The 66,228-nt window shown below is 57.7% G+C and overlaps 2 protein-coding genes across 4 annotated transcripts; both read right to left on the minus strand.

The window, feature by feature from the left end:
• Positions 1-30,715: 30,715 nt before the first annotated feature.
• On the minus strand, positions 30,716-49,153 carry Ube2g2 (ubiquitin conjugating enzyme E2 G2). Of its 3 annotated transcripts, none has more exons than XM_070030854.1 (6): positions 49,065-49,153; positions 40,364-40,399; positions 40,228-40,273; positions 33,877-33,995; positions 32,590-32,730; positions 30,716-31,348 (listed from the first exon to the last, which is right to left on the minus strand). In XM_070030854.1, the coding sequence occupies exons 1-6, from the start codon at positions 49,105-49,107 to the stop codon at positions 31,236-31,238; spliced, it is 498 nt and encodes a 165-aa protein (XP_069886955.1). In that variant the 5' UTR covers positions 49,108-49,153; the 3' UTR covers positions 30,716-31,235. The 3 variants fall into 3 exon arrangements, with proteins under 3 accessions (XP_069886955.1, XP_069886954.1, XP_069886956.1); XM_070030853.1 differs by lacking the exon at positions 49,065-49,153 and adding an exon at positions 46,744-46,825; XM_070030855.1 differs by lacking the exon at positions 49,065-49,153 and adding an exon at positions 40,527-40,587.
• A 2,427-nt stretch (positions 49,154-51,580) lies between these two features.
• Sumo3 (small ubiquitin like modifier 3) lies at positions 51,581-60,572 on the minus strand. Its single transcript, XM_070030856.1, has 4 exons — positions 60,418-60,572; positions 57,686-57,814; positions 54,277-54,348; positions 51,581-52,748 (listed from the first exon to the last, which is right to left on the minus strand). The coding sequence occupies exons 1-4, from the start codon at positions 60,436-60,438 to the stop codon at positions 52,614-52,616; spliced, it is 357 nt and encodes a 118-aa protein (XP_069886957.1). The 5' UTR covers positions 60,439-60,572; the 3' UTR covers positions 51,581-52,613.
• Between the last annotated feature and the right edge of the window lie 5,656 nt (positions 60,573-66,228).

Genomic DNA, 66,228 nt, shown 5'->3' on the forward strand with positions numbered 1-66,228 from the left:
GGACACACGTGTGACAACCGCTTCTGTCTGTGCCCTGGCCCGACCCCCTGCTGGGGCACCTGGATGCACCCCGGAGCCCCGGCCAGGACTCAGGAGCCTGGCCCCCACACGGCAGGCAAAACACGCCGCCGCACACACCTGGCCAGGTCCTAGGCGCTTTTCACACCTGAATGGAACCAAAGTGATGTTGGGAAAGGACCCGAGTCCTGGGCGGCCAGGACACCGTCTGCTGGAAGCGATCCAGACTTCACTGCTTATTATCCCTGCCTTTCCTCCCGCTGGTGCGTCTCTAAGTAGGTCATCTTTACCTATCCGCAGTGTACCTGGGGGGGGGAGCGCTGTGCTTTATAAATAACCTTTATTATTGTTGTATGCTGACAGGGACATGAAAGCACTTGTCAGTGACTCACCCCCGAGGGAGGGCAGCCCTGTGAGCCCGAGTTCCAGCCCAGCCCAGGCGTCCTGGGTGCTCAGGTGGCACTGGGTCCCCCCGCCACACGGAGACAGCCCCAGGCCGGCCCCTGGCCTCTTCCCTCACCTGCGAGTCCCAGCTTTGCATGCGCGCAGCCCGTGGGCTTCCACCCATCCCAAGCCACTGCAGGCAGGTGCGTCTGCTTGGAACCGGTGGTCACCGGTCGCCGGGCCTTTGGTCTGCCTCTGCCCGCCCCCGGGGGCATGGGCAGCCACGGCTGCTCACCCAGAGCCTGGTCACCCGGCACACAGCTAGCAGCTACGGCAAGTCGCGGCCCTGGCTGTCCTGATTTAGGGTTTGCCACCACCATGAATGCAGCCCGTGGTCAGGGCCAGATCCTGGCCATGGCACAAGGAGCCAAGTGGTCAGGGCAGAGCCAGACCAGGAGGACATGTAGGTGCTTTCTAGTAGCCAGGATCAGCTATCTGCAACAAAACGCTAGAGGCGTGCTGGGGGCATGGCAAGTCTGCGGCTGGGCTCCTGGGGGCTCTTGGTCTCAGCCCTCTGGTCACTGGCTGAGGAGCCCTCCGACTGGCAGAGACGCCCTTTCCAGGAGGGAGGAGCCCACATCGGTCCCGGGCCTGCTGGGTTCCTCCCGCTGCTGGGGGCCGGACCGGGTGTGCGGGGCCGAGGCCGGGTCACCATTCTCCGTGGGCCTGGCTGGGCCCCGACTGCCCCTTTACTGTGTGCCATGCAGGCCGGGGTGTCCCCCCCTCCCCCCCATCCCAGCCCGCGGGGCCGCAGCTGCTTCATTCCGCAGGCAGGTGCCGAGCAGGTACACACACGCGTCAGCCGCACGGCTGCCGGTTAACTCTTTGAAGCCTGGCACGCCCCGTGCAGTTCAAAGCTCGGCACTTGGCGGAGATGGTCCACCCGCTTGGCGCCAGCACCCGCGCCCTCCGACCCCAGGGGCCCGCCCTCCCGCGGCCTCCGGCTCCACGCAGGGTACCCACGCGCCCCCAGCCCCACCTTACCTGAGCATGGCTCCCAGGGCTGGGCAACGCTGCCCGGGGCGGACAGGGGCACCAGGGCCGCGCACAGCGCCAGCAGGGCAGACATGGGCGGCTCCACTCGGCCTGCAGGCCCGCCGCCACCGCTCCTCACGCCCGAGTCCGTGACCAGGCGCGGCGGCCGTCACAGCATGCTGGCCCGGGAGGAAGAGCTCCTGCCGCAGCGGTGAGCCCCGGAGGCCCGCGGGCGGCCTATCGCCCAGCTTCCCCCGCAGGCTGGGGGCCTGCTCGCCGGGGAGGGGGCGCCCAGGGGACCGCAGGCCCCACAGGCCGGGGGTCAGTCATTGGCAGCACACATTTCCCCTGAGGAAACCCAGGAATCCACGCGTAGCCGGGAGCAAACCAGAAAAACGTAGAGCACCAGAGCTCCCTCGTGCGGGACTCAGGCGGGGATCCCCGCGTGCGGCTCCCAGCGTGGTCTCAGGCCAGGTGCTCCTGGCGTGTGCTCCCAGTGCGGTCTCAGGCCGGGTGCGGCCGGGTGCTCCTGGCGCGTGCTCCCAGCGCGGTCTCAGGCCGGGTGCTCCTGGCGTGTGCTCCCAGCGCGGTCTCAGGCCGGGTGCTCCCCCCGTGCGGCTCCCAGCGTGGTCTCAGGCCGGGTGCTCCCCCCGTGCGGCTCCCAGCGCGGTCTCAGGCCGGGTGCTCCTGGCGTGTGCTCCCAGCGCGGTCTCAGGCCGGGTGCTTGCACCGGTGATCTTGGCAGGGCCAGGAGGAGGGAAGCAGCAACGTCTCTGCGTCTCTGCAGGGTCTCCGGCACAGCCAGGGGCCTGCGAGCCCCTCTGGGGACCCCCCGCCGGGTCCCTCGCTCTGTCAGAGACGGGCAACCCCACCCTTCCTCGCGCCCCGCTGGGTGCTGCTGTAGCCAGGAGGGGCTTTTTATCTGGCGCCCAGCCCTCAGAGGGGTGTGGGTTTGTCAACCGCCAGTGTCAGGAATTTCCCCAGCCAAATCAGTCCTTAAAGGGAGCAGCTGCCTGCAGGGGGGTGGGGAGGGGAGGAGAAAGAGGAGGAAGGGAGCGTGGCCAGGGGAGGAGGACATGGTCAGGAGGACATGGTCAGGAGGAGGTCATGGTCAGGAGGACATGGTCAGGAGGACATGGTCAGGAGGAGGACATGGTCAGGAGGACATGGTCAGGAGGACATGGTCAGGAGGAGGACATGGTCAGGAGGACATGGTCAGGAGGAGGACATGGTCAGGAGGAGGACATGGTCAGGAGGACATGGTCAGGAGGAGGACATGGTCAGGAGGACATGGTCAGCAGGAGGACATGGTCAGGAGGAGGACATGGTCAGGAGGACATGGTCAGGAGGACATGGTCAGCAGGAGGAGGACATGGTCAGCAGGAGGAGGACATGGTCAGGAGGAGGACATGGTCAGGAGGACATGGTCAGGAGGAGGACATGGTCAGGAGGACATGGTCAGCAGGAGGACATGGTCAGGAGGAGGACATGGTCAGGAGGACATGGTCAGGAGGACATGGTCAGCAGGAGGAGGACATGGTCAGCAGGAGGAGGACATGGTCAGGAGGAGGAGGACATGGTCAGGAGGACATGGTCAGCAGGAGGACATGGTCAGGAGGAGGACATGGTCAGGAGGACATGGTCAGGAGGACATGGTCAGCAGGAGGAGGACATGGTCAGCAGGAGGAGGACATGGTCAGGAGGAGGAGGTCATGGTCAGGAGGACATGGTCAGGAGGAGGACATGGTCAGGAGGACATGGTCAGCAGGAGGACATGGTCAGGAGGACATGGTCAGGAGGACATGGTCAGGAGGACATGGTCAGCAGGAAGACATGGTCAGGAGGACATGGTCAGGAGGACATGGTCAGGAGGAGGACATGGTCAGGAGGACATGGTCAGGAGGACATGGTCAGGAGGACATGGTCAGCAGGACATGGTCAGGAGGACATGGTCAGGAGGACATGGTCAGGAGGAGGACATGGTCAGGAGGACATGGTCAGGAGGACATGGTCAGGAGGAGGACATGGTCAGCAGGAGGAGGACATGGTCAGCAGGAGGACATGGTCAGCAGGAGGACATGGTCAGCAGGAGGACATGGTCAGGAGGACATGGCCAGGAGGACATGGTCAGGAGGACATGGTCAGGAGGAGGACATGGTCAGGAGGAGGACATGGTCAGCAGGAGGAGGACATGGTCAGGAGGACATGGTCAGGAGGACATGGTCAGGAGGAGGACATGGTCAGGAGGAGGACATGGCCAGGAGGAGGACATGGTCAGGAGGACATGGCCAGGAGGAGGACATGGTCAGGGGAGGGCGCCTCAGGCTCAGCACTGCCCACACACAGCAACCAGCATCTCCCCAAAACCTGCATCTGATGTCAGGAGTGAACTGTGTGACCCAGGAGTAGCCACAATTCCCCTATCACCCCAGAATCAAGCATGGAGGCATGGAGACAAAGCTATATGACATGGAATCCACAGCTCCGGAAGAGAGCCTTTCCAGAAAGCAGCCCTGCCCAGCCTGGCCCTGGACTTCCGGCCTCCAGAGCGGGTCCAGGCAGACTGCAGGGGCGCCATCCCAGCCGCGTGAGAGGGAGCGGGCGCTCACGGGGAGTAAGGAAAATGCTGCTCTGCACTTTGTGGGGGCCACGCCGGGCCCCCAGCCCAGGGAAGGTGGGCTCCATCCACGGACATGGCCATGGACTGTGGCTGCTGCGGGGCTCATCATGGCCCACAGTCTATGTCTGTGTCTATGGTTGTGGTTGAATCTGTGGCCTGGGGTCTGTGGCTGCATCCATGGACTGTGTCCTGTGGTCTGTGGCCTGTGGCTGCATCCAGGGACTATGGTCTGTGGTCTGTGGCTGTGTCCGTGCCCCGTGGTCTGTGGCTGCGTCTGTGGTCTGTGGCTGTGCCCCGTGGCCCCGTGGCCCGTGGCTGTGTCTGTGCCCCATGGCCCATGGCCCGTGGCTGCGTCCATGCCCCGTGGTCTGTGGCTGCGTCCGTGGCCCGTCCCCTGCAGCACTGCCGCCTGGGTAACCACTGCTTGCGGAGCTCTCGAAGGTCCCACCCAAGCCTCCCGCCGCACTGAGCTTCCCGGGGTACACGTGGCTCACGCCGTGTACAGTGCCCACACGGGGCAGGCCCAGTGGCAGAGCACGGGCAGAGCAAGTGTGCGGCTGGCAGGAGCGTGACTGGGGGGGGCCGCGCGGGGTGGTGACTGGGGGCGTGGCGAGCTGAGCTAAGTCACCATCCCAGATCTGCCCCGGCAGGAGGCTCCGCCAGGTGCAGACTGGGAGGGAGGCGTGCAGCCGGGTGACGGCTGTGCAGGGCTGGGGCTGGGGGGACGAAGGTGGGGTCACCGATGCCGCAGACGCACACACAGCTCTGGGGAGTGTGAGGGCGCGTTTGTGCAGTGTGCTTCTGCCCGTGTGTGTGTGCGCATGCGTGTGTGTCTCTCTGCAGGGCACACATGTGCACCTCTGTGCTTGGCTGCCTTGGGCACTGGTGTGTTTACACACGTGTGCAGGCTGCCCGCACACCAGGGCATGCTGTCGTGGAGATGTTAGGCTGCAGATCTGCGGCAGGTGCACGAGGGTTTGCACCCTGACTGGGCTTGTGAAAACACTTGTGCATACCTGAGATTACAGGAGCCAAAGCTGAGCCTGAGTGTGCATCTGCACACTCATGTGCGGGGGAAGGAAGGCCCTCGGGTGCAGAGTTCACGATGTCCCTCTGAGTGTGCGCGTCTGAGTGTGCGTGTCTGTGTGCATCTGTACACTCATGTGCGGGGGAAGGAAACCCCCACCGGCCCTCGGTGCTGAGTTCACGATGTCCCGGCCCCAAATACAGAATTGTGGGACATGTTGAAGAAGAGAGGAAGAAGCTGTATGAAGCAGGGAAGGGAGACAGACAGACACCAACCAGGCAGGCGGGCTCCACTCAGCGGCACCCCGGGCCCGTGCCCTCCGACCTGAGCCGCACGTGCGCATCCTCACCCTCGCGCTGTTGTAGCAGCTGGCCCCAGGGACAGGGACGTGGATCAGCTTAGTAAATTTGAATTTTAAAAAAAAAATAAAGGCAGCTGGGTGCCAGTGGTTCACAAATCCTAGCTACCCAGGAGGCTGAGATCCGAGGATCATGGTTCAAGGCCAGCCCTGGCAGGAAAGTCTGTGAGGTTCTTATGTCCAATTCATTACACAAAAAAGCTGGAAGTAGCGCTGTGGCTCAATGTGGTAGAGCACTCACCTAGAGCAAAATGAACTCAGGGACAGCGCCCAGGCCCAGAGTTCAGGCCCCACGACCGGCAAAATAAATAAATAAGTAAATAAATAAGTAAGTAAATAAATTGTAACCCCCTTGTACAATCATATGAAGATTAAGAAATAAGATTTTTAAACAAAAAACAAAGCGCGCCCTGCAAGGCCCACCTCCATTCTTCGCGGTTTTCCTTCGCAGCCACTTTCTGCGCCAGAGTGGCGTTTGGGGGGGTGGGGGGCAGCCCGGATCAGGGGCTCTGCCACATCAGCTCCCAGGCTGCCAAGTCTGTGGGAAGCAACTGTGGACGGGGCTAAGGGACCTCCAAGAGACCGGCCTCGGTGTCACCGGGAGGGGTGGGCGGCCTCCCGGCTCGGGTGACTTCTCCCTGGCTCTGAGCTCCGAGGGGCCGCCCTGGCGGAAGGGAAGCGGCCGCTGGCCACCCCCCATGGCAGGGCTGAGGCTGGAGGGCGGCGTGGACACCGCCTGAGCCCCCCCCAGCCCACAGGGCCCCCCACTGTCATCTGCTGTTGTTGGGGTGCCCCGTCCCCACCTCGCTCGGGGCCAAGCCCACCTTCCCACACAAACCATGTTCTTAACATTCCTTGCCGATTACCGCGTCCTCTGCCTGCTGCGCCAGCCGCACTGTAATTTCCCCAACGAGGGCTGGAAAGGCCGGGACGCTGGGACTCCGGGACGCCCTGCCCCAGGGCCGCTGCAATTGCAGGGTTCGGGCGCGCGGGCCCTGGGGCCCTGCACGCTTCAAAGGCCAGCTGGGCGGAGGGGCCGCCAGGCTGTAATTAGCGCACCGCCGGTGGACGGGGACTCCGAGCCCCTGGGGAGTTGGGTTGGAACCTCAGGAGCAAAAGCACCTGGACGCAGCAGTGGGGCTGGGCGGTGCCCTGGTCCTCGTCCGGCCCTGGGCCTGCAGGATGCGTGCTCCGGCCTCAGGCCCGCAGCCCACAGCCTGGCCCCTCCCATCGGCAGGCAGGGCAGGCCACGCTGGGCACTGCCAGGGAACCCCACTCTGGGTGCAAAGGGGAAGCCACTGAAGAGGGTGACCCCCCGGGGAAGTTTCCAGAAGGCCCCATGCGGGAGTCAGGCTGACCTCTGCAAAGGGCACGTGGACTCAGCGGGCCTTGCAGCCCAGTGCTCCTGCTGACCCTGTCCAGGTCTGTAGCTGGAAAACATTTTTAAAGCTACTCTCCTTTCAGTCTGCTAGAACATTAAACTGAATAATATAGCCAGGCACTGGTGACTCATGCCTGTAATCCTAGCTACTCAGGAGACTGAGATCTGAGGATTGTGGCTCACAGCTCAGCAGGAAAGTCCATGAGACTCTTATCTCCAACAAAGTCTCAAAAAAAAACAGAAGTAGTGCTGTGGCTCACGTGGTAGAGTTTTAGCCTTGAGCACAAAGAGGCTCAAGGACAGCGCCTAGGCCCTGAGTTCAAGCCCCAGGACTAGCAAAAAAAAAAATCTAATAAAATGAGGGAAGGGGTGACATTGTCCCAAAAGGAAGGTACTCATTACAAATCTAATAAAGTTACCTTTTTGTTGGTTTTGTCATTGTTTTTGTTTTGTTTTGTGGGTGTCATGTTTGGAAACCAGGGTTAAAACGCTGTCCCGCACCTCAGCCATGCCCCCAGCCCAGGTTTTTGTTAGTTGCTTTAGAGATGTAGTCTTGCAAACTTTTTCTCCCAGGATGGCTTGGATCTCAGCCTCCTGAAGGAACACGGACTCGGCCACCAAACTGGGCACTGAGCTGCAGGACGAGCAGGAAGCCCACTGGCCATTCTCAGAGGACAGCGCAGTGCTGTGGGGCTGGGAGGGGCACAGCCAGGCAGGGCGGCTGGTCAGCACGGGGCTGGGCCCATCCCAGGGCATGATGTCTGGGCCCCAGCGGGGGCTGCTCTGGGCTCTGGCTGGGGGTTGATCTGGGGGTTGGCCAGGCCAGTGTGCGGGAAGCCTCCATGGAATCTCCAGGCAGGAAGAGCAGGACCTGACGGGAAGGGGAGTCAGAGGGAGAACAAGGGGAGATGGTTACAGCCACAAGGGCCGTGGCTGGAGAAAGCAGCAGGCGGGGCGCAGGGGAGGAAGTGGCCAGTCCCCCGCGGCCACGAGCTGAGCACACAGGGGACCTCCACCCGCACATGACTCAGAGTTCAACCAAGACCACCGAACGGAACTCGGCTCTGTCCCGAGGCCCCAGGGCCGCCACTGCCCGCCGCTGCGGGGGGAGGGCCGCTGGGGGGCCAGCGCCGACCGCACCTGCGGCCGACATTTCCATTTCCCCTTCAGGTGTGTTGGTCTGCGCCAGGCACCGGCGGCTCACGCCTGTCCTAGGGGAGCTGATGGGTGGCACCTGTAATCCTAACCACGCAGGAGTCTGAGATCTGGAGGAGCTGATGGGTGACTCCTGTAATCCTAACCACGCAGGAGTCTGAGATCTGGAGGAGCTGATGGGTGGCACCTGTAATCCTAACCACGCAGGAGTCTGAGATCTGGAGGAGCTGATGGGTGACTCCTGTAATCCTAACCACGCAGGAGTCTGAGATCTGGAGGAGCTGATGGGTGGCACCTGTAATCCTAACCACGCAGGAGTCTGAGATCTGGAGGAGCTGATGGGTGACTCCTGTAATCCTAACCACGCAGGAGTCTGAGATCTGGAGGAGCTGATGGGTGACACCTGTAATCCTAACCACGCAGGAGTCTGAGATCTGGAGGACTGCAGTCCAAAGCCCACTGAGCAGAAGACCTCACTAGGCTCTGTCCCCAAAAACCCAGCAAAATCGGGGTGGCGTGGCTCACGTGGCAGAGCACCCGCTAGCAAGAATGAGGCCCTGAGCTCTGCCACGTGGCCCCATGCGAGAGACAAAATCCGGACTCCGGCCTTTGCCCAGAGGGAGACACTGCCCCTCGCACCCACCACCACAGGTGAGACGTGTGAACTCACAGGTGTGTGCGAGGTCTGTGTCTGTCCTGGACTCAGGGTCAGGAATCTAACCGGCAACATGAAGACTAACCATGCATCTTCTCCAAGCAACAGTGGAGAGGAGGCAGCCAGAAAGCCGGACTGGAGGACCCCAGAGCCCGCAGTAAACGCATCCCCTGCTGGCTCATGACGCGATTCAAGGCAGGGATAATACAGACGCAGGTGCGCCGTGTTCGTAGGTGGACTCGCCCGCAGCGCCCTGACCCACTCTGTTGTTGGACTAGAATACACTCCCACCTTTTTCGTGTGGTTTGTTGAAATAACCAGGGCACCAGGCCCCTGGGAGCCCGGCCTGGCTCCTGCGGAGCTGGCAGCCTGAAGCCCGGGCAGCGGTCGGTGACGGTTCCCATCCAGGGCGCTCAGCAAATAAATTACATCACTCGGACACGCACTAGCTCTTAAAAATAACTTTATCCTTCTTATTATACCAGTCACAAAAGGATCCTTGTTGAAACCCCATTTCAGACTAATGACAAGAAGAAGGAAATAAAAAGTAACTCTACCCCACTGTCAACCACTGAGTCAGAACTCTGCAGCAATAACATCTCTCCATATAGACACCTCCACACCATCCCACACCACTATACATATAGACACCTCCACACCATCCCACACCGCTATACACACACGCCATCTCACACATCCAATCTGAACAGACACGCCTATTCCTCTGTGGTTGTTTTGGTTTTTTGTGCCAGTCCTGGGCTTGAACTCGGGGCCTGGACTCTGTCCCTGACCTTCTTTGTGTCCAAGGCTAGTGCTTGGCCACTGCGTTCAGGCTGCTCTAACCACATGCCAACCAGGGAACAGCAGGCACGTGCGTCCCGGACACCGGGCTGGGCGGGCAGGGTCCGAGCAGCCTCCCCGGCCCCAGCCTGCTCGCTGGGGCTCTAGGGTCAGGAATCCCACGCCTGCCACCTCAGCACCCCGCGCCAGCGCCTCCCCGGACCGCGAGCACCGGCTCTCCGTGCACAGTGCTGACCTCCCCTGCAGATGGCAAACTGCAAACAGGGCCTTGACACTTCTCTGGCAAGAGTGCTCCTGTTTCTTGTCACCTGCACAGCTGTGTCAAATGTGGGTCCAGGTTGCAAGATGCTCTGGGCCTGGTGGCAAAGGGCACAGGCAAGGGAGGAGGGGGACATGGGAGGGAGGAGGGGACATGGGAGGGAGGAGGGGACATGGGAGGGAGGAGGGGACATGGGAGGGAGAGGGGACATGGGTGAGGGAGGAGGGGACATGGGTGAGGGAGGAGGGGACATGGGTGAGGGAGGAGGGGACATGGGAGGGAGAAGGGGACATGGAGGGAGGAGGGGACATGGAGGGAGGAGGGGACATGGAGGGAGGAGGGGACATGGAGGGAGGAGGGGACACAGGCCAGGGCCCCAGATCTCCGCTGACAGGGCAGAAGGGCCTCAAGCTCCCGGGGAGGGCGGCAGGACGTGGACGCGTGTTGGAGCCGAGGCCGACGCGTGGACAGAGGCCATGCACGTGTGCTCTCCGGGGCCGTGGGTCCGGCACCGGCAGCCGACGGGAGAATCCCACACCCCTCGCCACTCTGAACATGACTCGAAGCAGCCCGTTCGCTGGGGGCCCGGCCCCCCCCCTCAGCCAGGCTCAGGCTCGCTGGGCCAGGAAGGCGCCAGGACGCTGCGCCGTCCTCTGAACAACCTGGCCCCGGCCGGCAGGCGCGCCACACAAGCCAGAGGAACCGCTCACACCAAAGGCACGGGCGAAGGGTCCAGCGGGGCCGCCCACCCCCACGGGCGAAGGGTCCAGCGGGGCCGCCCACCCCCACGGGCGAAGGGTCCAGCGGGGCCGCCCACCCCCGTGGGTGAAGGGTCCAGCCGGGCTGCCCAGCCCCGTGGGTGAAGGGTCCAGCGGGGCCGCCCACCCCCGTGGGTGAAGGGCCCGCCCTGCTTCTGGGGCAGGCAGCCCTCCGGGGCCCCACATCCAAGGCCTTAAAAGATGTGTTCTTCCCTATGCCGCAGAGTGGAAAGCAGGGATTCTCACTGCTCCCCAGATCCCTCAGAGCGGGGATCCCGGGCCGTGGCTGTGCTGGGGGGAAGGGGGCCCCGGGCCATGGCTGAGGTTGAGGGGAGGGGACCCCAGGCCACGGCCGGTCTGAGCTGCTGGGTTTCACAATCTGTGGAGGCCTGGGGGCCGCGCACAGCCTCCTTCGTGGCCCCAAGAGGTCTCCGCGCTTCCCTGGGCCTCTGGGTGCTGACGGAGACCGAGCGCAGGGGGACAATGGTCACCTCCGGTTCAGCCGCACGGTGCGGTCTGGAGGGGAGGCCCGGCCGGAGGCGGCCAGCCCTCGCCATCCTTGGCCTTTGCGTCCCCCAGGCTGCTGTCCCGTCCCGTCCGTCATTCCGTCCGTGGACCTGTGATGCGTGGACAGCAGAGAACCAGGGACATGCGAGCAGGAAGCACCCTCCGCAGGGCCACCTCTGTCAGTCTTCAGCTAAATAACATGGCAGTTGAGGCGTTTGAACACTTTTACACACAAAAAACCCAGGGAAGAAAAAAGAGAAATAGTGGCCGGGACGGTGGCTCCGTGGCGGACGCCTGCCTGGCATGCAGGAGGCCTGGGATCCATCCCTCAGCATGAGCACAGAAAGCCGGAAGTGGCGCTGTGGCTGAAGTGGCAGAGTGCTGGCCTTGAGCTGAAGAGCTGAGGGGCAGCGCCCAGGCCCAGAGTTCAGGCCCCACGACCGACAAAAAAAAAAAAAAAAAGAAAGGAAAAAGAAAAAACATATTTAGCAGAAGAGCCTAGAGCCCCACTTCAGCTTCCAGACAATGAGCAGCAAACTTCCCAAAACTCGAGTGGCTGACGCTGCCCACACTCAGGGCGTGGGCCCCGGGCTCGCTGCCCGGTGGGTACAGAAGTCGGGGCGGGGGGGGGGCTCGTCACAACTGTGCCAGCCCAGACCTGAGTCAGACTCCGGGGGACTGGCAGCTGACCCCACACGGTGCCAAGGCTGGGACCCAGCGCCCCGGGGCACAGCCCACGCCCCGCGCCCAGCCCCAGGTGGTACCTGCGCACTCACCAGACACGCACAGGCTCAGGCCCCACCAGCCTGGGCCAGAGCGGCCAAGACTGCCTGTGAGCTCGCGGGGAAGGGAATCGGGGGAGCCATGGACCAGAGAGGCCGAGGCCCAAGGCTGCCGAGGAGAGCAGACTCACCGCGTTCCCCCAGGCCTGGGGCGCCGCACGACGTTGTGCGCAGGGGCTGCGGCGGCTCCACACCTGTTTCATAGCCATGGGAAGGCTGCGGCGTACCGCAGCGCAGAGACCCCCGCCCGAGCCCAGGTCCCGGCTCTCACCTGCGCCCTGCGGCGCTGTGGAAAGGGCGCCGCACCCCTGGACGGAGGCGGGAGACAGGAGTCCTGAGCCCCTCGCAGACCCCACCCAGGAGAGCGGGCCTTCCTTTCCTGTTTGGGGAAGGGTCTGCGGGACCGGGGCCTTGTTCTGGGGCGGGCTGAGGGAGCGTGGCCATCAGAGCCGGCCCCGGGGAGATGCACAACAGCGTCTCAGCCCTGACCTCAGGGAAGATGGCGCCAGCTCTTCCCCGTGGAGGGATGCGCTGCTGTAGGGTTTGTCCATGCACCTTACTAAGTTCGGGCAGGTTCCTTTTATTCTTAGTGTCTTCCGAGCGTTTATCAACACATGTATGTCAGTGAGTATAACGAATCACATCACAGAGCCAAGAACAGAGATCACATGATCATCTCAGCTGACATTTAATGCTTTTTTTACATTTAACATCTTTTCTGATAAGAACCTTCCCCCAGGGGTCCAGACAACAGTGGCTGCTGACCCCACAGCGTGCTGGCCTCACCCCAACACCTGCACCCAGCCCGCAAGCCCACACTCGCACCCCTGCCCTCTGACTGCGTACAGCCTCACCCCCCGCGCCACGTCATCCAGCCAGGAGCAAACCCACCTCAGCCGCTGAGTCCTCGGAGTCTAGACACCAGCGTGGAGGGACGGGACAGAGCGCCCGGCCCTGCCCAGAGGCAGAAACCTCTCCCTCCGGGATGTGTCCCATCCCACCGCCACCCCTCTGCCCTGCCCGGCTGAGGGGGAACTCCCACCCAGGGGGATGCAGGCCCTGTAGATTTGGGACCCACGAGGGCCCAAGAGCCCCCGAGAGGCCCTGGGTCCCACGGAGCTGCGGTGGGGACCCAGGGCAGAGCCCCCCTCACCTGCTGCTTACACCGCTAGCCTGTGTTTTCTTCTTTTTGGCACACTGGGGTTTTAGACTGTGAGCCTCACAGTGTCCTTAGCAGATTCTGTGCCACCTGAGCGGTGCCCCCGGTGCCTTGAACTCCATTCTACCTTTTGAATCACAGCACCACTTCTGGCTTTCTCGTAGTTCATTGGATGTAAGAGTCTTTCCTTCCCGGGCTGGCTTTGAAGCGAGATCCTCCAATCTCAGCCTCCTGAGTAGCTAAGGATTACAGGGGTGAGCCACTGTGCCTGGCCCCAGTGCCTTTGCTTTAGTTATTTTCCAGGTCGGGCAATGTCGTCTGGGCTGATCATGAACTGCCCCCAAGTACCCAGGCTTACAAGCATTAGTCACCACACCCGGCACTGGACCTGGCGTTTCTAGTTTGTCTCCAACTCAGGAATACAGCCATGACTGAGTAGTCCAGGCTGGGCTCTTCCCCAGTCTGTGTTTGCACAGATGCTATTGCTTACAAAGTAACACAGGCCACTCCTGCTGCCTTGTTGATCAAGCCTGTAAAAGGCAATGAAATTTCTCCATCTGCGTTTTGGGTGGGGTTTCTTAAATGGTGGATTTACATGGCCTCTGTGTGTGTGTGTGTGAGAGAGAGACAGACAGACAGACAGACAGAGACAAAGAGAGAGACAGAGAAAGCACATGCGCAGGTGAGCCAGAGCTACAAAGAAGGGTGAGTTTTCAGACCAACAAAGATGACTGAATCACTGGAGTCCAACCAACCTGTGCAGGGCTGTTCCCTGGCTCCTACAAGGCCCTGGCAGAGCACACGCCCCACGGGAGCCCAGCCTGGCAGGAAGCCACCCTTGGAATTCACCGGAAACGGCAGGTGCCAATTACAGTGAGCATCAAAGCCAGGGACATCCCCGCGTCGACCCGGCCCGCCCAGCAGCCCTGTCGGCCCCCTGCCTCAGCCCCCCGGAGCGGCTGCCAGCCAGCTCTGCCCGGAGCCACACTCCGGGGTGCACAGAGACCCGGCACACACAACCCAAACCTGCCCATGGCCGGGCCACAGTTCTAGCTGTCACCAGAGCCACAAGCCAGCCCCGCAGGGGCCCGGCGGGGTGCCTGGGCCTAGGCTCACATCCTGGAGGGGTGCCCTGGCCTGGGCACCGCATGCAGGGAGGCGAAGCTGGCAGTGGGCTGTGGGCCCCCAACTCCCCAGCCAGACCCAGGGAGCACCATGGAAAGAGCAAGTGAGGGGACATCATGACCAAGGTCAGGGCCGCTGCCCTTTCTTTCCTCCTCAGCCACCAGTGAATGCTGCCAACGCTACCACGAGGCTGAGCCAGTGTGCCGCTCGGCCACCAGTGAATGCTGCCAACTCTACCATGAGCCAGTGTGCCGCCCGCCCCATCTCACCATGACCTGGGGCCAGCTCCTACCCCCTTCACCCCCGCCACCAGCTTCACACGGCCCCAGAGAGCCTCGCTGGGGCCTGCTCAGGCCTCCCTGCCCCCCCCCACACCCGGACACCTTGCCTGCCGCTCAGTTTGGCCTTTGGCTCTGGCCTTGTCCCTAGAGAGACCCCCTGGCCGGGAGCCCCTTCTACTCACCACAGGAGACGGAGGGGAGACGAGTTGCTGCCCCCCCTCCCCTGTGCCAGCTCCACACACGAAGCCTGTCAAGGGTCAGTGCTGAGCGAACGAAAGGAAAGACGGGAAGGAGAGGGAGGAAAGGAGGGAGAAGGCTCAACCGTTCACACTCAACAGCTGGCTGGCAGCACACTTTGGATACAGCATGGCCACACAGAAGCTGACATGGTGTATGCATGTCTGCATGTGCCTGCATATCTGTATGGGATGTGTACAGATGTGTGTACGTACACATCTGTGTGTGCATATGCACATGTGTGAAGACCTGTGCTGTGTGTTATGCACACATCCATGTGCATGCATCTCTGTTCATGCATGGGTTGTGTGCATGTGTGTATGTATAAGGTGTGTATTTGTGCTATGTGCAATCCATGTATGTGCTTCTGTTCATACATGTGCTGTGTGCATGTGTGCATGTGTACAGGCCTATGCTGTGTGGTGTGCACATCCATGTACATGCATCTGTTCATGCATGTCGTGTGCATGCGTGCATTGTAAGGCATGCATTGTGTGGTGTGTACACATCCATGTGTGCCTCTGTTCATGCATGTCATGTGCAAGTGTGCATTGTAAGGCCTGCATTGTGTGGTATGTACACATCCATGTGTGTGCATCTGTTCATGCATGTCATGTGCATGCATGCATTGTAAGGCCTGCATTGTGTGGTGTGTGCACATCCATGTGTGCCTTTGTTCATGCATGTCATGTGCAAGTGTGCATTGTAAGGCCTGCATTGTGCGGTGTGTGCATCTGTTCATGCATGTGTCATGTGCAAATGTGCATTGTAAGGCCTGCATTGTGTGGTGTGCGCACATCCATGTGCATGCATCTGTTCATGCATGTGCACATGCTTGCATGTCTCTGTGTGGCTGGCTAAGCTGCAGGGACAGCAGCCTTGTTAGATCTGGGACCCAGTGAGTCACCTCCCACAGGTAATGAACGCAGGAGGCCCCTGCTTTGAGCAGGCAGATAGCATCTCCAGATTAGTGAGTGATTGCAGCTCCAGGTGGCTGAAGGGGAGGAAGCTGGACACATTCCGAGTGTGACTCCCAGGTCTGAGTGTGCAGCCCTGGGTGACGTCAGCGTGCCTGTGCTAATGAGGTACAGGGGGCTGTCTGGACCTGAATCTCTGCCCATACCCCATGAAAGCAGAACGCTGTGGGGAACTGCACCCAGGGCCCGGGTTCCCAGGTGGCCGGGCCCGCACACAGGGGTGAGGTCACCAGGGAGAGGGCCTCAGAGGGCAGACGCAGACCAGCTGCATGGTAAGGTGGCCTAGACATGACTCTAAAGCCATCTCCAAATCCCGGTTTCTGCAATTATTAAAAATCCTATCTTGAGCCAATGCTCACACCTGTCATCCTAGCTACTCAGGAGGCTGAAATCTGAGGATTGCAGTTCAAAGCCAGCCAGGGCAGGAAAGTCCATAAGACTCTTATCTCCAATAAACCACTCAGAAAACAGGAAGTGGTGCTGTGGCTCAAGCGGTAGAGCGCTTGCCTTGAGCTGAAGAGCTGAGGGACAGCGCCCAGGCCCAGAGTTCAAGCCCCACAACCGACAAAAAAAAAAAAAAAAAAAAAAATCCCATCTTGAAGAACGTACCATCATGGTTGTCCTCAAGTTCTTTTTTCATGAATAAATTTTCAAACAAAGATGCTTGGCACACAGGCACACAAAGATGTGCAACCACATGAGCAGACACCACACACAGGGAATAGAAACAGCCGGAAGCCGGCAGGCCCCAGAGCAACTGGCCCCAGGAACGCTGGACATTTCCAGCAAGAAATAGGAAAGAGACCTGGTGCTGGGGGCTCGAGCCATCCTCGCTACTCAGGAGGCTGAGATGTGAGGATCACGGTTCAAAGCTAGCCTGGGCAGGAAAGTCCATGAGGCTCTTATCTCCAATAAACCACTAAAAAACCAGAAGTGGTCATGTAGCTCAAGTGGTAGAGCACTCGCCTTGAGCTGAAGAGCTGAGGGACGGCGCCCAGGCCCAGAGTTCAAGACCCACGGCTGACAAGAAAAACAAAGGAAGAAATAGAAAAGAAACTATGAAGAGTGAAACCATGTTTCCAACACCACACAGAAACTGCATGGCCCAAACGACACCAGTGCGGTAAGAACTCACACACTTTGGGACTTAGAACAGCACCGTGTAACAAAGGCGGCCCTGCCTCCTTCGGGAGTCCAAGCTGGGCAGGGAAACCCAACAGCACAGCACAGGTGGACCCATGACGGTGAGACCACAAAAACAGCCCTGGGGCCAAGGAACACAGCCCGCCCCCACCCCGCCCCTGAAGGCACAGGGCCCAGACCCGCAGGAGAGCCAGGGGGAGGCAGGGCGCTTCCCAGTCACCAGCGGAAATCACGCCCCTCAGCGCGCAGCCGCTGGACACTGGGGCCCTGTTCACCCAGCCAGCAGAGACCCTGCGAACCCTGGCCCAGCCTCCTGCTGGCAGGCTGGGACTGCTCTAACTAGGCCTTAACCGGCCCTGGGCCTCCCTGTACCCCAGCTGCTCCCGGGCAGCTCAGACAAGGGACCAGGACTTGGGACAGGGTGGTTTTGCCTTGGGATCTGTGGCAGCCAAGGGCCGAGTCCCACGGAAGACCTGTCCAAGGCTAGGAGGCCCACGGGAGCAGGCGCCGGCTGGGCGAGGCTCAGTCTAATCTGGGGGTGCATGCCGGTGGGGGGATGGGCTCTGTGGTCACAGTGGGGCCACGCAAACCTGACCTCTGGGCCCAGGGTCAGCCTGAGGGCTCCTCAGTGCCCCGAGCAGAGCTCTGCCACTGCAGGGCCACCTGTCCACAGAGCCTGCTGCTCGCTCACCTTCCCTTCCCCCATCCCCCCTCCCCCCTCCCCCCTCCCCACCTACCCCATCCCCCTCCCTATCCCCCCTCCCCCATCCCCACCTCCGGCATCCCCACCTCCCCCATCCCCCCTCCCTATCCCCACCCCTATCCTCACCTCCCCATCCCCCCTCCCCATCCCCACCTCCCCATCCCCCCTCCCCATCCCCACCTCCCCATCCCCCCTCCCCATCCCCCCTCCCCCTCCCCCACCCCCTCCCCACCTCTGGCATCCCCATCCTCATCCCCCTCCCCCTCCCCATCCCCCCTCCCCATCCCCACCTCTCCCATCCCCCCTCCCCCATTCCCCCCTCCCGCATCCCCCCTCCCCCCTCCCCCCTCTCCACCTCTGGCATCCCCCTCCCCCCTCCCCCCATCCCCCATCCTCCCATCCCCATCCCCACCTCCCTATCCTCACCTCCCCATCCCCCTCCCCCCATCCCCACCTCCCCCATCCCCACCTCCCTATCCTCACCTTCCCATCCCCCCTACCCCCTACCCCATCCCAACCTTTCCATCCTCCCCTCCCCATCTCCCCCCCCATCCCCCCCTCCCCCATCCCACCTCCCCATCCCCACCTCCCACCTCCCCCCTCCCTACCTCTGGCATCCCCCCTCCCCATCCCCCCTCCCCCTCCCCATCCCCCCTCCCCCATCCCCCATCCTCCCATCCCATCCCCACCTCCCTATCCTCACCTCCCCATCCCCCCTCCCCCATCCCCCATCCCCACCTCCCCATCCCCACCTCCCCCATCCCCCCTACCCCCCTACCCCATCCCAACCTTCCCATCCTCCCCTCCCCATCTCCCCCTCCCCATCCCCCCTACCCCCCTACCCCATCCCAACCTTCCCATCCTCCCCTCCCCATCTCCCCCTCCCCATCCCCCCGTCCCCCATCCCACCTCCCCCTCCCCCCTCCCCCCTCCCCCCTCCCCACCTCTGGCATCCCCCATCCCCATCCCCCTCCCCATCCCCCTCCCCCCATCCCCCATCCCCCATCCCCACCTCCCGCATCCCCACCTCCCTATCCTCACCTCCCCATCCCCCCTCCCTCCATCCCCCTCCCCATCCCCCCTCCCCCATCCCCCCTCCCCCACCCCCTCTCTATCCCCCTCCCCATCCCCCTCCCCCATCCCCACCTCCCCCATCCCCCCTCCCCATCCCCACTTCCCTATCCTCACCTCCCCATCCCCACCTCCCCATCCCCACCTTCCCATCCTCCCCTCCCATCCCCCCTCCCCATCCCACCTCCCCCATCCCCCTCCCCATCCCCATCTTCCCATCCCCACCTCCCCATCCCCACCTCCCCATCCCCCCTCCCCATCCCCCCTCCCCCATCCCCACCTCCCCATCCCCACCTCCCCCCTCCCCCCTCCCTATCCTCACCTCCCCATCCCCCCTCCCCCATCCTCCCTCCCCCATCCCCACCTCTCCCATCCCCACCTCCCCATCCCCCCTCCCCCATCCCCACCTCCCCATCCCCCCTCCCCATCCCACCTCCCCCATCCCCACCTCCCCATCTCCTCTCCGTCCCTCATCTCCCGAAAGTGTGCATTGATTCTGCATTGAGGACAAAAACGCTTCCATCAGTTGGTCTTTTTTCTGAGGCCACAGCCACAGCACAGCTGAGAGAGCAGACAGGAGGCCATGGGCAGGCAGCGAGGACCGGGGCAGCGGGCAGCGGGACCCCAGGGCCAGGCAGGGCGCTGGGCCGCTCACTGCGTGGGGCTGGGCCGGGCTGACTCAGGTTGGGGGCAGTTGGCAGGCATAGAGGGCCAGGGCCTCAAACAACCACGACACCGAGGGAGACAGTGCCAAATGCAGGGCAGACTCCTGGACCCCCCGGGGAGCTGGCCTGGGGGCTTCGCAGAGGGATGGCAAAGCCACAGCCAAGAGCTGGCCAGGAGGGGGCCATGGAAGGACCACAGCGGCTCCTGCTCCTCCAAGCCACCCCAAGCACACAGCTGCCTGCAGGCCAGAGGTGGAGTGTGGCTCCGAGCACAGGGACCCTGGTCTGGGCAGGAGGTCAGCCCCCGGCGTGCTGTGTGGGGACCCCGGCGTGCTGTGTGGGGACCCTGGCGTGCTGTGTGGGGACCCCGGCCTGGGCAGGAGGGGGTCAGCCCCCAGCGTGCTGTGTGGGGACCCCGGCGTGCTGTGTGGGGACCCCGGCGTGCTGTGTGGGGACCCCGGCCTGGGCAGGAGGGGGTCAGCCCCCGGCGTGCTGTGTGGGGACCCCAGCGTGCTGTGTGGGGACCCCGGCCTGGGCAGGGGGGGTCAGCCCCCCAGAGCACCCTCAGGACATTCACCTGGCAGCCAAGCGTGTGGAGGCTGGCAGACCACAGGTGATTCATGTGGCTAATGTATTTATGACAATCAGGCTAAATTTAGGTTAATTACTTTTTAATCTTTGTCTTGAGGGTACAGGAAGCTGGTTGACACGGCCCACGAGCACGCAGCGCTGCCGGGTAAGCGAAACCCTATCTGATGGGGCGGCTGCCAGCCAGCGCTGGGCGCGGTGCGGGGAGGGCTTGGTGGGGAGGGGTGCTGGGGCCCAGGCTGGGGGAGCCCCGAGGTCTGCAGGACCCCACGTGGCAGGCAGCCAGTGCCCGGTCCTTCCCCACCCTCGCAGCTGCATCTTTTGGCAGGGGGAGGCCGAAACCGCGGAGCTAGCCGGAGAAGGAAAGTCTGTGAGACTTCTCTCCTCCTCGGCCCTCCCGCTGGTCTGCGCCTGGAAGCCCTGCCCGGCCTCCCCCCACGCTGCCCAGGCCACCTGCCCCTGCCCGCCTCGGCCGGCCACTGTCACAGCGGCCTGCTTCTCCAGCTCCTGCAGGCCACGGACGCGCGCAAGGCGCTGTCCACCGGGGGCGGGGCTTGGGCTGGGGGGCGCACACGCACGTGCACGCACGTACTCCCCCTCCCCCGCCCCCACCCCCCCACGACTCCCCCACCCCCGCCCACGGACAGGCCACCCTCGGAGCAGCAAGGCCCGACTGTGGGAAGACCCCGCACCAGGAACACTGGCTTCGTCTCCATGGCCTCCTGAGAGGCCTCCTCACAGGGCCCGGGCTGCGCCACAGGCCTGATCATTCAGCGAGCTGCAGGACAGGCAGACACAGACCAGCTCGGGGCCACCAGGACCCTCACCTCGGCCCCAAGTTTCAGGTGATAAAGGTAACAGGAGCCAAGAATGGTGATACATACCTGTATCTCAGCCACTCAGAAGATGGAGACAAGATCACAGCTCCAGGACAGCCAGCAAACAAATGAGATCCTCCCTGAAAAACAAACAAAAGGAGGGGCTGGTGTGACGTCACACACACCCTAAACACCAGGAAATGGGGCTTCCTGAGAGGGACAGCCGCAGGGCCATGGAGGGGACGGGGGACTCAGCCCATAGTTCACTTCCACGGAAACAGAAGAACAGATGGAGTTAGGCCGACCAGAGTGCACTGCTACATGTGTGCAAATGTCACAGAGAAGCCATGTTCATGTTTAAAGGACTAGAGGTGTGCCTCGGGGTAGAGTGCTTGTCTAGTAACTACAACGTTCTGAGTTCAAGGTTACCAAAGAAGGAAGGAAGGAAGGAAGGAAGGAAGGAAGGAAGGAAGGAAGGAAGGAAGGAGGGAGGGAGGGAGGGAGGGAGGGAGGGAGGGAGGGAGGGGAGGGGAGAGGAAGAGAAAAAGAGAAGAAAAAGCCAGCAGTCCTAGCTACTCAGGAGATGAGATCTGAGAACTGTGGCTGGAAGCCACACCAAGAAAGTCTCTTATCTCCAAATTAAGCAGCAAAAGCTGGAAATGGAGTGGTGGCTCCAGTGGTAGAGCACCAGCCTTGAGCAGATCTGTCAGCTCCTTGCTCAGCCAATGAGAAAAGTGCACAGCCTTTATCACGATGACTCGAGGTGCTGTGGAGCATTGCTCTAGAAAACACTTAACAAGGGTGGGGCTAAAGCCTCCCACAGGGCCCTTCCGCCCTGCCCAGCAAGGCACAGCTCCCCATACAGAGCCAGGGACCCCTGCTTCCCCCAGCCCTCCCCGTCCCCCTCCACCCCCCTGCATCCGCCCAGCCCCTCCCACAGCCAGGGCACCCCTCCTCCCACCCCTCCTCTCCCTGCACCCCCTCCTCCCCCACCCCTCCCACAGCCGGGGCACTGCTCCTCCTCCCCTCCCCCTCCTCAGAGTATCCTGCCTCACTAGACAACCAAACCTGTGATGCATGACCTTGAACGTCACCACCTCCAAACTGGCAGAAACACAGCCTTCTGTGATGGGACCGAGTGCTACAGACACCAAGCAGCCAGCTGTGGTGTTGACCACGGTGGCCTGAGCCACACAGCCTCAGCAACAGGATCCAGCCCAGAGCCGTAGAAGGCAGAGGCCCACCAACCCACAGCCCGCAGCCCCAGCCACAGCCACAGCCATAGACACAGCCACAGACACAGCCATAGACACAGCCACAGCCACAGCCACAGCCACAGCCATAGACACAGCCACAGCCACAGCCACAGACAGCCCTAGACACAACCATAGACAGCCACAGACACAACCATAGACAGCCACAGACACAACCATAGACACAGCCACAGACACAACCATAGACACAGCCACAGACACAACCATAGACAGCCACAGACACAACCATAGACAGCCACAGACACAACCATAGACACAGCCCCAGCCCCAGCCCCAGCCATAGACACAGCCACAGACACAACCATAGACACAGCCCCAGCCCCAGCCCCAGCCATAGACACAGCCACAGACACAACCATAGACAGCCCCAGACACAACCATAGACACAGCCCCAGACACAACCATAGACAGCCCCAGACACAACCATAGACAGCCACAGACACAACCATAGACACAGCCCCAGACACAACCACAGCCATACACACAGCCACAGCCACAACCATAGACAGCCCCAGACACAACCATAGACAGCCACAGACACAACCATAGACAGCCACAGACACAACCACAGCCATACACACAGCCACAGCCACAACCATAGACAGCCACAGACACAACCATAGACACAGCCCCAGTCCCAGCCACATACACAGACCCAGTCCCAGCCACATACACAGACCCAGCCCCTGCCCCAGCCACAGCCACAGCCATAGACACAGCCCCAGCCACAGCCATAGACGCAGCCCTAGCCCCAGCCACAACCACAGACACAGCCTACTGGCCACTGGGCTGGGCTTAGATGATCAGCATGGAGACCATCTTTGCATTACTGCAGAACTGAGCAGCCAATGTCAAAGCAAAGCCCCCTAGAAGGCCAGGTATTGGCCCGAGGGCCAGGAAGGGGAATGTGGGGGCGCTCCACTTCCCCGTGCCCTCTCCTTCCCTCCCTGCCATGAGCTGGCCCAAACCCGTTCTTGGGTGGCCATGGAAGGGGGCGCCTAGCCACTGCTGCCGGGTGCCGGATGGAGCTCCCACTTCTGAACCATGTGGCCGCATGGAAGGCAAAATCCTGACCGAATTGCAACATCTGGAGAGAAGGTGGGAAAAGCAGCCCCTGGCAGTGTCGTGTGCCCGCATGTGCCCGCGTGTGCCTGTGCAAGCAGCACTGTCTGCAGGGCACTCCCCTCAGAACCCCCCCAAGCTTCTCACACAGGACCAGAGAGCTGCACGTCCCAACAGCCAGTGCACCGGACTAGCAAACCTTAGTACCATCCACATAGCTCCATACCAGTATCTGCCTGTCTGTCTGTCTGACTCAAATATGCCTGGAAGCACACCACAGTGCAAACCTTACGCAGTGCTGCAGCTCCAGACAGACCCAACACCACAGCCCGGCCTGAAGCTGCCACCTCAAAGGCAGCACACAGCTTTGGTCTGAAGCTAACACTGACTCGCTGCCTTTAAAAGCACCTCCAGCCGGCACCGTTCCTCACGCCTGTCATCCTAGCTGCTCAGGAGGCTGAGATCTGAGGATCATGGTTCAAAGCCAGCCCAGGCAGCAAAGTCCATGAGACTCTTATCTCCAATAAACCACCAGAAAACCGGAAGTGGCGCTGTGGCTCAAGCAGTAAAGCACTCGCCTTGAGCTGAAGAGCTGAGGGACAGCGCCCAGGCCCAGAGTTCAAGCCCCATGACCGACCAAAAAAAAAAAAAAAAAGCACCTCCAGAGAGACTTGACAAATGGGATTACATCCAAATAAAAAGTTTCTGCACAGCAAAGGACATAGTTTCTAAGCTGGAAAGACAGCCAACAGACTGGGAGAAGATCTTTACTAGCAGTTTATCAGATAAAGGATGAATATCCAAAATATACAAGGAACTCCAGAAACCAACCCCCTCCCAAACTAACAAAGCAACCCATCAGTGGGCAAAGGAGCTAAAGAAAGACTTCTCAGAAGAAAGAATGGCAAATAAACACATGAGGAAATGCTCAACATCCCTGGCCATAAAGGAAATGAAAATCAAAACAACTCCCAGATTCCATCTCACCCCAGTGAGATTGGCCACCATCAAGAATTCAGACAACAACTGCTGATGGGGTGGGAGAAAGGAACCCACTGCACAGCTGTGAACTAGTCCAAACACTTGGACAGCGGTCTGGAGGCTCCTCAAAAAACTACACATAGACCTTCCCTGTGGCCCAGCCTTACCACACCTGGGCATCTGCCCAGAACATCGTGAGCCAGGAGACCATAAAGACACCTGCACACCCACGTTCACTGCTGCACTATTCACAGTAGCCAAGGTATAGAAACAGCCCAGATGCCCTACAACAGATGAGTAGATCCAAAGACGTGGTTCCTATACACAATGGAATTGGTCATCCCTTAGACAGAATAAACGTGTGTCCTTTGCAGGGAAATGGACCAAGAACAAATCATGTTAAGTGAGGCGATCCAAAATCAGAGAGATAAACAGCACATGTTTTCTCTCAGTGTGGATGCCAGATCTAAAATACAACTAGACATGATCATGTGTACGAGACTCTAGGCATGCACACACAGACTAAAGGAAGGCACCATCAGGGAGGAACCCTAAAGTGTAACTCCCCTAAACATTTAAAATATTATTTATCGAAAGAAACTCCAGGAAATGGAGACACTTATTTTGGTTTGTGGTGGTGGTAGTGGTCATGTGGGTGGTGTTTGTTTTTGTTTTTTCTTTTAAATTTTGGGAGGGGGGAAACTGGGGGAACACAAAGGAAGGGATTACACTGTCCAAAAAAAGAAATGTACTTGTGAAATGGTAACCCCTCTGTGTAACGTAAAATATAAAAATAGCAAAATGATACTCATAACAATAAAATCATATTTTTTTTTTTGGTCAGTCTTGGGGCTTGAATGCTGGGCTTGGGCGCTGTCCCTGCACTCTTCAGCAAAAGGCGAGTGCTCTACTGCTTGAGCCACAGTGCCACTTCCGGTTTTCTAGTGGTTTATTGGAGATAAGAGTCTCATGGACTTTCCTGCCCAGGCTGGCTTTGAACCGTGGTCCTCAGATCTCAGCCTCCTGAGTAGCTAGGATGATAGGCGTGAGCCACCAGCCCAACTAAAATCATATTTTAAAAAACTACCAGAGAGGAAGTGGAACTGTGGCTCATGTGGTAGAGCATCAACCCTGAGTTGACAGCGTCCAGGCCCAGAGTTCAATCCCACAACTGACTCAAAAAAAAAAATTGTCAGAGAAAGTTAACAGTCTGGTCACATAAAATGATCACATAAAGTTATTGAACATACAGTGAATTTACAAATCTCCCCATGGGTACAGTAGCTCATATCTGTAATTCCAGCTACGTGGGATGCAGAGATCAGGCCGTTTGTGATTCAAGGCCAATCTCAAAGAAGTTATCGAGACTGTATCTCAAAAATTAGCACAGGAGGTCAGAGGAGTGGCTCAAGTGACAGGCACTACCCGCGATGTGTGTCGTCCGGCTTCTGGTAACTCTCCCCTAGATGGTCCTCTCAGCCTGCCCTCTCAGACCCCCAGGCTGAGCTCCAGTGATCCTAGATGCTTCTCCATCCACGCAAGCCGACAACCAAGATGCGCAGTCACAGACTCATCTGCAGAACGGAGATGATGGCAGGAGAAGGTGAACCAGGAGACCCATCCGTGGGAATGGTCCATTCTGCAGAGCAGCTACGACACCCACAAAGTCACGCGAAAAGCCCACATTCACATGACGGGCCCGAAGAGGAGGAAATGAGACGGTGCAAAAGACACTTGAGGAGGTAACGGTGGGCTGGAGGCGGCTCAGTGGTACAGCGCTTGCCTTGAGGAGGTAACGGATTCAGCAAAGTTCTGCATGAGCCGAGCTCTGCAAGACCGTCCACAACCCAAACTGCTGAGAGCCACAGAGGAAAAAGAACCCTGGACAGCCACAGACAGCACTGTGGGCGGCCGTCGGCGGGAGACATGGTCACGGGGAGACTCGGATGCCGGTCAGAGGGAGATTCTGGACTTCCTGACAAGGGGAGAGTGGTTGGGATCCTACAAATTTCTCTGGAAGAGAGGCTTAAAAGAAACCAACAGTCAGGGAAACAGGGCTGTGTGGATAAGAAAACAGAAGCCAGAGACAACCACGTCCCCTGTGAATTCTCTCCAACAACCTGCTACTCCAGTGAAAATAAGCCCACCAAGGGCTCAGTGGGTGCAGCAAGTAAAACACACAAGAAACAAAGAGCAAAGGCTCCCTGCCTTGTGCACGTAGAAAAAAGCCACCTCGGCATGGCCGGGGGCACAGGTGTGCATTCTGGCCCCGCTGCACCCTGAGCCCTCCCGGAGGCAGTCAGCTGAGGGGAGAAAGTCAGATAATCTGAGAGAAAAAAGTAACAAGACCCAGCAGAGACACACAGAGAGCAAAGAACGAAACTGTAACTCTGATCACATCAACGCATAATCACACTTCTGAGAAGACAGACTGCCAGACCAGACTTGCAATTCACTTTAAATGTGATCCCATAATTAGGAAAAGATGAGTTGGCTGCAGGCCAGCCCCGTCTGTAATCCTAGCTACTTGGGAGGCAGAGGTTGGGGACTGCAGCTCCAGGCCAACCAGGGTAAAAAGTTACTCCTTTTCTCAAGAACACAAGCCAAACATAGAGGCACATTCCTATAATCCCAGCTCTGCAGGAAGACTTCGGTAGGAAGATCTCCCAAGATTCCTATCTTTAAAAAAGATATGGAGGGGCTGGGAAGGAGGCTCAGTGGTAGAGCGCTTGCCTTGCATGCGTGAGGCCCTGGGTTCAATACCTCAGCACCACATAAGAAAAAAGAAAAAAGCCGGAAGTGGCGCTGTGGCTCAAGTGTTAGAGCCCTAGCCTTGAGCTGAAGAGCTGAGGGACAGCGCCCAGGCCCAGAGTTCAGGCCCCACGACCGGACCACCCCCCCCCCCAAAAAAAGATATGGAAACAAAAGACTTAATTTTTTTCTTTTTCTGGTGATTCTGTATTCTTTGCCTTCTTATCTATGGTGTATTCATGTGTGCATCTTCCAAAGGGTGGTAGGGAGGGCAGCGGGCAGCACACTGGACACGTGGAGGTGAACGCTGCACTCCAGCGTGGAGCCGGGAGAGAGGGTGCAGAAGACACTGGACGAAAGGAACCGCGCTTACCAGACGCGCAGAACCACTCCACATCTCCTCTATGATAACAATGAAGTACGTTGTTTTAAAACTGTAAGAGCAAATGTTTAAAATACAAGAAAAAAACAAGTAAAAAACAGCTGGGGATGGGTCTCAGGGGGTGGAGGGCCCCAAGTCCAAACCCCAGTGCTGGAGGGGGAAGAAGAAAAGAAATAAAAGCGGGGAGGGCAATGAAAAGAAATGATAACACCAACAGTACAGAGGATGCAGAGGTTAAAAGCTCTTCTCCCGAGAGAGCAGCAGGCACAGAGGACTTGGCAGGCGAATTCTACTGAGTGCTCAGAAACAGCGCATCCTAGAAAACCAACAGTAACATGTCAGCCATGGTGATGTGACCTGTAATGTCAACTGCCCGGGAGGCCACGAGCCACGGGAGCGTGGCTGGAGGCCAGCTGATAGAGAAGTTGGCCTGTGAGAGGGTGAGAGAGTTCACAGTCAGCCTGGGCTACATACCAAGACACTGCCTCGCCAAAAAGGGACAATAATCATTTGAGGCTCACATCACCCAGACAGCAAAGCCAGACGAGATGTGGCATGAAGGGAAACCAAAGATTCAACTCATTCATGAGTACCAACCAAGACAGGACTGGAAGCAGCGGGAGGTATGGGTGCAAGTGGGCATGTGCCCACGCACGCTTACACACAAGGGCGTGTGTGTGTGTACGCACAGATGGACATGTAGTCTGCCCTCCGTATCCATGGGCTGGAGTCAGCCCACCACTGATGGAACAAATACTCAGAAGAGTCAAGCGGCAGCCGTCCACGCTCCTTGTGCCCCCCAGCACTCCAGCACACATCCCACCGGCCAGCGGGAAGGGCTCTTTTTCATGTCAGTCGTGGGGCCTGAACTCTGGGCCTGGGCGCTGTCCCTCAGTTCTTCAGCTCAAGGCTAGCGCTCTACCATTTGAGCCACAACGCCACTTCCGGCTTTTTTCTTTTTGCTTATGTGGTGCTGAGGAATGAAACCCAGGGCCTCAGGCATGCAAGGCAAGCGCTCTACCACTGAGCCACCTTCCCAGCCCACACTTTTTTTTTTTTTTTTTTTTGGTCAGTCATGGGGCTTGAACTCTGGCCTGGGTGCTGTCCCTGAGCTCTTCAGCTCAAGGCTAGCGCTCTACCACTTGAGCCACAGCGCCACTTCTGTGTGAGGGGCTCTTGATGGACACCTGTAGACTCTGCCCTGCCAGCCAGGCTTGGGCTACACACCTGCAGTGCACACACATGCGGGCATGTGTGCACACGCTCACACGCTCCATGTTGTGCAGCCAGGGGATCTGGGGCAGACGGGCCTGTCAGGTGTCTGGGACGTGTGCCGTGTATGTGTGCACGCTCACACGCTCTTTGTTGTGAAGATGGGGGATCTGGGGCAGACGGGCCTGTGTCAGGTGTCTGGGACGTGTGCCGTGTATGTGTGCACACGCTCACACGCTCCGTGTTGTGAACCCGGCGTCTGGGGCAGACGGGGCCTGTGAGGGGTCTGGGATGTGTGCCCCCTGTGTGCGCACACTCACATGCTCCGTGTTGTGAACCCGGCGTCTGGGGTGGTGCTGCAGCCCTGGCCGAGCCTCAGCGCATCACGGTGGGAACTGGTCCAAGCTGCAGAAGCCGTCAAAGCCCGGCCGGCCCTGCCCGCCGCTGTTCCGTGTGGCGGAACACGCAGCACACGCCGTCTCACCCAGTATGTCAGAGGCCTCGTCTCTGGTTTCTACCTGAGCCAACTCCAACGCCGGCGCCTCTGCCTCGAAGACAAAGCTGCACGTGCACACACACACACACACACACACGTGCACACACTTCAAAGCAACTGCCACTGCAGCGCCCGACACTTCCCCACCGCCCAGAGCCTCGGCGGGTGCCATCCACAGCCGCCCAGCTCGGCTGGACTGTCCGCCGCCCCCGGCAGAGCTAAGCCACACAGGGAGGAAGACCTCGGGCCGCGTCTGCGGGGGTTACTGGGACAGCCCCCCTCCCCCCTGCTCTGCCTGTCCTGAGGGACGTGCCACCCAGGCCGGGCCCCAGCTCACGTACGGGGCCGAGGCCTCTGCCTGGGGCAGGACCACGCTGGGTACCTGTCCTTCCTGCTTCTTCCCCCGGGTAGCAGGGCCTCTGGACTGGAGGCAGCAGGGGCACTGGCGCCATCCTCCAGCTGCGGAGACAGGCAGACGGGTCGGGCGTGAACGAACACACTGAAGGCTGGATGCGGGCACCCTGGGCCGGCGCTGCGGGAGGCAGACTTGGCTACGCCAGCCTGGACTTGGGGTGGGGCGTGGGAGGCAGTGCGGTATTTCTTTGCACACTCAGCCTCTCCACCCTGCAGAAGGTTGGGCTCCAGAGGTCATGACCAAGTGTCACCCCTGCCAGATGCAAGGAAGGGTGCCCTGCAGCCCTCCCCACCCGCCCGGGGAGGAGTGGCCCAGCGCAGAGCCAAGGCCACTGGACCAACTCACACCAGACCACGGACAAACACCACAGAACACTCAAAGCCCGGAATAGCATACAACGTGGGCCACAGAGACCTGACCTCTGACCTCCTGCCAGCTTCTGCTGTGACAAGCCATGGAACCTGACTGCTATCACCATCATCAAAATGCTGAGTTCATTACATCTCAGCAGCCACATAGACTTCCACATCCAATCCATCTCCTGAATCCTGCCACAGACTACAGCCAAGAACCCCAGTCCCGGAGACAGAGAGAAGGCGGGGCGGGGCGGGGCGGGGCGGGGCCTCGGGACGCGCTCTGGACAGCTCCGCAGCGCTGACTCTAGTGCCCAGGTTCCATACAATTAGACGAAAGCACAAAGAAAAACACTGCAGAGGGGAAATACACAAGTTTATTTTTTGATACAGTAATTCACTTCCACCACAGAAGAGAGGTACTCTAGAGCTTTTCATTTAATAAATACAAATGAGTAAAAAATACTTGGCTTTGTGGAGCCCACCTTGCCTCCTCCACCTCATGGGAGGCCTGCGGGGACGCGTGCCCGTGGTCAGCCTGCACACATGGCCAACACCAGCCTTTCTACTTTACAGAAAGGGCATCTTGTTTGTACCTGCAAATACTATTCTGGTTCAATGCCTCTGCGCTCTACCCTTCCAAACATCAGTCATGCTGAACTTCTCTTCTGAAAAACTGAATATGGAGCCCTGAACCAAGAATTAACACCATGAAATGTGAGGTTTTGGTATAAAAGGTGACTGCCTAACTAGCCACATTAGCAAAAAGGAGGAAAAAAGGTTCTGTGGAAGAAAACATATTGCCTGCCTCAGACTACGCCACACCATTTCACATAACCTGTTTGGAAAGGGCCAGGTGTCTGTGCGTGCATGTGAGATGTCTGTGTTGCCCGTGGGATTCTGGAGTCTGCTGCTGGACACCATCAATATCACAGACGCCCCAAGAGCTTCCCCAGCCTGGGGCCCAGGCCACGGCCACTATCTCGCCAGGGCCAGTTATCCATGCTGAGCAACAGCGGTGAATCCCACCCACCGCACGAAGGGTGACTGTGCCCAGGGCTCCACCCTCTGCAACCCCAGGGCACAGCACCCAGGTACAGGCCCCCTGGTCTGCAGAGGGCTCCCAGGCCTCTCTGCTGGAGCACCGGTAACTGAAGTGGCAAGCTCCCAACATACAGCCAGAGCGGCAACGACAGTCTTCTGGCCCCATTCCTCACCAGCTGCCCGCAAAACATCTCCCAAAAATCCTCAGTGTGACAGTCGGTCATCTGCACAGGGCTCTCACCAGGCTGCTAGTAAACCACAAAATAAGAAAGGCCTTGTGGGGCACCGGGGGGCCCCAGAGGGGAGAACAGGGGCCCACAGAGCCTGAGGCCCGGCCTGCTGCTCCAGGCCCAGCCCCAAGTTGTCTTAAAAGGAGCATCGTTGTCACCGAGTGCATGACCTAAATCTGCAGCTCTCGGAGGAGGGAGTCGAGTCTCAGGGGCGCAAGGCTGCGCCCTGGGAGGAGCCGGGAACCAGCCGTCCTGCGGCTGGGAGGGAGCCGGAGCCAGAGCCGGAGCTGGCGTGGCTGGGAGAGGTAGCGATGGGGCCTGGATGACCGACCTGAAGCCCTCAAGGAGGAACACTGTGAACTGCAGCATGCTGTGTGTCATTACTCTACACAAGTCACACAGCAGAAGAAAAGCCTGCTCAGGGTGGGAGGGGAGGAGGCGACAGGAGCTGTGGCTCTGCAGGCTGCCCGCTCGGGTGCCGGCGTGGTTCTGGAGCAAAGCGCTGGACTGCGCCACAGGGCCGGCGCGTCAGAGCCCCAGAGACTTCTGCACAATCTGCTTGGCGATCCTGTAGAACTGCTCGCGGTCATCCCGCCACATTTTGGAAGCATCCACGTTAGCTCCACTTTCATCGTTGGGCTCTGAAAGAGAAGGGAAGGTTCGTGAACGAGGCTCTGAGCGTGAGCGGTGTGACAAGGGCCCCCACTTCATTTGGAACCAGGGCCTCGCGGGGGTCCTGGAGAAGGAGTGGAGCTCCAAACACAAAGGGAGGAGGTCAGGCCTGGAACCAGAATGAAAGGCTCCTCCCACCAGCGACTGGGTCCCCCAAATTCTTCTCTTCCTACTCTGGGGACAGCTGCCTGGTGCTCACAAAGAAACAAGCCTACAACAGTGACACAAAGTGAGAACCGGCACCTTCACATCCTTCCACTCCATCTCTCCACGGCCTTGGCTGGGAGCACGCAAAGCCACCGGGCCCAGCTCCGCCCGGCCCCTCCCTGACCACACAGCCTGCTCCCCGACAGCCTCTCAGCTGACCGAGCGCCCACCGAGGGCCGCGGCTCACAACAGACGCCTCTTCTCCCTACCCTGGACCGTGTCCCAAGGCTGGCATCAACAAACTCAGCTTCCTCTCACACGAACGCCTCTCCCCTCTCTTTCCTCCCTTTCTGCCTCCTAGGGCTGGCTCACGCCGGCAAGAGACCCTCGCCGTGCAAAGCATCAAGGCGCCACACTGGTCAGCCACCGTTTGACCTGGAGAGTCCTCGGGGTATAGTGACCTCAACACTGGGGTCTCTTTTGCATGAGCTTTACTGTGACATCCACAGCAAATGGCAACGGAGTGAAGATCACGGTCAACCACATGCTCCGTGACTCAGCTCTCTTCACCCTGACCATTTTTCAAAGGACACTTACTTACACCTGGAAAAGTGCAGACAGGTAGCATGAATTGGATGCTGTGACTTTTGGGCAGGGAGGGGAGAACGTGGGGGAGCACACAGGAAGGAGAGAAGTAACTCCTCTATTCAACACCTTAACAATAAAACTATGTTAGAAAATCAAAACACTGTGGATAGACTAATTACACAACAGCAAAAGCCAACTGTCAGGAACTGTCCGGATGGGCTGCAGGAGCAGTGAGGAGCGGCATGGGCCCGCAGGAGGGTCCTGGACCCTTGGCCCGACCTGCCCGCGTGCTGACCGACAGCAGCAGGGTCTCTCCCCAGACCGCGGCCGTACCTGCCTGCGTGCTGACCACCGACATCAGCAAGGTCTTCTCCCCAGACCGCGGCCGTACCTGCCGGCGTGCTGACAGCGGCCGTACCTGCCGGCGTGCTGACCACCGACATCAGCAAGGTCTTCTCCCCAGACCCGGCCGTACCTGCCAGCATGCTGACCACCGACAGCAGGATCTTCTCCACGCTCTGCACCGGGCTCCACCTCTCAGCACTGCTCTCGTAGCCCATGGGGTCGTCGCCAGGCGCGTGCAGGATGGAGATACACACTCTCCCATCAGGGTAGACTGCAAAGCCAGAGGCAGCAGGTGAGCCCTTGAAGGGCCGGCTCAAGGCGACCTGGCGCTGGAGGAGGCTGCACAGACACAGAAAAGCCCAGAACCTGCACAGCGGGACCAGGACCCTGGCGAGGCCCCGTGGGGCCGTGAGCGCAGGCTGGGCCTCCGGGGCCTCCTCACTGCAGCCCCGTGGGAGGACTCCGCCTTCTTAGGGGTTTCTTTAAAGCATTACCTCCAGAGGAGTGAACAAAGATGACCTGCAAATGCCAGGATTACTTACAACACCTCAGAACAGATCTCTTTAGCCACCCCAAGTCCAACTGCATGAACAGATGCTTATGTGGCAGGGACAGAGGCAACTGGGATGACTTAAGCCCCAACCGACGACTTAGCATCAGCACCACATGGGGCCAGGGGGCCCGATGCACGCCCAGCCCCGCCCCCAGCCCTCGTCAGCTAGCACTCGCAACGCAACGAGACACCGGAAGTCAGGCACAGCCTGCTGGGGACGCAGTGGAGTGGGGACCACAAACAGGAGGTTCAACACAGACGCACACACCTCCCCGGGGACCGAGGAGCAGAGGTCGCACTGACAGCGTGTCGCTACTGATGACAACTTAGAATTTCAGGAGGCTCTAGAGGTGTGAGTGGTCTCATTTTAACATCTACCCCTTTCCCAGTTACCCAGGAACCTGACACCAGTTCTGGCTCCAGGCAGTTTGTGGAACCAGGTGGACACGTCCTGTGCCGCCCCCCACCCCTGTCCACCCATGTGGAGTCTCTGAACCACCTCTCCTCCCCCCAGGAACCCTCCGGAAGGGCCAAGGCGTCACACCTCCCAGAGCCCCCATCTCGCTCCCGTGCCCGCTGCCTTTCCTCCCATTCAAGCCCGCCATAGCCCCACACCCGCTCAAGCCAAACTGCCCCTCACCAGGGCCCCAGCCAGCTTCCCGCCAGCTGCTCTGCACCACAGAGTGGTGCTCCAGGGACCACTGAGGCACAAGCTCCTCACGCCCACTGGACAGCCACAGTTGCGTGGGCAGGACATCTAACGGACCATGACCAACTGGTCACACGCTGCCCCACTCCATGAGGGCCTTGGCCCTACGCTCCGGCCCTGTCCAAAGGCAGGAGCAGAATCACGGGGCGACTCACTGTTGGGGTGGAACATCTCACAGGTGAACCTCATCTTGGGAGGGCTCAGCGGGTAGTCGAGCGGGAAACTCAGGACGGCAGGAAAAACTCCAAACTCAAAGCAGGTGTCTTCAGGGCCCCTGGAAGAAGGGAAATCCACAGACAGAGCTTCAAAGCACACTGCGCAGTACCCGCCGCGGCTCACAGGTGGGACAGGGACACTGTACCAACCACACGCAGGGATGAAGTAAGAAGCGGCTACTTTTCTGAATGCAAAGAATGTCTCCTGGGGCTGGGAAGGTGGCTCAGTGGTAGAGCACTTGCCTTGCATGCCTGAGGCCCTGGGCTCATTCCTCAGCACCACATAAGCAAAAAGAAAAAAGCCGGAAGTGGCGCTGTGGCCCAAGTGGTAGAGCGCTAGCCTTGAGCTGAAGAGCTGAGGGATAGCGCCCAGGCCCAGAGTTCAGGCCCCACAACCGCCCCCCCCCCCAAAAAAAAAGCAACAATGTCTCCTCCCATGCCAGCTAGTTTAAATCTTAGCCTCAACACCAAGGCTGAAGCTCAGATGTTTCCTGCATCAGTCAAGACAGGCTTGGGGCAAGAGCAGAGGAAGGAACCCACGCCACGCAGGGCCCAGGGGCCTGTCTGCATCGTGGTACGGCCCCGTGAGTCTACACATGAGAAGGGGCAGAGGTAAGCCAGCCTGTGACCTGTGCTACGCGGGGCTAAAAGCTCTTGTAACTTCAAGCAGATGAAGTACATGATTCCTGAATTGCGCCCGCTCAGCAGTTAAGGCCAGCCAGGCCCAGAGCAGAGCCTCATCTGCATCTGCAGCGCCTACAAATGCCTAGCCTCAGATATACCCCCTTCACAACCCCTTTCCCGTGCCCACCCTCAAATGCCCCCCTCACAGCTTTTTTAGGCCGGGCCAGCCTTTTAAGCGGAGCAACTACATAGGCACATGTCCCTTTTTTTGGGGGGGGGGTCTGGTCGAGGGGCCTGAACTCTGGGCCTGGACACTGTCCTTCAGCTCTTCAGCTCAAGGCGAGCGCTCTACCACTTGAGCTATAGCGCCACTTCCGGTTTTCTGGTGGTTTATTGGAGATAGGAGTCTTACTGTCTCTCCTGCCTGGGCTGGCTTTGAACCTCGATCCTCAGATCTCAGCCTCCTGAGTAGCTAGGATGACAGGCGTGAGCCACCAGCGCCCGGCTTGGAGATGCTTTTTAAACAGCTTTGCCTCCCTTTAAGATAGACTACTCCAGAGTTCTCTGGACCCACAGATGGAACTACTAACATAAATGCCTCCGATACAAATCCAAGATACTCCACGTGAAAAATTAAGAAATACTGACTAGCTGAGCACTCGTGATCCATGCCTGTAATCCTAGCTACTTAGGCTGAAATCAGAGGATCAGAGTTTGAAGTCAAACTGGGCGGACAAATCCGAGACTCATTTTCAATTAACTAGCCAAAAGCTGGAGCTGGAAGTATGGCTCAGAGCACCAGCCATGAAAAAGACAAGAGTAAGGGACCCCAAGTTCGAGCCCCAGTACTATCACAAAAAGAAAGAGAGAGGAAGAGGAGGAGGAAGAGGAAGAATAGGGGGAAGAAGAGGAATGAGGGAGAAGGGAGGGAGGAGGGAAAAGGGGAAGAAATAATACTGTTTCTAGCTAGGTGCCAGGGGCATGATACCTGTACTCCCAGCTACTTGGCAGAGAAGACTATGGTTCAAGCCAAGCCCCCCAAAAGTTCAAGAACCCCACCCCAACCAATAGGTGCACATTTGTCATCCCAGCTGCTCAGGAAGCTGAGTCGGGGAGAATCACGGTCAGGCCAACCCAGGTTAAAAACAAATTCTAGGGACTGGGCAGGTGGCTCGGTGGTAGAGTGCTTGCCTTGCATGCATGAGGACCTGGGTTCAATTCCTCAGCATCACCTAAGCAGAAAAGCCAGAAGAGGTACTGTGGCTCAAGTGGTAGAGCGCTCGCCTTGAGCTGGAGAGCTGAGGGACAGTGCCCAGGCCCAGAGTTCAAGCCTCACAACTGACAACAAAAAAAAAAAGCACAAACTTATTCAAAGTTTTAATGAAATTATTTTGATTCAGTGCTATTAATATTAATCTGCAAACCAAAGAGTATTTGTTTCTACAACTAAGAGAAACAAACAAGAGTGAAGTTTGAGTCCTGTTGCTGTCATGGTAACAACGCTGTTCTATAAAGCCAGTTTGTTCAACCTCAATGACTCTGCAAACTATTGCCCACGTTTTGGGGAAGGACGGTGAATAGCTCCTTTGTGTGGAGATGGCAGGCTGCGTGGCAGTCCCCCGGAGCTCCGGCATGCGGCCGGGCGGTGGCACAGCTGCTGGGCAGGGGGCGGGCTGGGCAGCGGGCTGCCTGGGAGCCACGTGGGCCTGAGGCATCCTCCTCATCCTCCAGCAGCCCGGGCGAGCACCACGAGCGGGCAGGGCAGCCCTCAGTGCCCTCACGGCGCGGGTCACGCCGCACAAGGCTGCTGGGAGGACCGCAGGACTGAGCCAAGGCCTAAGCCAGCTTGGTTTGGGAGCTCCCACACACAGGCAGCACGCCCAGGAACAGCGCCAGGAGGTCAGGGACGCCGCAGCGCCCCGTGCTTCTGGCACCTCCAGGACAGTCTGGGTAGTCTTTGGAAAGAGCCAACTTTGATAACAGGCCTTTGTTTCTCATAATGGGGCTTTCTTTAAATTAAAAAAACATGTATCACTGAGTTATTCACAGCCTCAAAAGCATGACCAAACACTTCCTAGAGGGCACCCACATGTGCATCAGCCCAGCTATTTGTGAATGCTCCAGCTCACTAACTGGTTTGAACTGGGGCTCCTTTCCCTTTTCCAGAGTGCCCGTGCCTGGACAGGTGTGCGGGTGGGCACATGTGCAGTGGCGTGCCAGCTGGCTGTGGGACGCGCCCCTGCCAGGGACGGGGAGGCAGCACGCAGGAGCTTGTGGGTAAGTTTTCCTGCCACACATCTGGACCACATCTCCCTTCAGAGAGATCTTCAAAACAAGGAAGGAAACACAACTGATTAATGCAAAGCAAGGACAAATTTTTTCGAAGCCTACACAAGACTTCACGCCTTTCGGGGTTATAAGGTCAGGAATGGGACAGGCAGAGCAAGGCACTCCGGCCCCAGTCACCTCTGCACAGGAAGGTCACTTGCAAGTACTCCAGACACAGCCACTGCCTAACCGCCTGATGCCTGGTCCTCCGGAGCCCGGTGACGCCTGCTCGGGGGTCACTGCTCAGGAAAACACATGCCAAGCTCAACCTCAACCCAGACTTGCTTTCCACTTCCACAACCCAGACTTGCTTTCCACTTCGACTACAGATGCCTGGAGATGGAGGCGAGCGGCGTGGCACGGCAGCACTGCGGTGGCACCCGCGACAGGCTCCGCGCGTCTACAAACCAACACCTGACACAGGTCTGAGGCGCTGGAGGGCAAGTGGGCATGAGTGCACTCTGTACACACAGAACGGAAACTGCCGCTGGGGCCCAGGGGGAACAGCTCTACCCCTCGCAGGCAGGCCCGAAGCCTCCTTCTGCCCAGCTCCGCGTGCTGGCCATCTGCCGCTCTGCGGGGCCACAGGGAGGCTGGCCACCCTGTGGGATCGGGAGCCAGGCGGCAGAGCCGGTGAGAAACCCCAGGGAGGCTGGCAGGACAGCTGCGGTCTGGCACACCAGTGTCTCGGGTGCTGAAGGCGTGGCTGCTGGGGGGCTGGTGGTGCCGCCAGCCTTGTGGATGGGCGCTCAAGGCTGAATGGTGGCTTGGGAGGAGGGTCAGGTTGGGGCTGGAGGGAGCAGGCCCGTGCAGGCCGCTCCTGAAGCACATGCCGGGGGCCGTCCGCCCAGCCCCTTTCCTCCCGCACACAGGCGGGCACAGGAGGCATGCAGCCGGCCGCACCACGGGCCCCTGCGCCCTGGCACTCTGCCTGCCCTCAGGCTCAGGAACAATGGGACCTAGGACTCACAGACTAAAACCGCCAGAACCACAGGCCAAAGTCTTCCCTCCTCTTACCCTGGTTTTCTCAGCTACTTGTCACAGCTTTGGGAAGCTGGCCAAAAGAACACACAGACACAAGGCCCGACATCTACAAAAGCCTGAGTCTGTACTGCTTGGCCTGAGAGTCAGGACTGCCATGGGCCCTCAGAGCCAGCACCAGCCTCTTCCTGCAGCAAGTGAAATGCTCGGAAACGAGGGCCGCAGGGGCCCACGGAGACCAAAGGAGAACGGAGCAAAGAGGCCTCCGGGCCAGCCCGTGAGAAGCCAGCCCAGCCAGCTGCCCGCCGGGCAGCAGGGTGAGACAGCTAATTCCAAGTAGATGCTTTAAGTACGTTTGCAAACGGCCTCGTTTGTGAAGGGTCTGGAACAGGACCAAAACCCACAAAGTCACCAGATCTTGAAACAGGGGAATTCCACACTCACGCAAAAGCCTTACTCAAACACAAACTTGCTCTCCCTAAAACCAGCTCTAATTACTTTTTAAGGCAGGTTTTCAAAATATTGGTTTAGTTTTATACTGTTTATCCAAAATTAGTAATCGTTATTCTAACAGATTGTTAACAATGAACAACTGTGTAAAAACCACACTGGAGGCTCAGCTGTTCTTCACGGAGCTTCTGAGTGCACCTGCCACAGGTGGGCAGGAACTAACACTGTGCAAGCCCGGCAGACACCCTGCCCGCTGTGCAGGCACATACAACACGCACACAGGCAAGGCAGGCAGCTGCTTGCACGCGACAGTGAGCACAGGTGTGTCCGGGCTGACACAGGACCCCGGGCACTAGGACGTGGCTCAGAGGTGGAAGGCTCGCTTGCGTGCCCACGTCAGATCCCCAGAACCACATGCTTCCGACAGGCAAGGCCACCCCACAGACCGGCAGGTCAGCCCACACAGCCACCCATCAGCCCACAACTGTCTCCCGTGCAGGACACAGCACCTGGGGGGCAGGTCACGGTCTGACAATGCTACATGCAAAATTCCAAAAATAAACAAGCTTCAAGTAACTTTTATTGCAGAATATTGACTGCTAACTGCTCCATTTTGTAGTAACTGGTAGTCACTTTTATTGCAGAATATTGACTGCTAACTGCTCCATTTTGTAGTAACTAGTAGCTATGGTTAATCTCTCAGTGTGGCTAACATACAGTTAATTCCATTTTATGTTAGGGACACACATAGAGGAAAAGAGAGAGTCCTTACGGGACTCAGTGCACCTACGGTTCAGCCGTCGCCAAGCTTTCACTGTAGCACCTTGGACACAACAGATGCCAGAAATCCTTACACACACACACACACAAATCATGTGTCATAGTGCAAGTAATGAGGGTCTGACAAATTACCATGAGATTAGGCCCTAGCTCTTTCTCTACATAGTATTTATTGATGACTTTTTTACTTTTTATTCATCATTTTTCAAAAATATACTATCAAGGAAATCCTCATGTGAAGTTTAGAAAATAAAGAAAATCCTCAAGTAGGGTGCTGGTGCTCACGCCTGCAATCCTAGCTACTCAGGGGGCTGAGATCTAAGGATCACAGTTCAAAGCCAGCCCAGGCAGGAAAGTCCGTGAAACTTTTTTTCGGGGGGGGGGGGGGAGCCCTGGGCTTGAACTCTGGGCCTGGATGCTGACATGGGACAGGGACCAGTTTCTCCAGTCACAGATTTCACGGGGTCAGAAGACACACCTGGCTCCATCTCAGAGTCAGAGGTAATGGGGCAGAGCCTTCGGCCACGTGTCATCACAGCCCAACCATCCATCCAGGGTTGGGTCCAGGCAGAAAAGATCAGAACTGGATGGGACTAGAAGACCCAGAATCAGCTGCAGAATTGACTGCTCGCTGACAAGCAGAAACTTCATGCTTTGGGGGTCAGTTTTCTGTGCTGACTTCACTGAAAAATAAGCACTTCATTTCCTTCCTAACAGAACCATGCAGCATAAAAAATTACCACCTTGAAACTCTATAACTACACAAATACTTAAGTAAATCTTGTATTGGTCCTAAGAAAACACTGTCGTTTCTTTTGGATCCACATTCCTGTTTTCTGCCTCCTGATCAGCAGCCTGGATTAGAGCAGACTGCATCAAGACCCTGCTTCCCACCAGGGCGGGGCTTCAGAGAGCCTCACTGCCAGGGGTGACTATCGGGGGCGGGGCTTCAGAGAGCCTCACTGCCAGGGGTGACTATTGGGGGCGGGGCTTCAGAGAGCCTCACTGCCAGGGGTGACTATCGGGGGCGGGGCTTCAGAGTGCCCCACTGCCAGGGGTGACTATCGGGGGCGGGGCTTCAGGGACTGATATCCAGGAAAGCTCTAAAAACCAGTATAGTCAACTTACATGATCAATGCCTCCCACTCAAAAAAATTCTCTTCATTCATGGGGCCTGTAGGGAAAGAAAAAAATAAGAACAGCTTACCCTTGAAGGCAAATTTGACAGTAAGAAGATCACAAAGAAGCCACCCAAGTCCCTTACCTGCCACAATCCCTTCAGGAGGATTCAGCGTTAACTCTATGAAGGCAAAACAGAAGGGTTACTGTGTCACTCGAGCCAACACTTTACAAGGATACAAGCTATAAATCAGAAAACAAGGGCTCAAGTTTAAAAAGGGACAATTCTGTTTGTCCCAAATGAATACCTAGTCCAGAGGATACTGGTAAGGAGACCATGTGGATACGTCTTTACACCTCTCACTTCACAAATGAAAAAAACAAAACAGGGGTAAGCTGTCTCTCCAAAATATTCCTACCACTTACTTTGATTTCAAGTCTGAAAACATAAAGCAGAGTATTATTTTCCAATTAAATTCTATTTCCTATCATTTAATAAGTTGGCATAGACCTTTCTGAATGTCACAAAGAAATGTAAACCAGTGCTAAAGCTGCAAAGCTTGACATTTTAAGAGAGGGGCTGCTGATTTTTAACACCACTCTGTAAAATCTGATCTATTTTTTTTTGGAGTCAGGTCGTGGGGCCTGAACTCTGGGCCTGGGCGCTGTCCCTCAGCTTTTCAGCTCAAGGCTAGCACTCTACCACTTGAGCCACAGCGCCACTTCCGGCTTTTTTCTTTTTGCTTATGTGGTGCTGAGGAATCGAACCCAGGGCCTCAGGCATGCAAGGCAAGTGCTCTACCACTGAGCCACCTTCCCAGAGTATCAGACACCTGCACTGAAAACAGATACAGAGGAGAAACAGAAAGAGAGGCCTGACGCATTTCCCAGCAACCTATGATGGGCTACTGTTGAGAACTTAATGCAAAACTCTGCCACCAGAAAGCAGCCACAGGCGGCCTTTGACTTCAGGGCCTCGCTGCATCCTTTATCTGTACTCCAGCTTAGACATGGGTCAGAGCCGGAAGGCGGCAGCCTCACAGGAGGCCTGTGGACTGTTCTCAGGAGAGGGAGCTGGGTAAGGAGCAAGCCCGCCCCTCCTTCTGGCTCTGGTTTCCTACTCCAGATTGGATCTTGGCCTCAGAGGAAACATCCTGCCACAGCCATGTCCACACTACGGGAGGCACTCTGAGGCACACAGTCCTGAACGCCGACCCGCAAAGGAGAGCTAGCACAAAGTTAGCAACCTCAGGTACTGTGCAGCACAAGACTCCAAACAGAAGCAAGGCCATAGATACATGCACTGGAACTGCAATCCACAGGAGCAAACAGCAAGTCTGGCAGAAGGGCTCAGACACTTAAAGATTTTGGAACACTAAGGACTCAGGGAAGCCCAGATTTATGAATTAGGGATACATGGGCTGGGAAGGTGGCTCAGTGGTATAGCGCTTGCCTTGCATGCATGAGGCCCTGGGTTCGATTCCGCAGCACCACATAAGCAAAAAAGAAAGAAAAAAAAAAAGCCAGAAGTGGCGCTGTGGCTCAAGTGGTAGAGCGCTAGCCTTGAGCTGAAGAGCTGAGGGACAGCGCCCAGGCCCAGAGTTGAGGCCCCATGATTGGACCCCCCCCAAAAAAATGAATTAGGGATGCATGCCTGTAGTTAATAAACAAATCAAACACTGCCAAAAATCAAGGAGAGGGGAGGGGATGGCAAAAGAGCACAAGAAAAAAAAAAGATTTTGTTTAGTGCCAGTCCTGGCGTTTGAACTCGGGTGTGGGCATGGTCCCTAGGCATTGTTTAGTGCCAGTCCTGGTGTTTGAACTCGGCTGTGGGCACGGTCCCTAAGCATTGTTTAGTGCCAGTCCTGGCGTTTGAACTCGGCTGTGGGCACGGTCCCTAAGCATTGTTTAGTGCCAGTCCTGGTGTTTGAACTCAGCTGTGGACACGGTCCCTAGGCATTGTTTAGTGCCAGTCCTGGCGTTTGAACTCAGCTATGGGCATGGTCCCTAGGCATTGTTTAGTGCCAGTCCTGGCGTTTGAACTCGGCTGTGGGCACGGTCCCTAGGCATTGTTTGGTGCCAGTCCTGGCGTTTGAACTCGGCTGTGGACACGGTCCCTAAGCATTTTTGCCCAAGGCTGGCACTCTTGTACTTGAGCCACAGCTCCGCTTCTGGCTTTTTGCTGGTTTAATGGAGATAAGAATCTCACAAGTCTCATAGACTTTCCTGCATGGGCTAACTTTGAATTGTCAGATCTCAGCTTCCTGAGTAGCTGGGATTACAGGTGTGAGCCACTAGTGGCTGGCTACAAGAGCTCTTTTGTAAGGGACAATAGAAATGTTCCAAAGATTGTAATTATGGCTACGGTGTATTTGAGCCAGACAGCAGTGGCTCATACCTGCAATCCCAGCTATTCAGGAGTCTGAGATCTGGAGTGTCATGGTTTGAGGCCAGCCTGGGCAGAAGAGTTCACTGGACTTTACCTCCAAAGTAACCAGCAAAAAACAAGGCTAGAAGCCAGGCACCAGTGGCTCACGCCTGTCATCCTAGCTACTCAGGAGGCTGAGATCTGAGGATCACGGTTCAAAGCCATCCAGGGCAGGAAAGTCCATGAGACCCTTATCTCCAAGAAACCACTAGAAAACCGGAAGTGGCGCTGTGGTTCAAGCAGTAGAGCGATCCCCTTGAGCTGAAGAGCACAGGGACAGCGCCCAGGCCCAGAGTTCAAGCCCCATGACCGACCAAAAAAAAAAAGAAAAAAGCCAACAGCTCCCTGATGTAAGGAACAAGATCCAGACGAGAGCCAGGTGCGCTCAGCCAGGCTGTGCTACAGAGTGGGGACAGGGAGACACAGAGGAGGCGCCAGAGAAGCGGACTGCACAAAAGTGGGGGGCTGGAGTCCACCACACTCAAACATCCTGGAGGGAGGAAGGGGGGAGGGAGCTCACAGGACTGAGGACCCGTACTGGGAGGCCGAGTACAAGGTCGACTACAGCTCTTAGGTTTGGCCAGGCGCACCCTGGTGAGCCCCCCCCCCCACCCCGTTATGAGAAACAGTAACAGATGAGGGCAGATGGAGAGTCAACTGCTCAGTGTGGGGAAGGAGAAAGCAGCAGCTCCAGCAAGCAAGCAAAGGGAGGTGACTGCAGGCCAATGTCCAGAGTCCTAACCACTGCTCTCCATAGAAGGTGGACACCAAAAACCTGGTGTGTTAGCTGGGGTTCCCCTTAGGAACTTCCCAGTAACAACCCCTCCCAGAAGGGGGGCTTGAAATCTCCCGGGGGGGGGAGGGGTCTGAAATCCAGGAGCGAAGGGAAAAAGGGGGCCCTGAAATCTCCTGGGGGAGGAAGGGGCCATCGGACACCACAGTTCCACCCACACCAATTCTAGAAACCCAAGCTCTCCTGCTTTGCTACCCAACAGCACCATCTGCTGGTCACTGGAGGTCCTCAGAAAAGACAGGTGATTGACGGAGGCTTCACACGGGTTCATGCTTGCAGGCAAATGCAAGTTTCAAGGAGAAACTGACATGAACCTGTCAGAAACTTCTCAAAGACTACTCCTTGCCACCAATTCCTTGCGAATGTTGTTTACAAATTCTTCTTCTGCGTTCTTCTTCTCGTGACCCCAGCTACTGAGGCTGAGGTGGCGTCCTGCAGCCTGAGCACCTGTGCCCTGGAACAGAATGACGTCCGGGACACGAAGGTAGAAACTGACAGGAAGTCCCCAGCTGGACTGCTCTCCTCATCAAGGAGAGGTGAGCCTTGGTCACATCGTCCACCTTACCCGGGACTTCCAGGCAAGTTTATGTGGTTGAAGCCATCTGGGCCAGTAGCCCTAGCAACTAAATCAATGCTGAACATCTGCAAATATGCAAAACACCCTGACCTTAACCTCCAAAACTTTATTTAACATAGGTCACAGATCTAAAACTACAAAACATGTAGAAGAGATCACAAGAGAAAACCTTAGTGAACTTATACCTGGCAACACACAAGGAAATAGGACAAACAGGACTTGAGAAACATAGGACTCCTACTTAATTTGTTGTATCACTTCTAGATGCCTCCATGTTCTTGACCTCATATATGGTATATACACGTGCATACCTGAGGACAGCTAGGAGGAGGGCACAGAATCAGAGGGAAACGGGGGAGGGGGGGGCAGATACAACAGAGAAGTTGTTTCTCTCGGGTATTTGTCAAAGGAATTAAAGGAATGGCTGAGCTAAAGGTGTGACTCAATGGTAGAGCCTGCCCAGCAAGTGGGACAAGTTCAAACCCTAGCACTGAAAGAAAAAAAGATGCTAAGTGAATTTGAAATGATGCCCAACATCGTTCATCCTCAGGAAATCCAAAACCAGAGCCCCGCAGACGGCCAAGGCTGTAAAGCTGCAGGTACCAAGCGCAGCAGGGGCCAGCACCCGCACAGCGCAGTGACGAGGCACAGGGAACTCAGCAAGAAACAGTGTTCACAGCGGGCCCGCCAGGCCCGCCAGGCGCCCTTCCCGGAGTGGGGGGAAAACAGCACACCAAGTCTGCAAAGACAAAACACAAGCAGAGACAAAGTAATGCACCCAAGACTGGAGGCAGAAAAGAACTCCTACAGTCCACAAGGAAAGACCAGCAAGCCCGCATACAACTGCCCAGACAGAGACAGACACCTCACCCAGGAAGGACACAAGTGGCTCCAGGCCCACTCATCACCACCACCCAGACCCCACGTCCCACCAGCAAATCAAGTGCCTGCAGACCTCCTAGATGTGAAGCGGCCAGGGAAAGCTTCAGCTGCTGCTGACAGAAGCTCCAGGAACGCTGGTGTGGGAGGGCTCGGGGTCCAAAGGACACTCCAGACAGGTACCCAGCACCTGAGCCTCTAGAGAGCTCAACAACGTCCACAGCAGCAATATTTACAAAAGCTGAGAACTGCAAATACCCTAGAGGCCCATCAATAATGAACAGATGGCTTTCTGCATATTCCCAGAAAGGAATTCACTAGGGAAATGAAATGCAGCAGTTACATGCTTCAAAAGAAACACACCTCAGCAACAGTGCTGAGCAAAAGACTCACTGTGGAAAAAGCACAATGTATAACTCCTATTAAGTTCACACACGAGCAAAGTAAACCACAGGCTGCATAGAAGTATGAGGTGGTGATTGTGAAAAGGGAAAGAATGATAGACAAAATTCAGAGTGTTGCGAATACCAGTAGGAGGAAAACAGATTTCTAAGACAGGGCTCCTGCCTGACTTCACAGGAAGGGTGGGAGGGGCATCACTCAGCTTTCCAGACTCTTAACAAAACACCCGATACTTGCTCGGCCCTGAGGTTCCCGTACTTGACCATTTCTAGGGGCCTTGGCAAGGGAGGAGGACAGGCCCTGTGCGGCGGAGGGGCGTGCAGTGGCCAGACCCCGCCTCGCACTCACATTCGGTGAACAGCTCTGCCCCGCGGCCTGCTCCCACCAGGGAGTACTCCCACACCACAGGCCCAAAAGCAGTGATTCTAACCGACGCTGGGCAGAAACCTCCAAACCTGTGAGCCAAAATAAACCTGGTCTCTTTATTGTTGATGATCTCAAGTATCTGTTACAGTAGCCAAAAGCTAGCACAGCTGTTCATTTGTTTGGTCTGAACATACACCTTTTATATACACAATACACAACAAAAAATTCAAACACTAAAGGGAAGGAATGACAGGGACACCCAGAGATGGTGTTTCCCTCAGTAGGAAGGAGGCATGCGAGACAGAGCAGGGGCGTAGAGGACAGGACCCAGGATGAGGGCCAGGCAGAGCATCGGGGCCCATCGCCCATCCACGCGGAGACGTAGGATGGGCCTGCCACGCTGACTAAAGGGACAAGCTCAAGTAGGACACCAGGCAGGAATCCAGGCCAGAGATGAGCGTGGCTTTGCTGATGCGGGGAGAGCTGTGGAGGAGGATGGAGATCAAGGTGAGATGCCGGCATCCTTCGGGCCGCAGCCTCCAGAGTCCCCACAGCGGAAGAACCGGCCATCAGACCCCATGGGCGCACAGTCCCACAGCCCAGCCTCAGTGACACAAGTATACTGGGTAAACAGTGTCTCCCTGAAATCCAACCTGACAGAGATTCTGAACACAACCTTACTCAAAAATGGAGTCTTAGTGAGGTCATGTGCCCAGGTGTGCCCAAACCAATGGCTGGCATCTTGAAGCGGTAAGTGTGAACACCAACACAAGAAGGTGAAGGAGGGGGATGTAACAGAGATGCAAGAGAGACTGCAGTCACCGACCACAGCAGAGGAACGGCACGGCGGCCACGGCAGAGGCCGGGGGAGGTGGGGGGGGGGGGGGGAAGCTGAGGAACGGCACGGCAGCCACGGCAGAGGCGGGGGGGGGGGGGAGGCGCCAGAAAGGCCGGGGAGCAGAGCCTGCACCCCTGGACTTCTGCCTCCAGTTCTGTGACGCTCCCTTTGTACCAGCAGCCCTGGGACCCCTACCGCTGGCGGTCTGCCAGGCACAGGCGGGTCCTCCCCACGCCGTCTACCTTCACGCTGCAATAAAACACCGATGACAACATAGATGCTAAGAAACACCAAATGCAACATCATCGTGGTACCAGGACACAGAGAAATTCGTATTTTTGGTACAGCTGTATTCCCTTTCTATCACTGCTGTCACAATGCAGTCATTGATGACATCACAGTTTCCACGAGTCAGTAATCTGGGCACAGCTCAGTTCCAGATGGGTGTTAACCTGGAGTCTGCTGCTTGGACTGCCTGCCCGGGCTGCTCCTGAGCCCTCTCCCTGCTCTGAGGCAGCCACTGCAGGCGGCACCTCCTCAGACCCCAACCTCTCCGACCTCCTCTTCATCTTCGACTGCTTCTGGGTGTCCTGTGATTTCAGCTCCACTTGTTTGATTCAGAACTTCCCCCCCTTCAAGTTGGCTGATTGGTAACTTAACTATATTTTCCAATCCCCCCTGCCTGTATCAGCAGTGCTAGTGGGGACACAGGGCCTGAGCTCTGGGTGACAGGGTAGAGCCTTCTGCCTTCTGTATGTACTTAGGATCTCAGAAAGTAGCACATAAGAACACACAACCCACTGTGACTCAGCTTTGGAAATTAATACTTAGGTTTTATTGGAGCAAATTGGTGAAAATAATGGAGGACAATATGGGGTGGGGCGGGTCAAAATTTTTGTCAGAGCAGTCTGGATGTTCCTCCAAAGACTAAACATAGATCTTCCCTATGATCCAGCCATAGCATTCCCGGGCATCTACCCAGAGCCTCACCAGCCAGGTTACTGTAAAGAAAGACATGTGCACACCCATGTTCACTGCTGTACTATTCACAATAGCAAGTTATGGAGAGAGCCAGATGCCCTGCAGCTGATGAGTGGATCAAAACAATGTGGTGCCCATACACAGTGGAACTGTGCACAGCCTCTGGACTATGGTGTCATTTGCAGGGAAGTGGATGGACCTAGAGCAGAGTGTGCAATGAGGTAGCCAAGCTCAGAGACAACAGTGCATGTTTTCTCTCTTATGTGGACATGATACATCACACCGGGCTCTAGGCATTCACACACAGCGGGACCGGAGGAAGACAAAGGTGAAATGTCTCTGTGCACCTGAAGTCAAACGGCTTGGTGGGAGGTTCTTTCTCGGTTGCTGCGTTGCTCTGCTTGTGTTTATGTCTTCGGGAATGCAAGGGGCCGCACAGACAAGGAGGGGGAAGGCAGGGGAGGGAGGCGGCGGTCCGGACGGACGCAGCTGAGCCCTGAGCCCGTGTGCACTGTGTGCACCCCGCGGGGACCGGACGGGACAGAGCGAGGGAGGGCGAGGCGTCCAGATAGAAGCGGGCTCCACCCGGCCTCGCCGGCTCCGCGTCGCCGTCCAGCAATGGACTTGGGGATCTGTCGGGTCTGCAGGGCTGATCCACGCTCCCCAGAAATGCGGCTCGCGGCACGCGGGCCCCCAGGCCGTGAGGGAGGATGCGGGACTCGGACCCGGCCCTGGGACGCGGCCCTGGGACCCGGACGCGGCCCTGGGACTCGGACCCGGCCCTGGGACGCGGCCCTGGGACTCGGACCCGGCCCTGGGACCCGGCCCTGGGACGCGGCCCTGGGACTCGGACCCGGCCCTGGGACGCGGCCCTGGGGCTCGGACCCGGCCCTGGGACTCGGACGCGGCCCTGGGACCCGGACGCGGCCCTGGGACTCGGACCCGGACCCGGCCCTGGGACTCGGACCCGGACCCGGCCCTGGGACTCGGACCCGGCCCTAAGACGCGGCCCTGGGACTCGGACGCGGCCCTGGGACTCGGACCCGGCCCTGGGACGCGGCCCTGGGACTCGGACCCGGCCCTGGGACTCGGACCCGGCCCTGGGACCCGGACGCGGCCCTGGGACTCGGACCCGGCCCTGGGACCCGGACGCGGCCCTGGGACTCGGACCCGGCCCTGGGACTCGGACCCGTACCTGGGACTCGGACCCGTACCTGGGACTCGGACCCGGCCCTGGGACTCGGACCCGTACCTGGGACTCGGACGCGGCCCTGGGACCCGGACCCGGACCTGGGACGGGGACACGGGCCGGGGCCGGGGCCGGGGCGCTGCCGTCAGCCGCCCGCCCGGCGCCGGCGCGCGGCGCTTCCTTCCGCGGGCTCCGGCCCAACGGCCCGCGGACCCACCGAGCCCGGGGAGGCCCGCGCCGGCGCCGGGCGGGCGCTCGGGCCGCGCCCCGGCCCCGGCCCCGGCCCCGCGCTCGGGCCCGGCCTCCGGCCCCCGGCCCCCGGCGGAGCCCGCGCCGCGGCCGCCCGCGAGCTCCGGGCGCCGTCCGTCCGTCCGTCCGTCCGTCGGGACTCACGTTTGTACTCGGCCATCAGCCTCTTGAGCGCCGTGCCCGCCATGTCCCGCCGCCGCCGCGCCGCGCCGCCGCCTGGCTTCCCGGCGCTCGCCCGCCCGCCGCCGACCCCGCTGCCGCCGACCGCTTCCGGGTCGCCGCTGCGGCCGGAAGTGCTTCTGGGGCGCGGCGTGGACGCCGGACGACGTGGCGCGCCCGAGGCGGGCCGGGGCCGAGCGCGTCCGCACCCGGACGTCGGCCGTCAGACTCCGGCGTCGCCGCTCGGGCGGGGGAGGGGGCCGCTGCCCGGTTCTGGAATGTTCCCGAGGCGCCCCACGCGGGGCCGCGGGCCGCGGTCGGCAGCCAGCCCGGGCCAGGAGCACCGGACCCGGAAGTGGCGCCGGGGCTCCGGCGGCCGAGCGCCGCGAGGCCCAGGCCCGCGTCCGGCCCCGAGGTCGAGGCCGGGGCCCGACGTGCGGGGCCCGACGTGCGGGGCCGACGTGCGGGCCGGGCGGGCCTGGGTCACAAACACGCCGCCGCCCCGACCGGCCCGCACCAGCCCGGCCGCTGGGCCCTCTCCATGCGTCCCAGCTTTCAGCCTGGCAGTCACATGCTGGCAACTTCCCACATATATTACATATGCTTGTCAGGCTGAGGCTCCACTAGTGTCAAGACAGTTTGAGGCAGTGGCCCAGGCAGTTTACTGGTGACATAACCAGATAGAAGCAGTCAGAAGGCGCGTGGGTGACACTCGGGGCCCGGCCCGCACCCAGGCCCTCGGCGGGTGTGGGTGACACTCGGGGCCCGGCCCGCACCCAGGCCCTCGGCGGGTGGTGGGTGACACTCGGGGCCCGGCCCGCACCCAGGCCCTCGGCGGGTGGTGGGTGACACTCGGGGCCCGGCCCGCACCCAGGCCCTTGTGCTGGGCCCTTGGCAGGAGGGCGGGTGGTGGGTGACACTCGGGGCCCGGCCCGCACCCAGGCCCTCGGCGGGTGTGGGTGACACTCGGGGCCCGGCCCGCACCCAGGCCCTCGGCGGGTGTGGGTGACACTCGGGGCCCGGCCCGCACCCAGGCCCTTGCGCTGGGCCCTTGGCGGGTGGGCAGGTGGTGGGTGACACTCGGGGGCCCGGCCCGCACCCAGGCCCTCGGCGGGTGGGCGGGTGGTGGGTGACGGGGTCCCGCCGGCCCCAGGTGGCCCAGTTCGTGGTGTCCCGCGCTGCAGGCGCGCTGGGCGGCTGTTTCAGGAGCTGTTGGGTCACACTCACACGCACCCCCGGGAGGCTGGAACAGCAGAGTCCGAGGGGTGACCGGTTGTGGAGGTGAATGGCACAGGCCCGTCACCTGGTGGCCAGGGTCCCGTGTCAGTTTCCTGTTTCCCCAGAGCTCGGCTGTCCCTGTTTTGGTTCACACAGGATGCGCGGGTTGCACGCATCTCTGATAGTCTGCTCTCAGTAAGTGAAGCAGGGGTTCCTCCTCCAGCTAAGGGAAACCACCCTCCAAATAACCAGGCTGGGGGGGGGGGCTCATGAAGGCGGTTCCTTGGCGCCTCCCTAACCCTCCTACCACTTCTGCGTTCCACTTCAGAAAAGGCTTGGTTCCCTTGGGATCACGATGCCGGCCTTGAGACACAGAAGCTTCTCTCACTTCAAAGCATGGCTGCAGGGTCTCTCCCAAACACATCTTCCTCCCCAAGTTCATCTTTAGCTGGGCTAAGCCAAGCAACACACAGACCACCTGGTCCCAGGTCCCCTGGGTATGTATGTACACTAGCATGTACAAAGATGAGTGGTGTGCACACCCCTGGCCGCTGAACTGTGCAGCGTGAGACCAGCACACAGGATGCCTATGACTGGAATGTGACACTTCCAGGGCAAAATGGGGCAGTTCCTGCTGGGCCCTGTGCTGAGAAGAGTGAGTGGGCATCCAGGGAGCCACAAGACTTGGCACAGAGGCCTATGTAACTTAGTACACTAATGGCCAACATCTACTATTGCAGCTGTACAAATGCATACATTTCTTAGATGAAAGGTGACCTTTCTCCTGTTAGGCCTTGTGGGGCACGTGCAGTGCTCCTGCATGTGTGGAGCACTTCAGCCCTGTCGCTCAGCCACGGCCAGCACCCTCTCTCACTGGCTGGCTCTCTGGCCTCACCCATGCCTTCTTTGCACTGAGCCTTACGCCACATACTTCCTGCGGTTGAATCACTCGTCACCTTGTGCTCACTCAACCCACGGACTTCCTACAATACCTAGACAGTTTCTGATCCTGGTTTTGTGGCACTTTTGTATCTTGAGACAAACAGCCCAGACAAACCTGCTGCCTCCCAGTCTAGCTTGTGCTGACAAGGAAACCCAGGGCGGGAAGCAGCTTAGTTCAAGTCAAGCAGGAGGCAGCGGGGATGAAGAGCTGTGGGGAGCAGAGCCATCAGGGCTCTGACTTTCCAGTGACCAGCTCTGCGTGGCCATGCTAGGCGACAGTACACTGCACGTGACACACCCCGCCCTTCAACGCAGTGCTGAATAGAAGCCAAGAGACAGAATACCAAACTATATTTACTGTTTACAGTAGTAAAGGAGAACAAATAATGTACAAACTGGTGAATAAACACAATAGAGCCAACAACACCCCACCCGAGCCTCCTAACAAAACAGGAAACCAACATTTTCTGCAAGATTTCAAGCAAGCAAAAGATGATGGGTCATCATCGGGTGACTATCAAAGGCAGAGATGGCCAGGAAGCAGCAATGGACCCTTCTGGAAGGACAACAGCACAACTACAAACACTTAAATTGGTATAGATCCAAAATATTTCACAAAGCTGAAGTCACCATACTAATGCACAACCTCACTGCGTATTTGGAGGTGGTAGAGCACAAATCCATGAGAGTATTGCAAGTCACTTTTCCGTGCACTTCACCCGAGACCACACTGTGGGGAGCTCTTTACACAATGCCCTAACTGCAAATTCAGTGATAATCTTACTTTTTTATAGACCATAATTATTCATCAGAAGCAAATACCAAAAGAAATCCAAGGCCACATATAATTACCAAGTAAGTAATGTAATTACATCTTCAAAAAGGGGGAAATTGGGTTTTGTTGTGCCAATCTTTGGCCATGTGCCCACTAGCAGGTGCTGAGTGGGGGGTGAGGGGGAACAGGAGCACTCTGGGCCATGTTATTGAAAGACTTAACTCTTTATCTTTTAAGAAACAGCATTTTTCCCTTCAACTTTGCCCTATCTTGACAAAGCTTAAACTTGCATTTTAACATCCTTTGTCTATTTTAAGTGTAATCCTGCCCCTTCCGGCGTGTGACTGGACCAAGCAGCAGGGACCAGCCAGCGCTAGCCACAGACTGAGAGCCAGTACTTGGCCCCAGGTTAGGGAGAAAAAATATTTGAAGGAAAAGAAAAAAAGTAAAAACAAACAAACCCCAAAACCTGAACTCATTTCACCTAAACAAGGAAAGCCCTCCGATGCCCCGCATCCCTGCGGGGAGAGTTCTGGGTGGTGCTCAGCATGCTCCGGAGAATGTGTCCTGGACTCCGCTGTGCCTGGCCAGCCACGTGCTCACCATCCAGCAGCAACAGCAGGGCCCATGGGAGGCGTGATGCTGGGCGTGCAGGTGAAGACGGTTCCTGGGGCGGCGGCCCCCCCTGTCTGCTGCTGAAACACGTCGATGGTGTCCTCATCCTCCATCTCCAGCTGCAGCAGCAGCAGCAGCAGCCCAGCAGAAGAGAACAGGAAATGTAAGACAAGGAAGATGCACCAACCCCATTGCCCTGAGCTGCTGCTCTTCTCCAGCCACGGGGGCTGGCCACGCATGTGTAGCACGCATAGCATGCATGGAAACATCCTATGGAGCAAAATACGTACCTCCCTCACTCCCACTAACACAACTCAGAACACTCACAATACATAACTAACAGAAAACCCAGGTCATTAGGAGACAGACTGGAGTGTCTACGCTTAGACTGAACATTTCACAAACAGGCTCCTCAGGGCCTGGCAGGAGCCACAGCGGGCCACGCTTGCACAACCCAACGCCAGCAAGACCTCCTCAGAGATCCCCTGCTTGCTTCTCTTCTGACAGCGTCCTTCTAACCTTATCCTGTTCTCTGGACAACGGAGGGCTTCTGCTGCTTGAGACCAATGAGGCCAGCAGCAGGAACTTGTCTAGAATATTCTCACAGGCCAATGACAGGCTCCCAGGCAGTGCCTCCTGCGCTGGGCAGCCTGCACCGGCTTTAGGCTTGAGCCTCATCACCCACCCAGCCTGCCCTTTAGGAACCCTTCAGACCATATACTGTGTGTCATTTCCAAAAGTGGCTAAAACGGGGTATAATTGAAAAGGTATTTTGCACATTTAAGATAGTATTTTATAAAAGATATTTCCACATAAAACATTCCAGTTGATTACCGCTTTGTAAGAGACAGGAAAAAAAAATATTTTCAGCTGGGCACCAGTGGCTCAGCTACTCAGGAAGCTTGAGGATCATGGTTCAAAGCCAGCCTGGGCAGGAAAGTCCTTGAGACTCTTATCTCCAATGAACCACCAGAAAACCAGAAGTGGCACTGTGGCTCAAGTGGTAAAGCACTCACCTTGAGCTGAAGAGCGCAGGGACAGTACCCAAGCCCAGAGTTCAAGCTCCACGACCAACAAAAAAAGTATTTTCTCCATTATATAGAAAAACAAGCTGCTGAGCGTCCTAGTCTGAAGTGACTGAAAACACACTGGAACTTGTTCTAAAGCTTCCAGAAGCTTTAGAAGCTGCACAGTAATGCGAGCTGTGGACAAGGCCTGTGTCTGCGTGTGACGCATCAATGTGTGCAGAACTCTGAGACAGCAGCCAGCCAGCCACATCACCTGTGCAACATGCTTGCAGGAAACAAGAGCTACACATGGACTAAACCTGCAAGTTAAGAGTCCAGACAAGTAGTGGGGAGAAGCCCTGCATGGGTTTATGGGTAGTCCCCAGTGAGGAACCTGAGCTCCTAGTAGCCCTGCCTTCACTCCCCGCCCCCCCCCCCAGACAGCAAAGAGGTTTGATGCAGGACACCCTTTCCTCTTTTTAAAAACTTAATCTCAAAATAGGAAAATTTAAAAGTCTAATAATTAAAATCAGTAAGAAAATATACATCATTCTGTGTGCACCCTTCAATAGTTTTCAGATAAGAGTATTCCAAATGGCAGCTACTCCGATACAAATCAGACACAGTGTCAGCTTCATACCTGTGCAGGAGTGTCTGTTTCATTAATTGGTTGACCATCAAATCTGAATCTAATCTGTCTCATTGACAAGCCCTGGAAGGAAAAAGCAATTAGCATGAAATATTTCCAGATTACAAAGCTTAACTCAAGAAATAGTCATTTATATACAGACATCAGAACCAGCTGAACAGAACTAGTCTCAGCGGCCCACAGCCTGTTTCCTGAGCTGCCTGGAGCTGCCCCTTGCTGCCTTCACTCTGCTGACCCTCATCCATCCCCCACCTGCCCTGACCCTGCCCTCACACTTCCTCCTGGAAGTCAGGCAGACTGTTTGCCTCCACACAGCTCAGGTGGCAGAGGATCATGTTCAGGAAGGAGGGCAGCAGGACCATGTGTCCCCAGGGGACAGAGCCACTCCATCGACCCAGCAGCTTCTATTCCTGGACACAAGGCAGGCCGGCCCAAAGCTGCTGAAATGACTAGAGGAAAGGAAAGGCACCGTGCCAGAATGGAGAGGAAGGAGCAGAGATGAGGCTGCGGCCTCTGGTGGAGGTTGAGAGCCACAGCTCCCTGAACACTGTGGGCCTGAGGATCTCAGTGGGACCACAGTCACAGGATCCCAGGAAGAAGACAAGTACATCTGAGCCACCAAGGCAGGGACACAACACATGGCTGGGTCTGAATGAATGCTCACACCCAGGAGGGGCAGCAACCATCCTTCCACAGCAACAAACCAGACATGCTCTTTCTGGCAAGAGCTACAGCCACAGGTCAAGGCAAGCACCTCAACCTGCCCTGCCCTGGGCATGCCCGGGGACCACTCCATCTCCCCACACCTGGGCGTGCCTGGAGCCTGGGATCCTCTCCATCCCCACACCTGGGCGTGCTTGGGGACCTGCCTGGAGCCTGGGATCCTCTCCATTTCCTCACACCTGGGCGTGCCTGGAGCCCGGGGCCCTGTCCATCCCCACACCTGGGCGTGCCCGGAGCCTGGGATCCTCTCCATTCCCACACCTGGGCATGCCCAGAGTCTGGGATCCTCTCCATCCCCACACCTGGGTGTGCCCAGAGCCTGGGATCCTCTCCATCCCCACACCTGGGCATGCCCAGGGACCACTCCATCTCCCCACACCTGGGCGTGCCCAGAGCCTGGGATCCTCTCCATCCCCACACCTGGGTGTGCCCAAGGACCTCTCCATCCCCCACTCTGAGCTGGAAATGTCCACTCCTGGGAAATTTAATGACACTCAGACTACAGACTCTGGGCCCCACAGAACCACAATCCCAGCAGGCCACCTGTAGCTAACGTGGTGCCTGCCATACACACCTACTCATTAGTGGATAGTTCATGGCTTCTTCCTTAAATATTAGCAGAAACCAAGGATCAAAGGACATTTAAGACATGACTCAAATATGTAAGATCAGACCAGAAAAGGAGAAAAGGAACATAAGGACACAGGGAAAAGGAAGGCGAAAAAGCAGTTAAAACATGTGCACGCATGTGCTTAAAGCCTTTAGGAAGATGAAAAGCAATGCTGTACCAGAAGACAGAAGTCGCTGCCAAGGAAGACCAAGAAGCACCAACAAGTTTTTGGACTTAAAACCATAACAGAAATAAGGATAGCTGTGTGTCTGCCTTGCAAGTTCAACTCCAGTACCACCATTAAAGAAAGGATAGTTTAGAAAAACTTCTCAAAAAGGGACCAAAAGCCAATAGCTGTAATAAACCAACATAAAACAAGAATAACTGTCAAAATACAAGTGTGAAAGCTGGGCGCTGTGGATCCCGCCTATAACCTAGCTATTCAGTAGACTGAGATCTGAGTCGGCCCAGCAGGAAAGTCTATGAGACTAATCTCCAATAAACTAAAGTGGCGCTGCAGGCTCAAGTGGCAGAGTGCTGACCTTGAATACAAAGAGTCTCAGGGACAGCACCCAGGCTCTGAGTTCAAGCCCCAGGACAAGCAAAGCAATACAAACCAAAAAAAAGCATGAAAGACAACTGACACAGGAGGATGGGGACTAACAACAGATTATTAAGGACTAGCAGTCATCTTTCCAAAAGGAAGCCTGAGGAAGGAGGGAAGAGTTACCCAGCCCAGAGCATATGGCCTGAAATCCAAACCAGAGATGGTTTCATCGCTTCTAGAGAAAAATCAAGTGACACAGAGGACAAAGCTTGCATGCCCTGCACTCTCCTATCACACTAGAGTAAAGACGGCTGTGCAGGAACCCCCAAAAGAAAGGGAGGCTCCACTCGGAACGTTCCTGCGGCCAACTATCCAGGGTGACAGCATAGTGTACAGCTGGCTGTGTGGTGGGCTCAGGGTGACAGTACAGTGTACAGCTGTCTCCATGTGAGCTCAGGGTGACAGTACAGTGTACAGCTGGCTGTGTGGTGGGCTCAGGGTGACAGTACAGTGTACAGCTGGCTCCATGTGAGCTCAGGGTGACAGTACAGTGTACAGCTGGCTACGTAGTGGGCTCAGGGTGACAGTACAGTGTACAGCTGGCTCCATGTGAGCTCAGGGTGACAGTACAGTGTACAGCTGGCTGTGTGGTGGGCTCAGGGTGACAGTACAGTGTACAGCTGTCTCCATGTGAGCTCAGGGTGACAGTACAGTGTACAGCTGGCTGTGTGGTGGGCTCAGGGTGACAGTACAGTGTACAGCTGGCTCCATGTGAGCTCAGGGTGACAGTACAGTGTACAGCTGGCTACGTAGTGGGCTCAGGGTGACAGTACAGTGTACAGCTGGCTGTGTAGTGGGCTCAGGGTGACAGTACAGTGTACAGCTGTCTCCATGTGAGCTCAGGGTGACAGTACAGTGTACAGCTGTCTCCATGTGAGCTCAGGGTGACAGTACAGTGTACAGCTGGCTGTGTGGTGGGCTCAGGGTGACAGTACAGTGTACAACTCTCCGGGGTGGGCTCAGGACAGGGTGTGGAGGTCCGTATGGGAAGCCAGACCCTACCTTTAACAGGCTGGGTACTCTCTAAGGTCAGAAACCAGGAGGAAGACTGGCCCAGAGGACCAGGGCTTGAAAAGCGGGGAGGAACAGAGCAATGTATATAAACATTTTATAGACTACTCATAGTTTTAAAAGGTGTCCTGTCAGGAAAACAAATCCACACCCATGTGTAACCCTAACCAAAAGCCTGTGTGCATTTCTAGAAGCATAAGAATTTTTTATGATTTTTGCTTTTCAGCAGTATTAGGGTTTGAACTCAAGGCTTTTACTACAAGGCAGATGCTCTACTGCCACACCTCCAGCCACAGATGAACCATACTGGACATCACGGGATAATCAGCCACACCTCGGGGAGGCAGGGAAAGTGTACCAAACAGCCACAGCTCGCTGTATCCCGTGTGGCCCCAGGACCCTCGCTCCCTGCGTTGGGAACCTGCAGCGCACCCGTTCCGCAGCCGTACCTGCCTCTCACAGTAGGCCTTCATCAGCTTGCTCAGGGGGGTGTGCCTCTTGATCTTGAACTGCACCACAGAGCCATCCTGCCCCGCCACCTTCAAGTTGATGTGGTCATTCTCCGTCTTCACTCCCTCCTGCCACAGACAGGAAATGGGTCTCAAAATAACCTTAGTGTTAAAGGGAAGTCTTTAGGTAATAAATGGCTGTTGGTAAAGCCAACGTAATTCTCCTGCAATTCAGAGTGGCTCACGTGACTTTTATTTTTAGAGTTTATCTTTAACGTCCACTTGTTAAGCATCCGTGTGAGGACATGCTACGTACAGCCTGGCTTAATGCAGCTAAGGGAGAAAAACCAGAAAACCCATCTTGTTTTAAAATTACTCATGAGGCTAGTAGAAACATTCACATTCACAGAGTACACATAGCTGGAAGAAAGGAAAAAGAAAGCAGCCAAACACTTCCAAGGAGCAGAGGCTGCCCGCCGAAGCGGCTGCAGGACCCCTGGGGCGCAGGGTCGCCCCCTCCCTACCCAAGCCCTCATGCCGGCTGTGCTCCCCAGGGCAGACTCCCCAGCACATCAGAGACACATTCACTCACTCCAGCCAGCCCTTGTCAGGAGGGAGCCAGCCGCATGACACCTGCTCTAGAACAAAGTGGCAATGCAAGTGAAGAGGACCAATGACTGCAGACCCTGTGTCAGGACTGAGAGATGGAGCTCCCCAGAGATCAGGAAGGACCGGTGCCTGCCTTATGAGCACCATGTGGTGTGCTCAAAACACCCACATGTGGTGCCCCCCACACCAGGGCAGAAGTCATCCAACAGGCAGGCATGGATGGGGCCATGGTCCCTCTCTCTGCCCAAGAGCAGGACATCAAGAACTGAATGCTGCCAGGCGCCAGTGGCTCACGCCTGTCATCCCAGCTACTCAGGAGGCTGAGATCTGAGGATCACGGTTACACCAGCCCAGGCAGGAAACTCTGTCAAGACTATTATCTCCAAGTAACCAAAAAGCTGGGAGTGGGACTGTGGTTCAAATGACATAGCAAAAAAGTTCAAGGACAATGCCCAGGCCCGAGTCAAGTCCTAGGACAGACACCAAAAACATTAAATAAATAAAAGGCAGGGGCGGTGGTGGAGTGCTCCAACCCCTGACTCTAATGAGCGTGGAGACCCAGCAGTGTGTCAAGAATAAATATACATCTAAAATCAACCCAAGGGATTGGCCCCCGTGGCTGCATCTGTAATCACAGCACTTGGAGACCTGACGCAAGAAGACACGGGTTCAAGGCCAGCCTGAGCCACTGCCTTAGACTGGAAACCATCAGTGGCTTGGGGCCTGCAGCTCTGTGCCCAGCCGGCGTGGTGCTGCCCCTTGGGTGGGAGCTGGACCCCGGGGGACAGAACCACCGACCCCCGCACCCACCCCCCCCATCGCCCTGGGGCCCATCTGCTGCCCAGGCCTCCGCAGCTGACCAGCTTCTGCGAGCTCAGCTGAGAAGGCCTGTGCAGCTCCTCACATTTCGCTTTATTACGTCCAGGGCCTTGGCCTTGCAGGGCCCAGCGCATCCAACCCACGCACCTGGAGGACGGCGGCCCCTGGGGGGGGGGGGGGTCCTGGAGGACGGCGGCCCCTGGACGGGGGTTGGGGGATCCTGGAGGATGGCGACCCCTGGACGGGGGTTGGGGGATCCTGGAGGATGGCGACCCCTGGACGGGGGTTGGGGGATCCTGGAGGATGGCGACCCCTGGACGGGGGTTGGGGGATCCTGGAGGACGGCGGCCCCTGGACGGGGGTTGGGGGATCCTGGAAGATGGCGGCCCCTGGGGGGGGGGGTTGGGGGATCCTGGAGGATGGCGGTCCCTGGACGGGGGTTGGGGGATCCTAGAGGATGGCGACCCCTGGACGGGGGTTGGGGGATCCTGGAGGACGGCGGCCCCTGGACGGGGGTTGGGGGATCCTGGAGGACAGCAGCCCCTGGACGGGGGTTGGGGGATCCTGGAGGACGGCGGCCCCTGGACGGGGGTTGGGGGATCCTGGAGGACGGCGGCCCCTGGACGGGGGTCCTCCCACCAGTGGGGACAAGACGTGTCCGCGGAGAGAGCAGCTCCGGGCCGGGGAGGGCCGGGGAGGGGACGCCCGCCCCCCACCCGCCTGGCCCGCGGGTCAGCCGGAGGGAAGGTCAGCCACGAGTGCCCGGCCTCGCTTCCCAGGGACGGCGACCGGCCGCCGGCCGGGGCGGGGCCACACCGGGCCCCCGAGGCCGCACCCCGTCCGACCCGCGGCCGGAGCACCGACCCGGACCCGGGGAGCGGACGGCAGCGGGCGGGCTGCGCGGCTGGAGCACCGGACCCGGGGGTGGACGGCAGCGGGCGGGCTGCGCGGCCGGAGCACCGGACCCGGGGGTGGACGGCAGCGGGCGGGCTGCGCGGCTGGAGCACCGGACCCGGGAGGGCGGGGCGGGGTTGGAGGCGCGTCTGGGGGCGGGGCGGAGCCTGGGCGGGGCGGAGCCTGGGGGGGCCGGCGCTGGGGGCGGGGCCGGCGCTGGGGGCGGGGCCGGCGCTGGGGGCGGGGCCGGGGCTGGGGGCGGGGCCGGCGCTGGGGGCGGGGCCGGCGGCACCGGGGGGAGGGGCGCGGGCGTCGGGGGGGGGGGGGGGGGGGGCGCCTCGTCGGGCCGGGTGCGGTCCCGGCGGCGCCTGGCCGGGGCGCGGAGTCGGCGCTGGGCGGGCCGGGCTTACCTTGGGCTTCTCCTCGGACATGGCTGCGCGGCGTTGGCGGCGGCGGGACGCGCGGCGGGAACGGGCGGCGCCGGAGCGGACGAGTCACGCTCTCCGCCCCACCGCAACTGTTCGCGGGGCCGCGCTTTATCCCCACATCCCGGCGCGCCGGTTGGTAGGTGGCGGTCACGTGGCGCTGCGCGTGCACGATGCGCGCGTTCCCGGCGTCGGGCGCGCGCCGGCCGGCCGCGATTCTCGGCGGTTGAGCCTGCGTCACGGGGCGCGCGGCGCGGGGGCGCGGGGGCGGGGGCGCGCGGCGCGGGGGCGGGGGCGCGGGGGCGCGGGGGCGGGGGCGCGCGGCGCGGGGGCGGGGGCGCGGGGGCGCGCGGGGGGCGGGGGCGCGCGGCGCGGGGGCGGGGGCGGGGGCGCGGGGGCGCGCGGCGCGGGGGGCGGGGGCGCGCGGCGCGGGGGCGCGCGGCGCGGGGGCGGGGCGCGGGGGCGCGCGGTGCGGGGGCGCGGGGGCGCGCGGTGCGGGGGCGCGCGGCGCGGGCCTGGGGCCGGGGTCGGGTCGGGTCGGGTCGGGCCGGGCGCCGCCTGCCCCGCGCGCCCCCGCGCCGCGCCGTCCCCCGCCCCCGAGGGCTCCTCCGCGGACGCGCCCCCCAGCGCCGGCCCCGGCCTCGGGGCACAGCCCGGGCCGTCCTGGACGCCCAGCCGGGGAAGGCCGGGCCGGGGATCCGAGGACCACAGCCTGAAGCCGGGCCAGATCTCCAGTTAACCCGCGAAAAGCCGGACGGGGCGGTAACCCAAGCGGTAGGGCACCACCTTGAGCACCCAGGCGGAGACCAGGCGCCGCCTGCGGCCAGGCCCCGCGCGCCCGCGCCCGCGCCCCGAATGCCGTGAGCGCGCGCCCGGCCCGGGCCGTGCGGCCCCCTCGGCCTCCCAGCAGCCCTGCGGCCGGGCCGGGCCTCGCCATCCCCTGGCTCCCGCGGACACCGCCAGGCCAGCGTCCCGGGGCCCCACACCCATCCCAGCCAGGCTCGGAGCCTGCCCCAGGTCAGAGGCCGGCAGACCCCCGCGGGCGGCAGGCGGCATTGAGAGACCCCAGTGTGCGGCAGCCGCTCCTGTCATCCACTGTAAAATGCCATCATGACAAGAGATGCAGCCCAAGTGGAGGAGGGCAGCCCTGATCAAAAAAAGAATATGTGACGTTAAATCCGAGGCCTTCTGCCATCAGAAGGGTCACGGCTCAAGGTCAGTCTGGGAAAAATGTTTGAGAGCACTACTATCTCGATTAAAAAAACAAAAGCTGGACAGGGGTACACACCTGTCATCCCAGAAGTTCAGGCCAGCCTGGTAAAAAGACTAAGTTGTTTTCAAAAATAAAAAAGAAGAAGCTGGGCAGTTGTGGCTCACATCTATAATCCTAGCTACTCAGGAGGCTGAGATCTGAGGAGGTTTAAAGAAAAAAAAACCCACAAAACTTATTTACAGTTAACCAGCAAAAAAGCCAGAAGTGAAAGTGTAGCTCAAGTGGTAAAGCACCAGCTTGCAGCAGAAAAAGCCAAGTAGGAGTACAAGGCCCTGAGTTCAAGCCCCAGTCCTGACACAGAAATTATTAATAAAAGTCCATCATATGTGTAACTGGAATAGCAGGAAAAAAAAGAAATGGGCAGAAGAAACATTTGAAGAAAATAATGGCTAAGATTTTTCTAATACAGTGAAAGACATCATACTACAGATCAAAATTTAGAAAGCCCACACCAACACTCAAAAGAAGCACACATATTCAAAGTGGGAAAGCCAAGATTACAAAAACAAACATCCACATCTCAGGTAGAGAAGAAAATGACAAATCACACAGAGGCACAGCACACCTGCTGCCAGAAGACGAGAAGAGACGTGGCTGAAGAGTATACACCAGCAAAACTCTGCAAAAGTGAAGCAGAGACTGGTGGTAGACAGGATGGGGGAAGCTCAGCGCAGTCTTCCGTAAAGGCCAAACACTCTAGACAACAAAAAACTAGCAATACCCCAAAATTACCCCAAAACCTTGGGGCTGAGCACCAATGCCTCAGGTTTGTAATCCTAGTGGTACCCCATATTAGCAGGTTACGGAATGAGACCCCAGCGTAAGAGAAGACCCATCGAGCAACTTTCCAAGTGAGACAGATTGTCAGGCCCACCTGTTCTTGGGGTACAGAGGTGAAAGCGCGTGAGATAATCACTGTTCATGACAAGCCTTCACTGTAAGCCTCTTTTAATGTGTCTTTCCCTTTCAGTAAGCTATAAGACACTGGGGCCTGGGGTGATTTGACTCCCTGGTTGGCAGCTGTCAGACTCTTCCCCAGTACCCAGGTGCCCAGAGTGAGGTCATAGTCCAGCAGCCACCTGGACAGCCCTCATGCCAGCCCGGCTGCGTTGAACATGCAAAGACATCTTGAGGAAGTCACAAAACAACCACAGCTGCTTGCTAAAGCACGTCTCAGATTTAGAAGGCGCTGTGCCAGCCAGGGCAGATTGAACAGCTCACCTGGCTTTTTGCACTCGCTAGCAACGGTGACCGTGAGACAACTCGGTAGCTGGGATTGGTGCAGGCCCAGTTCTTCATTTCAGTGTGGGACCACTGATTGGTGCCATGATTGATGCCAACACAGCTCTGCACTCAAATACAGGATTCTGATTGCTGTGATTGGTGTAGACATCCTTGCCACCCTTTTGTTTGTTTTTGGTTTTTTTGTGTGTGCACATCCTGGGCTTGACCTCAGGGCTTGGCACTTGTGTTCTTTTGCTCCAGATAGCATTCATCACTGGAGTCCCAGTTCCACTTCCGGCTTTGTGGTGGTTAATTGGAGATCAGAGTCTCATGGACTTTCCTGCCCAGGCTGGCTTCAACACCTGATCCTCAGATCTCAGCCTCCTGAGTAGCTAGGGTTACAACCCCGAGCCACTGGTGCAGCCCACGGTTTTCCTTCTGCCTTCATTTTAGCTCTTTCCTCTCAATCCTCGCCAAGGACCTAGCAACAGAGATGTGCAGTGGTGACAGAATTTGCACCCAAAACCTCGAGGGGAAAATACCTGGGGTCCAGAGTGGGTGTGGAGTCCCTGCTGTGTGTTCCCTCTCTTAGCTGAGGGCAACACAGTGCTAAGGAGCTATGGAATAATGCTGTGGTCAGCGGTTTTAGAGAAATCCCATTGTGGTAGCCAGAGGGCTGGTTCAGGACCCTGGGAGCTACTGAGAGCAGTGGGAATCTCAGAGAGAGAGAGAAGGAGGAGTAATGAGGAGAGTCCCCGAGTCATGTGTGTGCATCAGCACAAAGCTAGGCCGACCCCCAAACTGCACATCGGTCAGACCTACAGAAGAAGGCCTTGGGAAGTGGGCAGAGCTGGGGTTGGTGGACACAGTCAGACACAGTTCATAACCTGCAGCAAACAGTATCCAGGGCCAACAGAAGAGTGGGTGGGGGAGATGAATACTCTCCAAAGGAGACCAAGACTCAAGGCTCACAATGTCCACTGTCCCTTATAACACCAGGCTTGACAGGCAAAGAACAGGAAAACATGACCATTTCTCAGGGGAAGTAAGCCAGCATATGTCAGCTTAGCTCAAAACTCAGAATTATTATAGGCTGCAAACTGGCTATAACTATGCCCTTCAACCAAAAGTATAAAGACATTAGGAAAACAAATTCTCAGCAGAGACATGGGAAAGTTTGTTTTTTTAAAAAGAACCAACTGGGGCCAGGTGCTAGTGGCTTACGCCTGTCATCCTAGCTACTCAGGAGGCTGAGATCTGAGGATCACAGTTCAAAGCCAGCCTGGACAGGAAAGTCCGTGGGACTCTTATCTCCAATTAACCACCAGAAAACTGGAAGTGGGCTATGTTGCAAAGTGATGGAGCAGAAGAGCTCAAGGACAGCATCTAGGCCCTGAGTTCAAGCCTCACAACCAACAACAGAAACAAGCGGGGCTGGGCACCAATGGCTCACAGCTGTCAGCCTAACTCTCAGGAGGCTGAGATCTGAAGATCATAGTTCAAAGCCAGCCCAGGCAGGAAAGTCCATGAAACACTTATCTCCAACAAACTACCAAAAAGCTTTAAGTAGAGCTGTGGCTCAAGTGGTAGAGCACTAGCCTTGAGCAAAAAAGCTCAGGGACAGTTGCCTAGGCCCTGAATTCAAGCCCTAGGACTGACACACACACACACACACACACACACACACACACACATACACACACACACAAAACTGACGATGAAAAAGATTTGAAGAAGCTGGGTGCCAGTGGCTCATGCCTATATCCTAGCTACTCAGGAGGCTGAGATCTGAGGATCATGGTTCATCATGGTTCAAAGCCAGCCCGGGCAGTAAAGTCTGTGAGACTCTTGTCTCCAATAAACCACTAGAAAACTGGAAGTGGTGCTGTGGCTTAAGCAGTAGAGTGCTCACCTTGAACTGAAGAGCTCAGGGACAGTGCCCAGGCCCAGAGTTCAAGCCCCACGACCGACAAAAAAAAATAATAATAATAATAAATTGAAGAAATAAATTAAGTGAGAAAAGATCAATTTATAGATTTTAGGGAACAGCATCCTTTAACTGTTGAACACCAAAGACAAAATTCCTGATTGCCCCAGAGGAGTGTAAAAGGGGAATGGAGTTTAAATGACTGCAGGGAGTGGGAGAAAGAACCCACCACACACACAGGACTCTCAAGCCAAACTACGGGCCTGCAAAAGAAACAGGAAAGTGAAGTATTGAAGAAGAAAAAAATCAATCGATGGAACTGTCCCTAAAAATCCCTGATGACAGATCTACTGGAAATAGACTTCAAAACAGCCATCTTGAAGACATGAAGGAAAACAAGAAAACATCCAGGAACAAGATGAAAATTTCAAGAAGGAGCTAGATACCTGAATTAAAACCAAGAAGAAATTCTGGAACCAAAAAGTACAGTAACAAAAATTCACTACAGAATTTCATGTCAGGCAAAGATTGATCATGAACTAAACTAGAACGAGGGAAATAATGGAGTCTGAGTAACAACATAGTTAGGAAAAGGGCACACATTGCCAGAGCCGAGAGGAGGAGAGAGGGAGGTGTGGAGGAAATTCTTGAAGAAGCAATAGCTGAAAACTCAAACTGGGTGAGAGACATGGATATAAACTTCCAGAAAGCTCCACAAGCCCTAGTGAGATAACTCAAGAGAAACCCAGAGTGAGACACATGGAGACACACCGTGATCAAACTGTCACAGGACAAAAAAGAGAATTTTGAAGGCAGCAGGAGGGGCTCACAAAGCAGCCCCAGGAGGGTCGTCAAGTTAAGAGGCCCGGGACCCAGTGGGTCCAGTCCTTCAGCATGCTCAAGAATCCTGTGTATGGCAAACAGTCTTTCAAAGGCCAGGGAAACAAGATGGCCTAGATACACAGAAGCTGAGGAAGCACATCACCACTAGATGTGTGGTGCAGAGAGAAGTGACACAATAATCAGGTCCTAATCAGGCTGAGATCTGAGGATCGCGGTTCAAGCCGGGCCGGGCAGGAAAGTCCACAAGACTCATCTTCAAGGCACTAGCCTTGAACACAAAAGCTCAGAGACAGCACCCAGGCCTTGAGTTCAAGCCCCAGGACCAGCACACTCTGAAAAAAAAAAGTAATGCATTAAAAAAAATACCCATTACTCATTTCTAGTTTTGGACAGCATTATGTAAAAGCTGTAATTTGTAACATCAATAACTGGACAGTATAGGGACAGAACTTTTTTTTTTTTTTTTTTGGCCAGTCATGGGGATTGAATTCTGGGCCTGGGTGCTGTCCCTCAGCTCAAGGCTAGTACT

The sequence above is a fragment of the Dipodomys merriami genome, unplaced genomic scaffold, assembly GCF_024711535.1.
Source record: "Dipodomys merriami isolate MVZ:Mamm:240054 unplaced genomic scaffold, mDipMer1.0.p SCAF_2, whole genome shotgun sequence".
Taxonomy (NCBI): domain Eukaryota; kingdom Metazoa; phylum Chordata; class Mammalia; order Rodentia; family Heteromyidae; genus Dipodomys; species Dipodomys merriami.

What these genes read in the sequence shown, in the direction of transcription:
- Ube2g2 (XM_070030853.1), bottom strand. Translation starts at nt 46,807, where the DNA reads ATGATGTTGCATTTGGTGTTTCTTAGCATCTATGTTGTCATCGGTGTT. An exon ending in TGTTTTATTGCAGCGTGAAG is followed by an intron (nt 40,400 to 46,743) that starts GTAGACGGCGTG and finishes TTGCCTTCATAG; the next exon opens with AGTTAACGCTGAATCCTCCT. An exon ending in GAGTGGGAGGCATTGATCAT is followed by an intron (nt 33,996 to 40,227) that starts GTAAGTTGACTA and finishes CCCTTCTTCCAG; the next exon opens with GGGCCCTGAAGACACCTGCT.
- Sumo3 (XM_070030856.1), bottom strand. Translation starts at nt 60,438, where the DNA reads ATGTCCGAGGAGAAGCCCAAG. An exon ending in TGTCCGAGGAGAAGCCCAAG is followed by an intron (nt 57,815 to 60,417) that starts GTAAGCCCGGCC and finishes TGTCTGTGGCAG; the next exon opens with GAGGGAGTGAAGACGGAGAA. An exon ending in AGGCCTACTGTGAGAGGCAG is followed by an intron (nt 54,349 to 57,685) that starts GTACGGCTGCGG and finishes TTTTCCTTCCAG; the next exon opens with GGCTTGTCAATGAGACAGAT.